General features: G+C 36.9%; 2 protein-coding genes across 10 annotated transcripts; one reads left to right on the forward strand and one right to left on the reverse strand.

Annotated features, from left to right (window-relative positions):
- Window positions 1–3,522: 3,522 nt before the first annotated feature.
- On the reverse strand, window positions 3,523–31,673 carry STARD6 (StAR related lipid transfer domain containing 6). Of its 6 annotated transcripts, XM_070275093.1 has the most exons (10): window positions 31,386–31,576; window positions 30,892–31,241; window positions 29,987–30,077; window positions 29,286–29,369; window positions 27,907–28,000; window positions 27,676–27,725; window positions 17,081–17,207; window positions 13,746–13,863; window positions 11,353–11,446; window positions 3,523–7,195 (listed from the first exon to the last, which is right to left on the reverse strand). In XM_070275093.1, the coding sequence occupies exons 5-10, from the start codon at window positions 27,994–27,996 to the stop codon at window positions 6,994–6,996; spliced, it is 681 nt and encodes a 226-aa protein (XP_070131194.1). In that variant the 5' UTR covers window positions 27,997–28,000; window positions 29,286–29,369; window positions 29,987–30,077; window positions 30,892–31,241; window positions 31,386–31,576; the 3' UTR covers window positions 3,523–6,993. The 6 variants fall into 6 exon arrangements, with proteins under 6 accessions (XP_070131194.1, XP_023502365.1, XP_023502369.1 ...); XM_023646597.2 differs by lacking the exon at window positions 30,892–31,241 and having other exon boundaries at window positions 29,987–30,272; window positions 31,386–31,673; XM_023646601.2 differs by lacking the exons at window positions 30,892–31,241; window positions 31,386–31,576 and adding an exon at window positions 30,637–30,783.
- C8H18orf54 (chromosome 8 C18orf54 homolog) lies at window positions 30,478–54,918 on the forward strand. 4 transcript variants are annotated; one of them, XR_011441539.1, is made up of 10 exons: window positions 30,932–31,070; window positions 31,737–31,832; window positions 33,537–33,865; window positions 34,910–35,692; window positions 36,015–36,165; window positions 37,745–37,919; window positions 39,068–39,170; window positions 45,005–45,136; window positions 46,459–46,529; window positions 52,018–52,140. XR_011441539.1 is itself a non-coding variant. In XM_070275669.1 (9 exons), the coding sequence occupies exons 3-9, from the start codon at window positions 33,583–33,585 to the stop codon at window positions 52,088–52,090; spliced, it is 1,596 nt and encodes a 531-aa protein (XP_070131770.1). In that variant the 5' UTR covers window positions 30,478–30,666; window positions 31,737–31,832; window positions 33,537–33,582; the 3' UTR covers window positions 52,091–54,918. The 4 variants fall into 4 exon arrangements, 3 of the variants coding, with proteins under 3 accessions (XP_070131770.1, XP_070131769.1, XP_005612962.2); XM_070275669.1 differs by lacking the exons at window positions 30,932–31,070; window positions 37,745–37,919 and adding an exon at window positions 30,478–30,666 and having other exon boundaries at window positions 52,018–54,918; XM_070275668.1 differs by lacking the exon at window positions 37,745–37,919 and having other exon boundaries at window positions 30,896–31,102; window positions 52,018–54,918.
- Window positions 54,919–67,882: the final 12,964 nt, after the last annotated feature.

Here is a 67,882-nt window from a genome sequence, read left to right on the forward strand (position 1 = left end):
TTTTCCCTCTACTCTGTCAAACTTTAAAGTGTTGACTTCTAGGGCCAGCCCTGTGGCTGAGTGGTTAATCGGCAGCCCAGGCTTTTGCCAGTTTGGATCCTAGGCGTGGACCTAGCACCTCTCATGGAGCCATGCTGAAGAGGTGCCCCACATAGCAGAACTAGAAGGACCTACAACTAGAATATACAACTATGTACTGGGGGGATTTGGGGAGAAGAAGAAAACCAACAAAAGAAGATTGGCAGCAGATGTTAGCTCAGGGCCAATCTTTAAAAAAAAAATGATAAGAAATTCCTATAAAAACATTTAAAAAACTGTTGACTTCTAAAATTTTTTGAACAAAATTGTAATAAATATTTTTGGATAAAACTTCAGATTTATCCTTATATCCCCGCTCATTCTATGATAATGATAATAGGAGCTGGCCTTGATTTGGCCAAATACTGATTGTAATACTCACCTACTTGGCCAAAATGTGTATTCAATTCAGTGCACTTCTATTTTTACATACATTAAAGTTATAAATTTATACTACTGTCATTGGGTAACATCTCAAGATGTGAACGACATTTAGAGGGAAGTTCATTTTCATTGATAGAGGATGTAATTTCGTGTTTCAAATAGTCTTGATAATTTCTCTTTTTTTCCTAGCTTCTTGTGAGATCTAACTATATTGTCATTGTGGTTTACTTTGTGATGTTGCAAAAATCTCACATTAGGAGTAAAATGTTAGCTTTACTGTATTCTTGTTTTTGCTTTCATTATTAGTATTTTCAATCCTTAGTTTCTTTGTAGAAATCTTGACCCATTTCACCATTTTCTGAGGATTTATTTTTCATTAAAACTATATCCATTTAACTGTACTATAAAACCCAATTTGTCAAAATATACTGAAAGTCAACGACCATTTTCTAACCTTCCACATTGTGGAACTTATTCTTACTCCTTGGAATGTCTTTTATTATATACATGTCTCAGGACCTTTTCATAAACGTCTGGGTGTGGCACTGGAGTCAAGGTACGTATTATATATTAGTAAAGCTTAATTGATTTTTGAATCAATAAAATGTATTGAAAAAATAAATAGAAATAGAAGTTGTAATATTTTATTTCTGCACGCCAGTGGAACTTCTCATTTGCTTTCTCTAGTATAGATGCGGGAATATCTTTAGATGCTTTTGCAGCCAAGCACAGCCATGTGTTCCACTTTTGGCTAATGAGATGGGAACATCTTTAATGGGTTCTAGGAATTTCCAAGAAAGCAATATAACAGGGATGAACTCAGCTAAAATGTCTTTCACCTTTTACCCTTCTTCTTGCTTGGAATACTGGGACAGTGCCACCAGAAAGACAAAAGCCACAAGCTAAATATGGCAGAACTGAATGATGTAAAGAGCCTTGGTCCCCAATTGTTATTATTAGCCCTGCACTGCAGACTCCCAGACGTCTTGTGTGAGATCAATAAACCTCCTAACATTTATGTCCTCTGTCTGTTTTGGTTTTTTGCAGCCAAAAGTTTTCTTAACTGATACAGTCATGTTGCACTCCCCTTTATGGAAACCACTGTTCTGGTTCATTAATATGATAAATATGTCCAACATCATGGTTAGATAAGATCTAAGATATGAAGGGGCATAGGGAATAAGCATTTCATTCAATTAAGTATAAACATTTTGTTTGGGTAAGTTCAGTAGTGTCTGAATATCTGAATGATTAGAAGAGTTATATGATTAGAAAGATTGAAAGATTTATAGAAAAGTCTAAGGTCAGAATTGTTAAATTAGTTTTATTTTTCATATTTGGATGACAGTGTTACCTTCAAACATTTCTCTTATATGGAATTTTTGTTATTATAGATGGTACCTTCCACAATTCCTAGCTATTTAGAAGTAATTGAAATGGTAAAATACCAAAATATATAGAAAGAATGACAGGGCAAGGAGAAGGAATCAAAGATACAGTGCTTGGTATTACTTCTTTGATATTATTATTTACATTTTACCTTAAATAGGATACAGCTTAATTAAATTTATTATTTTCCTGTTTGTAGAATGGGGAAAATAGTAAGATTTTTGCTTCCTTATTTCAAAATCATTTGTCTTTCTTGGAATATATATTAAAATGTGTAATTTGTGTGTTTATGGAGTTGGTGTGTGGCTAAAAGGCTCGCATTTCTTCTAAGAATACAGTATAAATTGGAAAACAGTAAAAGTGGCATACTCACAAAATCAGGCACCTTCTAAACCATAGGATAATTGTATGTTTAATTATGTCTTTTGAAAATTTTATTAGAGAAGGAAAAATACTCAGAATCCAGGGAGTTTTAGGAAGAGAGATCAATATCCAGGGGGTTGAGGACAGAAGGCATCGACTCCCTTTAGTTAAGCTGCTCGTCACAATCACAGTGTTTTCTGCTCCTTCCCAGCATCTCACCCACTGTGTCCTCCGCCTGGTGCCGGGTTTCTGTGCCTCTTCTCTCACACAAAGGAGGCTAGAAGACTAACTTCTGAAGCTAGAAAGTGATTATTAGAGTTGTTAAAAGTGACTGCTTTGAAAGATCTAATCATTCTTCGTGAAGATGGTACTTCTGTATCTTCCTACACTTGAATTTTGACATTATTTTCTGTGAAACATCAGAAGCTGTTCAAGTCACAATTCCAAAAAGGTGTGTGCCTCTTTAGATTTGTGATTTGGTATATTATATTTATAAATAAAAGCAGACTTTTTTTTTTCCTGGGGCTAAATGTCTCCTTAACAATCATTTCAATCCACAGAGCCAGATTAGAAAATCTTGACTAGAGAAACTGCATATAAAGAGGAATGTTACACAAGTATTTATAATGTAAACACATCAACTCAGAATTTTTAAAACAAATGCTACTGATTATGAGATCGCTTTATAATTTTATGACTCATTCAATTTCTTTTTTGCTAGGATAGGTTTTAAAAATTTTTTCTTGGGGGCCAGCCCTGTGGCTGAGTGGTTAAGTCCACATGCTCCACTGTGGCGGCCCAGGGTTTCACTGGTTCGCATCCTGGGCTCAGACATGGCACCGCTCATTAGGCCATGCTGAGGCAGCATCCCACATGCCACAACTAGAAGGACCCACAACTAAAAATGCACAACTATGTACTGGCGGGCTTTGGGGAGAAAAAGGAAAAATCTTTAAAAAAGTTTTTTTTTTTTTAATTTTTTATCTTTATTGCAGTAACATTGGAGTATTACATTATATAACTTTCAGATTTACATTGTAATATATTTCAAATTCTGTGTTGATTATATCATGTTCACCACCCAAAGACTAATTATAATCCATCACCACACATGTGCCTAATCACCCTAAAAATTTTTTCTATTTAAAATTTTTTCTATTAAATTTTTTTAATTTTGAGAGAATTGTAAATTTACATACAGTTGTAAAAAATAACACAGAGAGATGCATATTCCCTTCACCCAGTTTCCCCAATGGCAATATCTTGCCTAACTACAGTACAATATTACAACCAGGAAATCTACATTGATACAATCCACTGATTTTATTCAGGTATCACCAGTTTTGCATGCACTCATTTATGTGTGTATGTTTAATTCTATGCAGTTTCATCACGTGTAGATTCATATGAACACCACCACTGTCAAGACACAGAACAAGTTTATCACAAGGATCCCTCCCGCTGCCTTTTTAAAGCTGCAAGTACCTCCCTTCTTACTCCCACTTCCTTAATCCCAGCAAACTACTAATTCTGTTTTCCATGTCTATCATTTTGTCAGTTCAAGATAAATGGAATAAAACACTCTTTAACCTTTTGAGATTGCTTGCTTTTTACTCAGCAATATTTCCTTGAGACCATGCAAGTTGTGTGAATCCATAGTTTGCTCCTTTGTGTTGCTTAGTAGTAGTCCATGTATGGATTACCACAGTCTAACTATCCCCCCATTTAAGGGTATATGGGTCGTTGCCAGTTCTTGGCTATTTATAATAAAGCTGCTGTGAATAGTTGTGTACAAGTTTTTGTGTGAACATTTTCATTTCTCTGGGATAAAGAATGCAATGCTGGCTCACATAGTAACCACAAGTTTCATTTTGTAAGACACTGCCATACCCTTTTTTAGAGTGACTGTACCATTTTACATGTCCACCTTTGATGTATGAGTTTTCTCCGCATCCTCACCAACACTTGATGTAATCACTAATTTTTTTTACATTTTAGCCATTCTGATAAGTATGTACTGATATCTCAATGTGGTTACACATTATTTGCATTTACCCAATGGCCAGTGACATTGCACATCTTTTCATGAACTTAGTTACTTATCCTCTTCAGTGGAATGTCCTTGTCTTTTGCCCACTTTCTAATTGGATTTTTAATACTGTTGAGTTTTGAAAGCTCTTTACATGTTCTAGATACAAGTCCTTTGTCAGAAATGTCTTACAAATATTTCCTCCCAGTCTCTACCTTGTCTTTTCATCTTCTTCACAGGATCTTTCCCAAAGCATCCATTTTTTATTTTGATGATCAATTTATCATTTTTTTCCTTATATGGATCATACTTTTGGTGTGTCCAGTATAAGAACTCTTTGCTTAGCCATAGGTTCTGAAGATTTTTCTCCTAAAAGTTTTATAGTTTTATGTTTTACATTAAAGTCCATGTTCCGTGGTGAGTTAATTTTTGTATAAAGTACAAGGTGAGGTCAAGTTCTTTGAATGTCAGTTGCTCCAACACCATTAAGTGAAAGCCTGTCCTTCCTCCATTGAATTGCTTTTATACCTTTGTCAACCATCAACTATACTCACAAGAATAGTATATATTACAATTTCACCTCTATTTTTACCCATTCTGATATTCTTCTTTCCATTCCGGACGACTCTGGATCCTACTTTATCTTCTATATTAGCAAGTAGTCCCCTAGTTGAGGTGTAGTGCAAGGGCTGGGTGAGTTGTCAGCTTCCCACGGGGCCCTGCTGTCACCACCCTGGCAAAAGGAGAGCACTGACCAACACTCCTTGCAGTTCAGCTCCCCTGCCTGGCAAAAGTGGGCACTGATTTGCATAGTCTTGTTGCCTCCAAGTGCAAAGGTAATCTCAGCTCCCCAATGGACCCCATGACCCCAGGGAAGGGGGTAGGGAAGCAGAGTGTTAACTAGCCCATGTCCCACCACCTTGTTTCACTTTGTTGATCCCAGATGGGAGTGGAGGCCCAGATTGCCACCGAGCCCTGCTAACACCGAAAAGGGTGTATTTGTTTCTTATGGCTACTGTAACAAATTACCACAAATTTGGTGGCTTAGGAAAACAGAAATTTATTATTTTATAGTTCTGGAGGCTGGAAGTCTGAAATCAAAGTGTCAGCAGAGCCACACTCCCTCTGAAGGCTGTGGAGGAGAATCCTTCTTTGCCTCTTCCAGGTTCTGGGGGCTCCAGGTGTTCTTTGCCTTGTCCTACAAAACTCCAATCTCTGCCTCTATCTTCACATGGCCTCCTCGTCTCCACATGTCTCTCTGTCCATCTCTTGTAAGGACACTCGTGATTAGATCTAGGGCCCACTCAAATAATCCAGGATAATCTCATCCTGAGGTCCTTAATTTAATTATGTCTGCAAAGATCCTTTTTCCAAACAAGGTCACATTCATGGTTCCAGGGATTTGATAAAGACATATCTTCTAGAAGCCAAATTCAACACACTACAAAGGGGAAACCATTGATGCTGAGTGGGGATGGAGGCTCAGCATCCTGCTGGGCCTTGGCGACACTGGTGATCAGGGGAGCACAGTGAAGCTGAATGGTGACTAGCCCTTCTTTGCACTAGTTGGTTAAGTCTTGTTGCTGCCAGATGGAAATGGAAGCTCACTTTGCCACTGGACCCCACTGACACTATTCCAGCAGGGATATCAGAGCACCACTACTAGCTTCTGTTGGGTGGAAGATGGAAAATCAGCTCCCTGCTTGTCAGCCTGTACCACCTGGGAGGGTAATCAGAGTGCTGTCTGCTTTTGCCAGGTAGAAGGTGGAAGATTAGCTCCCTGCTCAGCCTTGCCAACACCACAGGGTGGGGGTGTCAGAGCACAACCACCTGCTTCTGTGGGATGAGGTGAGTGAGGCGGAAGATCATCTCTCTGCCTTGTCCCATTGAAACCATAGGGTGAGGTGGATGCAGTTTTTAGGCTGATGTAGGGTGGATATTGTCAAAAAGATTTTTGTTTTTTTAGGCCACCTTTTTGTTCATAGCCACTCCTATGGCTAGGAGGCACAGGCTTTTTCTTGAAGCTTTTTGTTGTTGTTCTTCCCGCCTGTTGGTGTCTCCAGGCTGGAGGCTTCTGCAGCCCCCTGTCAGGAATATATGGGAGGAAATAAGGAAGCCCAGAGAATTCGCTGCTATGTCATTCCTAAAGTCCCAAGGTCTCTAGGCAGTTTGCCTTCTTCTTTCCACCTATGCGTGAGTCTTCCTGTGTTGTTTGTTGTGTTATAGGCAGGGCCGTTTGGTTGTCAGAGGAAGGACTTGGGAGGAATGGGCTACTACATCTTGGCCAGAACCACAAATTGATTCATGACTCATTCAATTTTAAGTTCCAGATATCATTGGCCATACGTTCTAGTGGAATTCTTTTCTATTTTTGTGTTCAGGTTTCCTACAGCTATCAATGTAAGCAGTAAGTGAAGGAAAAACAATTTAAAGTATATTTTAAGCTTTAATTAATGCTGACCTCTGACTGTATATGCTTTCTTAATGATTCTTTTGTAGAGCATTTTCCAGGGAAAAAAGCGAAAGATAAAAGTGCATTAAGAATATTTGTTATTCAACATCATTCTTATATGAGATTAAAAACTATATTTCACGCTGTTCTCTTTTACAAGTTCTTATTTTCACAAAGTACCTTCAGTAATTTGTCCAAGAATACTGTCTAGAATAGTTCAACAGTGTTTATGCATATTGACTTAGAAGTAAACTGCATATTGCCACACGTGACATTATATGGCCTCATTGTAATGGCCTCATTTCTTCCTTAGGAATGATGAATGCCCATTACGATGACATCCACGTCCTGATGGAGCTTTGTGTGTCTTTATTCCCTCTTTTGCATTGAGGATGAAGTTTACTAAGTTGGAAGGCATGGTTGCTTCAATTATTGATGGGGACAATTTTCCTCTCATTTCTGTTTGGACAAACATCACTAGTCGGGAATGTGCTGGGTTCCTGTAAACAGAGGAAAAGTTAAAAAATATAAAGACATTTTAGATTTATTTATTGAATTTACAAGCTTATAGAGAGTAGGATTCTTGTCTTATTCACCATTGATTCCCTTCATAGTGCCTATGATAGGATAAATAGTTACAGAAGGAAGGAAAGAAAATGAAGGTAGAGTGATTTTCACACTCATAAATAAACATTTACATAAAAACATTAAGCAAGTAGTCAGACTATAGTTTATTATTTATTTATTTATTTGGTGAGGATGATTGGCTCTGAGCTAACATCTGTTGCCAATCCTCTTTATTTGCTTGGGGAAGATTGTCCCTGAGTTAATATCTGTGCCAATCTTCCTCTATTTTGTATGTGGGATGCTGCCACAGCATGGCTTGATGAGCAGTGTGTAGATCTGTGCCTGGGATCTGAACCCGAGAATCCCAGGCCGCTGAAGCGGAGCATGCGAACTTAACCACAGACCATATTTTAAAGTCTTCAGTTTTAGTCAGCTTTTTCTTTCTGTTATTTTATGGATTTTTTAAATTACAAAAATAATGTATGCTTCTGAAAATTTAAACTACAGAATTTTCATAATTATTCCCCTTCTTCTGTTTCCCAGAAATAATCACTGTTTATAGTTTTGACTGTATCTTTTCAGACTATTGTCTATCAAAGATAGCACAGATATGTACATATGTATGTACCCCACATATACACACATATACATTTTTTTAACAAAAATTAGACATATTTTTATGCAACTAGTTTTATTCCAGTAGGATATCACGCACCTCCTTCTGTGTCAAAACATACAGCTCAGCTTAATTGTTTTACATGACTGCATACAGTATTTCATACTCTATTTAACCAGTCCTTTATTGACTATCATTTGGGTTGTCTCTCACTTTTTGCTACTGTAAATAAAGCTGCAATAAAACATCTTCGTAATGTATCCATTTGCACTTATATAAACACTTACACAGAATTTCTAGGTCAAAGGTTTTGTGTATTTAACGTTTGGAAATGTTATTTCCAAATGACTCTCCAAGAAGGCTGTGGTATTATATTCTAAACCAGGGTTCTTCAAACTGGAGTATGTGAAGACTTTCCAAGGGGTATGAGAGGATCAATAACATTTAAGGGAATAAATTTTCAAATCTCTAACTTCCATATGTACGTTTTCCTTCAACTGATCTGAGACTATGTCTCTGATGGAGCTGTGGGTTTTTCCTTTCCCACTGGCCTGTTCATATCACACTTCTGTTGCTTTACAGAACAAAGGTATACCTGTCATCCCCTCCGGATAGTACCGAATAGTACTATGGTGCTTTACCCTGGCATATAAAAATCCCTGAGAAGCCAAAGGGAAAATCTGATCTCCTAAAAGTGAGTTGAGAAAGTGAATGACTAATGATTGGGTAATAAGTCCTGACCAAGTCATATTGTCAATTCTTTGCTTTCAATAAAATTTAAGGATCTAATTGAGTTGTCAGCTGACAGGTCATTAAAAATAGTTTTTGATTATAAATAACTGTGATTTGTGGTATTAACTCAGAAGAATGTCAAGGGATTGAAGGACAGTGTTAGAATTATACTCTTTCCATTTTAACCCACTTATTTATGTAAACAAAGTTTCTCAGTGCTTATGTTTATAAAGATGCAAAGTAGGAGTAGTCTTGATATTAATTGTTGTCTCATTTTATTAGTAATATCATTCCACCGTTAAATGAGTGTAATTGTTAGAAGCATGGGTTCTGGAACCAGTCTGCATTGGTTAAGAGCTGAGTTGTGCTATTATGCATGTGTAACCTTGAGAAAGTTACTTAATCTCTTTGGGCTTCCATTTTCTTTTCTGCAAAAAAAGGACAGCAATACTACCTACTTCATGGGGCTATTGTGAGGACCAAATGAGTCAATACATGTAAATTGTTTATGACAGTGCCTGGCACATAGTAAGTGCTATCTAAAGTTTGCTAATAATAAAAGATGTGTTTCCAATAACAGTTTGCTTTTATATTTAATAATTATATAACATATTTGATAATATACTTTTTATTTTGATCAATATATAATAATTTAATCCAGCACACACATATTTTTTGACATTTAGATACTTATGATCATAAGAAATAAAACGAATTTTAAAAATTAAATACTTATTTTTGCCGAGAAATATGACAGAGTGATTAATAAAATAATTCGAGGCATAAAATATATTTTATAGGATAAAATTATGTGAGGGAAAAAGAGTAAAAATATTGGTTCAAGGAGAAAAGGAATTACTAAAATTTCTGACTGCTAAAGGTTGTATGTATTTTGACACTGATAATGTAATGGTCGGTTTCAAGTTATTATGGTATTTGGCTTCTATTGGATACATTTACAATGGTGATATAACAATTTTTTAAAACTGTCAATATTTAAAGTATGCTGGAAATTGTACCCTCTTAATTTAATCCTATGAAAAAGTTTAATATCAACTTAAAAATAGGCAAGGCAGAATATAGTTTTACAGAATTCTTTTAGGGGCTATGAAGACCACTGCTCCAACAAACTGTGTGAGTGTCCATTTTCTTATACCCTCTCTACGCAGAGCTTAGACTGCTCTTCCAGTGCCTCCGATGGCTGGATTGAGAATACTCACAGCAGTTCATATGGTCTTAAGTCTCTGGCTGAGTTTACTAGGGCTTTACACACTTAAGAAAGCCTTTCCTATATTTACTGGAGAGCACTTTTACTACCGATATTACGTTTTATAAGTTTACTACATGACTCGTTTACAAATGTTGGCTGTCCAAAATGTAGGGCTGCACAGAAAGAGAAGGTGCAAGAGACTCACTTTTAGGCAGTACCAGTCTCCAGACTGTGAGGAGACTGTATCTTTCCCAGCAGGGTGATAGGCAGAGCTCCCCCGCTCGATGGGATATCTAGATCAGCGGAAAGAGAAAGCTGACAAGGTGCAAGAAGGGGACTTGGCCTGTGAAGCACACTGTAGGGTGTGTAGCTTCCCAACTAGCGTCCCTGCCAGCAGTTGACTGACCTAGCTGATGTGGAGCAAGGATCCTTCCCTTGTTTCGTTCCCTCCTGCTGTGGAGAATAAAGCTTGGCCATAGATTCAAAACTGACAAATAGGTAGAAAGACCACACATCACCATCATCATCATCAGCAGCAGCAGCAGCAGCAGCATCATCTGCACCAATAATCCTATCTATTAATGTAAATAATTGTGAATTTCTTTTAGTTCTCCAGTTCATTAGAGAAAACATTAAGGAATACAGGTCTCAAATGTAATTTTATTTTGACTTCCTTCATAGAAATATTTTTTCTCACATTGAGAGGTTTATGTCTGACCAATATAAAATTGTACATGTTTTTATATGCCAATATCTTTTACGTAATATAAAATCATTTAGCGAAAATGAAAACTTAAGGAACTTGTGAAATGATATACATTGAATTAATGTACATGCATTTACAGAGCATGTGTTACCATTTTATCCCTGGGGTGGCCACCGGTAGGCAGTGACTCATCTCCGACTTCCCCAGGTCTTCCCTTATCCCAATTTACCTACGGAATGTCTCATTCTGCGGGTATCTGTTCTCAGCAGATTGTCCATTGGGAAGAATTCATTCAAGATAAAGCATTCATTGTTGATAATGTAAATGTATTATAATTCTAGGGGAATTTATTTTTAATTCACAAAAATTCCTTAACAATTCACAGAAGTGACTCTAATGGAGAAATATAAAACATCAGGTTAAGTTTAACTGGGGGGGAAATGTTTGTTTGTGTCACTAGCTCCAGAAACCTCAAATCATACTTTACAGGAAATTATCCATTCTGATTATACTTAAGGTGAAAATACTTATAAACATTATTTTAAAAATTGCATTTACACAACCAGGGGCACTCACAACTAGAATATACAACTATGTACTGGGGGGGCTTTGGAGAGAAGAAGAAGAAAAAAAAAAGGCGATTGACAACAGATGTTAGCTCAGGTGCCAATCCTTAGGAAAAAAAATTGCATTTAGGGGCAATTTTTTTCCGAATAGAATTATGCTGGCACATATTTCTACTGATGTGTTAAGAATCCTTTAGTTTATAAATCACAAATTGAACTAGAAGGTTAAAATAAAATAAATAAACGCAAGTAACACTTACTCTTGCAGAGGTGAACATACGTAGCCACAAGCATGGTTATAACCACGGATGTAATTTGAAGATGGAGGATATGCTGGAAAATCCACACTCCCAGCTGAGTGATTTAAAAACAAATTACAATGAAATCTATTCCACAAAGATGAAAAGTTCTATTTCGAGTAGCATATTTTAAAAAAGTGTGACATAGTATTTAATTTAACTTAGTTATTATCAGCATTGACACTGTTTTATACATGTGTATGTATGTCTGCACAATGAATGTGTACACAGGCCAAAACTGAGAAAATACCAGTATGAGCACCGTTGTCCTCTCAAACTTTTTTGTGCTAGTATTTCTAGGCATGCTGTTACATTTTACATACAAGAAAAACTTTAAAAAGTATCATTTAATTACTTTTGAAGATTTGAAGCAAAAGAAGAAATCACAAAGAAAAATACTATTCTATTAGGATAGTGGGTTTATAGATTTTTTTGTTAATCATTTTTTAAATAAAATATTTGATGTGATTATTTGGCCTATCAATAAAGATAGTTTAAATACCTTTTTCTGCCAATTCCCTGTAGCTAACTTCAAAGTATAATTAAAAATGAGTAGAGTTTGTTTTAGGAAATATGTAGCATAACTGGATTGTATGTGAATGTATGAGAGGTGATTTGATTATGACTAAGTTTAAGAAAATTATATATATTCCTTCTAAAAATATTTTTAAAAATATATTTATTTATTCAGTGCAATTGAATTCTGTCTTGTCAGAGAAGATGCATTTTCCTATATGATTTTAACATTAGCAATCAATTCTGTGAAAAATACAATATTAAACACCAGCTTAGGACTAGCTTAGGAGACAAATGTGGTTGAATGAATTTTCCATTTTCATGACCTGTTTCATCATCTTAACAGAGCCTATTATGTGGGTGTAATGGTACTGCCAGAAGCGATATTAACATAATTTTTCTCTGTTTAAAATATGGAAAGTATGCTTGTCTTTAATAAATAATAATGTATACCTGAAATTATACAATGTTATAAACCATTATGATCTCAATAAAATAATTGAAAAAGAATTGTTATATTCCATAAACAAGTATGGGTCATATAGTGTGGCAGTTAGCACAGATTTTGGAAAATCAGAAAGACTTAGTTTTAGTTCTGGTTCAGCTGCTTATTAGCTATATAACTTAATTTCTGTGGACTTTAGTTTCCTCATTAGTGAAATAATGCATGCAAAATATTCAGCTCAAAGCAAGGTGCATAGTAAGTTAAATAATAACAAAAGAAACATTAAGAAGAAAACTATCAGTATTCATCAAAAATTCATTCAAAGAAAATTGCCTAAAGCAAATTCAGTAGTGATCACCCAATGACTGATTACTACTATTTGTTGATTTTAACTTCCATTCTTCTTTTTCACCTTCCCTCTGACCACTAAAAATGAGATAGAAGTGGTCTGCTTTCAAAATACAGAAAATAACAGATCAGACAGACAGCATTTTGTGTTGCAGCAGTGAATAAGTTTTTACGTGCACTCATTTGAAAAGTGAGACAACTAAATGACAACAATATGAGACAACTATATGAAAGTGATGACCGTCAGTCCTAGTGAGGTGCTACAACAGAGCTAACTGTGTGTTAGTGAGTGCTATTAGCAGAGCTGACTCAGTCTGGACTCTGAAACTTAGAATACTACAGACATATCAGAGTAACTGAAACCTCATAGTCCCTAGCCCTCAGTAGTTTACAGTAGGGAAAGCTACTTAGAGAGTAATGGTGAGATTAAATTGAATTATGGAAAAAAACAGGGCTCTAGGCCACTGTCCTACCAAAGTCCCTTTACCATGAGTTAAAGAAATTTGCGATATGAACTGGTATGTTTTAAGTGAATAATGCAAGTTAGGAAATGGTTATACGTTGGCATTCTACAGAGTGGCACATTTTTTGGGGGGATAAGGATATATCAAAACCTCTAGTTTCTAAAAGAAATATAAACACATTTATGTAAAGACCCAACTGGTGAAAATTTCTTCAGGAGTTTTATCAGTTAACAATTACGCAATTCAAATATAAAACTATATATCCAAAGATTACTTTTGTGTCTTTTGAAAATGTGTGCTGTCCAGGTTTAGCGTACAAGTATCTACTTATACTCAGTGCTGCAGTGTACATGCAGCACAAAGGCCAGGAGATGCCATCATCATTGACTATGATGTAAACGGTACCTCCAGAGTTGGGTAAAACAGCAGGCTTGTCTACATTATACATGTATTTACTGGCTCACTAAGTAAATAAAAAAATAATTAATTGAACACAGAGTTTCTTCCAAACTGTGAGTTAAATAAAAAAAAATTAATGACTCATAGTAACTCCAAAATGTAGGCAAAATGTTTCAACTTACAAGTGATAATATCCATATTCCCTTCGCAGTGCTTGAAGGACACTAAGTCAACAAAGTCTCGGGGGGAAATTGAGCCCATAGCAAAACTCTGTGTAATGGTATGACATATGAATGTGTCCTGAAACAAATCAAACCATAAAGATTGCAACAATTATTTAATATCTATTCTTTGTACTGTGCCCCAAAGAATTTCATTGCCTAAGGTTGGCCTGTATTTGGAAAAAACAGGGCTTTGAAGTATTAAAAACTTATCACCAAATAAGCTTGCATTTTCAGTGTTGGAGGAACATTAGATCTCTAATTATAAATGTAAGGCAACAAAAGCAAAAATAAACAAGTGGGCTACATCAAACTAAAAAGCTTCTGCATAGCAGAGGAAATGATCAACAAAATAAAAAGGCAACCTACAGAATGGGAGAAAATATTTGCAAATCACATATCTGATAAGGGGGTAACATAATTTTCTTTCTGAAAGAAAATTCAGAAAGGAATCTTGATATCATCTGCTCGTTGAATTTGTAGATGGAGAAATTGAAGCCTAACAGATTAAATCACTTGCACAACTTGAGATGAGTACAGAACTAGAACCCAGGTTTCCCAATCCCCAGCACAGTACTATTTCTCCTACTCCACATTGGCTAGGTAATATATTCTGAAAAATATACTGATTTAGCACCCTGTAGTGTAAGGCCTAAAATTAAAGACCAATATTGTGTGCTGCAGTGACATCTGCTGAAGTCTGGAGGCTCCTGAATGGCCTAACTACAAGTTTCTCTCCCTACTCTGTTTCCACAGATAAGGACTCTTAGCCAAACACTGCTTGCTCCTTATCAACAGCCTCAGACACATTTCCCACTTATCCCTCAGTAGTAGGTTTCAGTTCCCTGCTAGCCTGCAGAATTATTCCAACAACCCATCACTTTCTCCCGCAGGAATCAGGGGCCGCCTCAACCCTTGATGCTACAAAGCCTGCCTTGCTGTTCCTGAGTGCAACTCCCCTGTCACACTGCATAGTGAGGTGTGTCCTTGAGAGTTTATTGAGCTAAGCCACTCCATGCTATTCTTGCCTCAGCATCCATCTTGTTTGGCCAAACAGCCTATGGGAGCCTTAAACGGACACTAGTCCCCTCATGCAAGCACATACCCTAGATGGCAGCCCACAGAGGCCAAGGCAAATATACGTTGCTGATATGACTTCCCCAACAGCCCTGGTGATCAACAGTCTCCCCTGAGTCCCAGGGCCTTCCTCTGTGAGCCCTTTAGATAAGCACCCCCGGGGAGCTTACCAAAATCCTGCTCTTTCTGGTCTGAAATGATCAATATGGGCTTAACCCAGAAACCCCAAAGCACTCCACCTACACACTCTAATAAAGGCACCTGCACCAGGTCCTGCCTCTCTCTCTGCCTGCACCCTGCCTTGACCTCCCCGAATGGCCCCTTGAGGCATGCCGTGTACCTCCTCCGGGACCTGCGAATAATGAACTTCTCTATTTCAATCTCTCTTATGGTCATTTGTGAACCATGGCTCACCGTCTGGCACCCTGTGCTCCACTCGACAAACGCTAACAAAGTCCTAACAGTCATCATCCCCTGGGCTGTCGTTAATGATTAATAAACTGCTGTTGCTCTCATTTGTCTAGTGTAGGGTGTCCTGTGCTTGACCACCCCCAGAGCAGAACCCCTCCCTCACCAGTGGGGTGGATGAGTCAATTAAAACACACCCCTGGAGACGAATACTATAAATATTCAGAGGAAGGTAAAATAATTTTCACATAGTGTAATGCCACTCAGAGATACTGTGGTGTACCGGAAAGGGCACGGAATTTGGAAGCAGGAGATGAGGCATATGTCCTGGTTCGACCCTGTATGGGCTGTGGTGACCTTGGGCAAGTCACATAATTTCTGTGAATCTGTTTTCAAGTTTTTTGATGCCAAGTCTAATGTTCTTTCCATTACTACAGCTGACCTGGAGCAAGAGCAGAAATATCTGAAGTGCTAACAGAAATGTATAATCAATATCACATGATCATGAGTGAAACAGTCCATTGTTTGGATTTTCATTTGTGATGGACCATGTTTCCCAAACCAAATCTTCAAATCCCAAGAGGGTCACGGACATATATGTGATTTTTGGGGCTAGGAACTTCAGGGCCTCTCTACAAGATGAAAGTGATTTACCTTCCTGAGCCTTTCTACAACCTCCCCACTCCCATACTTTAAAATCAGTTTAATAAAAGGAGGTGAAGTTAACCTACAGAGTTCTAAATAAATGATAAGGTGATGGCAGATATGTGGGGCATTTGTTTGTTTTGATGAATGGAATGTGGCTTGGAGACTCAAAGAACCAAAGACTCAGTGATCTGGAATTTTACAAATGCAATTGTTTGTGAAAATCATAAAACTTTGCTTTACTCCAACATTCACATTTACCACTTCATAAAGTTATTAACCAAAAACATAGGACTCAATTTTTAAAACCAGCTTGCTGCAGTATAATTTACACACCATAAAGTCTATCAGTCTTGCTAAGTAAGACACTCACAGTGTGCTGCACCAAAGTTCAGAGTCCCTTACCCCACTTCTGTCTTCTTCCTTGTTTCTACATCTTTTTACCACGTATCGTTCTTCCTCTCTCATTTCATCATTTTTCTCTCCTCCTGATCTTTTATTCTACCCTCACCTCATCCTGATCTTTCCTTCTCTCCTCTTCTAAGCCCTACTTGCTTCTTGCATTCCGTCTTCCTTTCTCTCACCTCTATGACTTTACCTTTCTACTCCAGTTACCTATATTTTTCTTTTCTCTTTGCTTTTGTTCTCTCTCTTCATCTCTATTTAACTGGCAATAGTATATCTGAAAGTGTTTCTAAAACGACAACCATCTATATAATGTCATTTCACAATTTATCCTTACTCTTACATGGTGTTTGTTCTTACATCCCTATGGTAGGTGTCTGCATTGTTCCTGTTATCTAATAAATTATGACTAAGATAAATCTACTGAATTCCCATCAACAAGGTATGCTTAATCTTTTTTTCCACTTAATGGAAGAGATGAATCCAGGAGTTCAGGCCCCTCATAACCCAAGGCACACATCTGCAAGAGAGCTGACCAGATTCAGAATGTGGTATGCATTTAAAACAGAATAAAGCTAATTGAAATTAAACTCTTGACTAAGAAAGAGGACAGTTTTAAGCCTTTTATAAAGATTTCAACTCAATTAGAATCTGTAAAATACAAAGTGTCTACACAACATAGGTTTAATAAACTCCAATCACTGACATAAAGCTAAAAATATATTAATACAGTAAAAGTCCAATGTTAAATAACAAATTACCGAGTCAATCTTGTGTACCATATTATACGCTTTCAATGATTTATCCCATGTAACTCTGTTTTCAGTTTTGTAGAGGAAATCAGATAGTTTAGATGCTGATTCTGGAAATATTCCTTCAACACGGTATCTATAGTTAACAAAATAAAGAAAATTCAAAATTTAACAAGTTTAGTCTAAGCTGAAAATAAAATGCTATCATAGTATAGACTAATTTAGCAAATAACAGTAAAGAAAACTTGAAGGTGATATCAGCAATTCAAAACACTAATGGTCAATTGGAAGTAGCCAGTTTATTTAAATATGCATTGAAATAATATAAGTTATTTCAAAATTCATTTTTCCACAAATTTTTTAATATTGTTTCTATAGTTGTCTTTTTAAAGGGACTACTTTCATTTAAGGTTTTTCTAAAATCTTTCTTGTAAAAGTTTACCTACTGTATTTATCACAAGCCAACAGTAATTGATGAGAAGTCTGTGTGGTTAAGCAGTTATCTTGTGGCCCCAATTCTTAGTTTAAGGATGTAATGTAAGGCAGAGGTTAGCAAACTTTTCAGTAGAGGTCCAGATGGTAAACAACTTAGGCTTTCAGGGTCTGGTGGTCTATGTCGCAACTATTCAACTTTGTTAGTGTAGCAGTAAAGCAGCCATAGACAATATATTATGATTGGGAATGTCTGTGTTACAATTAAACTTTATTTATAGACACTGACTTTGGAATTTCATTTATTTTTCACACATCAGGATTTCGGCAAATAACTAACCTTTCTGTTCATCCATCAATGAAACTGAGTTTGATTATCCATCAATGAAATTAAGACAATGTGAGGAAACTGGAATAAATGCCACTATTTAGCAGAAGGTTGTTAAAGGAAAATGAAGTCTGAGCAATACTGGCTATACTCTCTCTCCCTGTTAATCATTCTTTTCAAACTAAGGGGACAGGTTTAAGTAAAATCAAATTTTTAAACCTCTAAAAGGTTAAAATTTCTAGAGGAAGTGAGATAAAAACCAAATGCTATTATTACAGAAAATAGTTGTCATATTTATGAATTCTTCTTCCTCTGAATCTTTGTTTTTATGGAATAAGGAATTTATTAGACTATTTCTTTGGATGCTACTTTCTCTTTAAAAGCTCAGTTGGTCCCTAATTTTCTCTATGAGACATCTTTAAATTTCCTTAGTATGTAAGGTTTCTTTCCTTCAGATCTATAAAGTTTTCTTTTTTTTTTTTTTGGAGGAAGATTAGCCCTGAGCTAACTACTGCCAATCCTCCTCTTTTTGCTGAGGAAGACTGGCCCTGAGCTAACATCCGTGTCCATCTTCCTCTGCTTTATATGTGGGATGCCTACCACAGCATGGCGTGCCAAGTGGCACCATGTTTGCACCCAGCATCCGAACCGGCGAACCCTGGGCCGCCAAAGCAGAATGTGCGAACTTAACAGCTGAGCCACTGGTCTGGCCCCTATATATTTATTTTAAAGCTGTGTAGTATGGAAGTTCTCTATATTTTCTATTAAAATCCTTTATTAATTATACACTTTGCAAATATTATTTCTCAGGCTACGGCCTACATTTTCATTTCTTGTGGTACGGAAGTATTTAATTTTAGTGTAGTCAAATTGACCAATATTTTCCATTATGGTTTGTGCTTTTTATGTCTTCTCTAAAATATCCTTCTCTACCCAAAGATCATTAAGATATTCTCCCACATTTTATTCTAAAATTTTATAGTTTGTATTTCACAGTTAGGAGTTTACTTGGAATGAGTATTTGTGTGTAGTATGAGGTCAGGATCTAATTTCACTCTTTTCATATATGAATATTCAGTTATATCTGCAAAATTTATGAAATAGTTCATCCTTTCTCCATTGTTTTGTAAAGCCTTATCTGTCACAGATCAAGTTTCCACATGTGTGTGGGCCTGATCATACCCATATGTTATTGCAAAGCCTACTCAACATTTGAAAGAAGTTCCCCAGAAAAGATAGGAACTTATTAAAAACTCTCTTGACTGGAGTTGGCTTGTAAATAATTCTAATAATAATTTACATCTGTATCTGTATAGTTCTTCACACTGAGACACTTAATAAATATTTGATTTTGCTGATGTTTCATAGTTGCTAGTACTAATACACATAAGCAAAAATATGAAAATATTAAGGGAGTAGCATCCAGAGTCAGCCTGCCTGTTTTCAAATTCCAGCTCCAGCTCTTACCAGTTACGTAACCTGACATAGGTTACTTAGTCTAAGTCTTGTGTCTCCTCATATGTAAAGTGGAGACAATAATATTTACCTCAAAGGGTTGTCAAGAGGACTAAAAACGTTAGCATATTTACAGGATAGCACATGGCATGTATTAACTGTTCAATACATGTCAGCAATTATTACTTCACATACATTGATTCTTTTATGACAGTCATCCCTCTCTGCCTGGTATTATAGGTATTTACGTGTTTTTCTCCCTTACAAAGATTAAAACTCCTTGAGGAAGAAGTCTACTGAATAAAAGAATGAAAAATAAATTTTAAGAAAGTTTTTTTCTTGCGAACGTCACCAAGATTATGAACTTTACAAGTATATGCCTTGTGTTTTGATCACCACTATACTACTAGCACCTAGAAGAGTGCTCAACACATAGAAAGCACGCAATGAATAATCGAATGTAATGAATGAACAACAGTATGTAAAAGAAATCTATATACCTTGTCGAAAAGCCATGGCTGGAAACCATGCCTTTATAAATTAGGACTCTTGTGGAAAGTCCTGTTTTGTCTTCATGTTTTCCCTATTCCTTTTTTTCACCCCATGTAGGGAAAAGTCTTATAATACTGTGACTTTCTTTAAGATTGTCTAGTTATTAAATATTGTACTTCACATTTAAGCCTGTAATCATCTGGAATTTAGATTGGCATGGGTATGAGTTGGGGACCTAATTTCAAGTGTTTATAGCTTCCTGTTTATCAGTCATTAGATAAGCACTCATTGAACACGTACCATGTGTCAGGTATGAGGCTACAGGGGTGCCACAGAATGAAATATTTCCTACCCTGGACTTGCTCTGTGAGAACAATAATTAGAGCTGTATTTACTGAACACCTAATCTGTGCCAGACTGTGCTAAGAGCTCTGTGTACAGAGTTTCACCCAATCCTCAGAACAACCCTGCAAAATATATGCTATTATTATTCTCATTTTACAGATGAGAATACTGACTCAGATACATTAAGAAACATGTTTGAGTTCATTGTAATACATGACTGAAAGTCTGACTGACTCCATAGCCCATACTCTTTTCACTATATTATACTAATTCATGGTTGGGGGCAGTGTTTATATACCTGTTTTGAGACTTGTATGAAAATCATTATGGGAGGAAAAAAGGGTCTCTAATATGCATATGTTTATCAACATCTGAGAATTTGTGATTTTTCATATCCACTGTTTAGGATAGCAGTTGGCAAACTATGGGCCATAGGTCAAACGGAGCCTACTTCCTGTTTTTGTAAATAGTTTTATTGAAGCTCAGCTACATCTATTCATTCACATATTCTCTATGTCTATTTATATATTGTGCTTTTATGCTATAATAGCAGAGCAAGGTGGTTGCAACAGAGACCATAGGAGCTGCAAAGTCTAAAATATTTACTCTCTGCCCTCCATTGAAAAAAGTCTGCTGACCCCTGGTTTAGGCTGTCTACTCAGTGGCTAATTGTTTACTTTCTAGTCATTTGTAAAGGTGAGAAAAGTATGAGTTACAAGTATTATATGACTGCAAGGCATAAAGTATTTATTTTGCTTTCTGGAAGATTGTAAAATATAATTAAGCTGTGCCTTGGGCAGAGGGTAGGCTGCTAGTTAAAATACATCTTACCTTAATTGACTAATTAGACATGCATTGGAGATACTGGCTTTTAAAAAATATGTAAATATCATGCTTCTTTGAAAACACAAAACATCTATGTCTTGAGTACTTGAGTCTATCACTCAATGAGCAATTCAGTATCTGTGTTCAAGGCTCTTCAGAGATATCAATTTTGTCATATTTGAATCTAAGAACTATATTTTTATATCTATTGATCATTAAGATGAAGAGTTCTTTAGATATTTTTACGAAGATCTATAGTAAAGCTTTGTGCTCATTATGAGTGAAGTGACCTCAGGGCAATTAAAAATATTTTAACTATTCTCTCTTGTCTCTTAAAGTTTCCGACAAGCTTTAGCCTGTGTCTGGAATACAGTAGTCCCCCCCCCTTATCCACGGGAGATACGTCCCAAGACCTCTAGTGGATGCCTGAAACTGCAGATAGTATTGAAACCGATATACGCCGTGATTTTTCCTATACATACGTACCTATGATAAAGTTTAATTTATAAATTAGGCACAGTAAGAGATTAACAATAACTAATAATAAAACAGAACAATTATAGCAGTATATTGTAATAAAAGTTACCATAGATCTTAGCAACCTCAGCATATGATTTTTTTTTCTTATTAAGCTGAGAACGTCCACATTTTCACTTAAAGCAAGCACTTTATGGCTTCTTTTTGGCAGACTCAAATTGCCAGCATCACAACTCTGACACTTTGGGGCCATTATTAAATAAACTAAGGGTTACTTGAACACAAGCACTTTGATACTGTGACAGTTAACCTGATCAAGGAGAGGCATACTAAGTGACTAACGGCAACAGCATATACAGCATGGATACACTGGACAAAGGGATGAGTCATGTCTTGGGTGGGATGGAGCCAGATGGCCCAAGATTTTATCATGCTACTCAGAGCAGTGTGCAATTTAAAACTTCGGAATTATTTCTGAAATTTCCCATTTAATATTTTTGGACCGTGCAAAGTGAAACTTCAGATAAGGGGGGACTACTGTAACTGATAGATCAGAATTCATGAGATTATGCTTTCTACAGACCATGCAGTTCATGAGCCTTCAGACTGTAGAGAAAAGCTTTCAGTAAATGTGGATTTGTATCAGTATGCTAATTTGAACATGTCTGTAAAAAACTCTATATTCTTTTACGGTTTTTGTGAATGAGTACTGCCAGAATAGTAACAAGGAGGATGAGGGAGGAGGAAAATAGTGTAAAACGTCTATTTTTGCATACTAGAAATATAAACTTGGGGAAGCACCCATAAGATGATATGACACTCAAAGCTGATAGTGATCTTGTTTTTGGCATTTCCTATGTCTTATTAGACTTAGAGGTGGGACATCCAGAGTGGCTGTGTGAGGAGCTAAGTAATCCCTCCTCCACCGTGAAACGACCATTTAACTGGTGAAAATTTTTTAAAAAACTATTTAGATTCTCTAGAAATTGACCTAGGGGCACACAGGAAATGGAAATCAAGAAAATCTACCCAATCTAGGTAGGAAAAGTCAGTCTGTAGCGTTTGAGCCATGACCTGATTCTACCCACCCCTGTCACCTCTATGGAAGCTGTACTCCAGCTGAGTGCAGACAAGAAGACAGGGTCTCCCTCTCCCCACCGGCTCCCAGGCTAGGGCTATGGTTTCATCCTAGGAGGGGCAGAACACTGACATCTCTCATCCTTGCAACCCTCAGCTCATATTGTAGAAGCCCTATTCCCAGCAGGCACTGCTAACAAGACCAGGGCCTCCTTACCCACCCAGATCTCACTGGTAGGGTGAGGGCTCTGCCCAAGGCACAATAGTCTGTGAATACTGGGGCCTAAATTGCACCATGCCTCCCCTCAGAATAAGAGGAGCAAACTGCGAAGGTCATGGTACCATCCCTCCCCTACGCCACCCCCACATCCTGCACCTGTTCATGGAGTGGAGGTGTCACTTGGCTCCAGTGTAAGAGTGCACAGGTTCTGCTCAGGGGCAAAGGCAAGACATAAGGACTGGCAGCATCTCACTTCTGCCTCAGGAGACTAATTGCATTTAAAACATAACATGGAGAAATTTTCAAAAACAATAGAGATTTTGTCAGTGAACAATTAGAAGGGAAGCAGTCAGAAGCAATTGGAGTAAACATACTAGGTGGCCCCTACTCAGGAGCAATCGGAGTGGATGTACTAAGTAGCCCCTACTCAGAGTAAGAGGGGTGGATGTGCTACGCAGCTCCTACCCAGGAGTAATCAGAGTTAATGTATGAGGCTGCCCCTACTCAGAGCAATCACAGTTGATGTTCGAGGCTGCCCCTACTTAGGAGCAATGAGTCCAAGTTGTGGCTCGGCTGACCTACAAACATTCCCCAAGACAGACAGGGATTAATTAGCAAAGGGCTGAAGTCTTACTGGCTCAAGAAACTTGAGAATAACCTCTGACCCATCACTAACTGAAAAAATAAGCTATTCTGACCATTTTAAAATAAAATCATATTCATCGCTGGTGGTCTGGAAGAATGTGTGTATGCCCAAGGCTGCACCCTAGGAGGAATGACTGATGACACAACTTCTAAGCTCCTGGTCCCTGGCTAAATGTAGGGCAAAACCATAAAACTCCTTGAACTGGGAAAACAGTCCCAAAGCCACACACAGATTGGACAGTAAAGGGTAAAAATCTTACTAGCTTTGGGGACTAAGCACAACTTGTGATCAATAAATGGCTTATGTTGAGCCAGGGGTGACCTATAGGAAGCTGGACTAAAAGACAAAAACAAGGAAAAACATGAGAGCGGGTATATCAGAGGCTGCAGACTGGGGGTGGGGGGGAACCGACTTCACAGAATTCGTCCAGCCAAATCACTAACCAAATAAACAAAGGCTCAAACAACAATCATCCCTGGGTGGGTGGGTGGAATCTGCATCCAGAATTGCTACAATACATTACCTAAAATGTTCAGTTTTCAAGAAAAAACTGCAAGGCATGCATGCAAAGAAACATGGAAAGTGTGATCTATACACAGGAAACACAGCAGGCAATAGAAACTACTTGTGGGATACATAAAGAGTAAGCTAAAAAATGAAATAAAATTATTTAGCCTAGCGCCTGACATATACTACAGCAGCAGTTAACATTTAGGGAATAAACCATGTCCTGGTAGGTCTGTATTTCATCTCTTGAGGGTAGAAAGGAAAGAAATTCCAGCCAAATGACTGACCCTCTTCTCATGCATACAGGCAAGTGCTCAAAGCTAACCACAAAAGGAACTTTTTGGGTGGTAAATTATGAAGAAAAGGTGTAAGTGTTGAGAAAACATTTTCAGGTTATTTTTTTATACTGCAGTCATAAGGGGAATGTAAAGATGTTTAAATAATTTCTCTTTGGCAGCCAATATAATATAACCAAAATCCATAAATTCATTCAATAAATATTTATTGAGTGTTTATGTGACAGACACCGTTCCGGTGCTAGGGATACTGCGATGAATAAGACTGACTTAGTTCCAGTCTGGTTCCTGTTCAGGTTCCTATTCTCATCAAGTTGATAAGCTAATTAGAGAGACATATAATAAATAAGAAAAAAAGGAAGAAGCTCAATTTCCTATAGCGACAGATGCTAGGAAGAAGTCATATAGCAGAGTAGTATAGTAAACCGTGGCTGGGTATATTTTAGGATTTTGGCCAAATGGCCAGGAAGGTCACTCTGAAGAGAAGCAATGAAACTGAGATCTTGAGGGCAAAAATGACATTAGCCTTGGAAAGATCTGGGGGAAGAGCATGCCAGGGAAGAGAAGAGCAACTACGGATGCCCTGGGATGGGTTTAAGTTCAGTGCCTTCATGCAACAGTAGTCCGTTGTCCGTTGTGGCTGTAGCACAAGGGGAGCGAGGGTGAAGTGGCAGGAGAGGTCAGAGAGGTAGGCGGGGGCCAGACAGTGCCTTGCAGAGCAAAATAAAAGGTTTGGGCTTTTATTTTAGATGCAATAAGAAGACTTTAGAAGGTTTTTAGGCAAGAGAGTGACACAATCTGAATTATATTTCAAAAATCTACTTTGGCCATTGTCTGAAGAAGGGGATGTCGTTGAGTAAGAGTACATACAAAGAGTCCATGAGGAGCTTACTGCGATAATTCAGATGAGATGATGGCGGCTTGCACCACGATGATAGCTGGGAGATAGTGGAAAATAAATCACTTCTCTCTAACATGTCTAGTCAATTAGAGCTTCTATTAGAATCCAAATCTGAGATCAATGATCCATTATCTGGGCCAATGTTTTACAAGCATGTTCTTGGTTAAAAACAATTGGAAAAGTCTGACTTAAAGTTGAACAGGTTTCTTTAAGACTTCTCTGAACCTTAGAATGAATCTCCAAAAAGAAAATATAGTCTGGAGTGTTTTGAAAAACTTATTTGACAATGCAACCCATTTTTGCCTCCCAGGGCATTTTGAGGGATTACATTTCTCCCAGAACCGAGTTTGGCAAACTGCAATAGACCATGCTATAGATCCCCAAAGCGTGCAGTGTTTACACTCTGTTGCCCATTCTAAATTCAAATGCATATGTTTCTTGCTTTGATTATTTACAATTCTTTAAATAAAACTGTGAAACTTTGTGTGACATACTGGAAAAATTTTAAGCTTCCTCAGCTTTTTCCCCTGATTTGACTGTAATCTCCCTTTCTCACTCCAGGCTGGGGGAGGCAAACTTTTGACTGAGGCAGACCAACCTGACCAACATGTTCAGATTGATTTCCTTTGTAAGAAACTAAATATCTGCCACAGCTGATTTAGAATAATACAGAGATTTTAAAAAATATAAACTGCTCCAGTCATACTCTCCTTCTTTACATAAACATGGCAAATTTAGAACAATCAGTGGGTTGCACTTGAGAAAACAAGCATGCAAAATTGAGTTTCATGTATGTTTTATCAATCTTAATTTTGAAGCTATGTTTGATATTTACTAGACTATGGTCCAACTATAAAAAAGAATTAAAAGAGAGTTTGCCAAAACTAGTGTGTGACAGGTAGCCTCTAGAATGGCCCCCAGTGATCTCCAACTTCCTGGTAGTCACACACTTGTGTAACCCACTTCCCGAGTCAGGGCTAGAGCTAGTGATTAACTTCTAATAAAGTGAACACTGCAAAAATGATGGGAGGTTACTTCCAAGATCAGGTTGCAGAAAGACTTTGGCTCAGTCTGTTTTGTTTGCTCTTTCTTTCTCTTGCTCTCTTCTAGACCCCTCACTCTGAGGTAAGCAAACTGCCATGTTGTGAACAGCCGTACGGAGAGGCCCAGATGTCAAACAACTGAGGAAGCTTCCAGCCTAGAGCCAGCAAGGAACTGAGGCCTCCAGTCCAACAAGCCCATGGGGGACTGAATCCTGGCACAACCATGTAAGTGAACTTGGAAGAAGAGCTGCCTTCAGATGAGACCTAAGCGCCAGCTGACACCTTGTGAGAATCCTTGAGGCAGAGGCACCAAGCTAAGCTATACCTGGATTCCTGATCACAGACACGACGTGATAATAAATGTCTGTTAAGTCACTAAGATATGGGCAAGATATTATGGTGCATCAATAAATAACTAATATACAGTGCATACAAATTTCACTTAAAATGTGATTGCAAAAAGTTCCAATTTTTTTCTCTGTTTAGCTTTGCATGTAAGAATAAAATATCTCTGATAAGAAATCTCAATAAAGCTTTAAAACAGCCTAATTGAGGCTATTCTTTAAATGGCTCTAGACATTGATAAATACCCAGAAAGTATTTGTAGAATGAATAAATATCTTCCAAGGTTTCTTTGATGCATAGGTTGCTGTCTACACTGGTCTGATCTGTAAGGCACCAAAAAACTACAATATCCAAAGTTTATTCCTCTCTTGTGCCTGGGCTTGATCTTACCTACTCCCTCGTCAGCCTGTTTTTGAAAGTGCCACTATTAAAACCGTTAATTATTTAGATAAAAAAGATTATCCTCTTGATAATTACTAAAATGAACAGGAGAAAGCAAACGAGCTTTGGAAAAATTGGATTGAAACACAAGATGAGTAAATTTTAGTCAGATGAAAAAGAGCAAGAAGCACAAAATGAACCAGCTGAAAGGAGGAGTGGACTCAAAAAAAGAAAGAAGAAATTGAATAAAATTTGGTTTTCTCAATAACATATGATGATCTGATGGCATTAATGTGATATCACGAGCAATGAATGCACAACTCCTAAAAATAAGACTAAAAATGTCAGCACAATTTCTCTTAGTGTACTTGTATTTGAAATAAGAGGATCCTCAGAAATATTCTTAAAAGCAGTTTACAGAAAAAAATTACATATATCAGCAAAAAAAGCAATTGGGGAAATAAACATCATCTTTCAGTGGTTAATTCAATGGAAAGGTAAAGTGTTTAAAGGACCACAAAATACTTCTGTTAGCAAGAAAATACCAATCTGCTTTTACAGTAGTTATTTCTTGAAATGAAAATTTGCTATCTTAGTGAATTATTCAGTGGAAGAGATTTTTTTCTGATTGTCTTCAGGTTTGAAAATGCTTAGATGGTACATAGTTGGTCCATTTTATTAATATCCCATTTCAGCCTAGTGGCTTTATAATTAATTTCTATTTCCTGATCACTATCAAATAATGTGGCATAGCTGTAGAAGCAGCACTGAATTTTAGATACATCAATGCCATTGAACTCAAAACAACAACTGTAAATAGGAAATGGTACTCACAGATTTCCCTGGAATTTTTTAGAAGGCTTCTTGGAAACAGTTATCTTTTTCTCAAAGGGGAATAAAAATTCACAAATAAATTAGCTGTCAGACATAGAAAAAGTGAAAAACAAAAACCCCCAAAACACAAAGGTAAAAATATATTTTTTGTTTGTAAGAGAAAACATGAAAAAAAAAGTCCTTACAAGTTTCTCATTAAAAAACAAACTCAAAACATATTTGTTTTCTTACTGAAATTTTAACCACTTTCCAGCCCGATTTATCTTGATTGTAACCTAAAATTTCTTGAACAGTTTGTTGGGTAAGTGCCTTATAGTCCATCTACCTGCAAAGATTTAAAAACAAATGACTGGTAAGAATGTAATCATACAAAAAATTTTTTAAATGTTGTATTACATTTTAATCCTATTTCTACAGTGCCTGTCACATAGCAACAGATGATAATTTCTTGTTGAAGGCATGCATGCATGGATCCCTTCCTCTTTATTCCTAGTCTTTCAAATGAGAAAATGTGGTATAGTACAATGAGCAGGTTTTGGAGTCAGAGACTGACTGTTTCTGCCACCGACTGATTGTGAACCACTGTTATGTGCCTCGCACATAATAGTCATTCAACAAATCATGGTTATTTCTAGCAGTGTGAGCACGCTTTCTTTCTCTTGTAAAGCATTATAATCTGTTGATCATGTGTTCTTGGGAATTAATCTTTTTAAAGTGAGTGGCAATGGCACTAAATGATCTGACCTCTGGCTTCCACTCCTACCCGTTTTCCCTCTCACTTAGCTCCAGTCATATTGACCTCCTCAAATACAACCAAGCTTCTTCCTACCTCAGGCTCTTGGTACTTGCTGTTCCCTTTGTTTTTAACATTCTTCATAACATGTTCACATGACTAACTCCTCTTCATTGGTGTCTGCTTAAATGTTCCCTCTTCAGAGAGGATCAAGTTCACACCAATTCAATTTAAACACATTGACTGCACTCTTTACTAGGGGTTAGGGAATGTGGTAGGTATGGCAACAACAGTTGAGGAAGATACTCTTTCCGCTCTGAAGGAGTTCAGGAAGCTGGAATCTCATTGGGTCTTTGTTCCATTAGCCAATTTTCAGTTAGGAGAAGTTGGCTGGGATAGTGGAAAGAAGGTGATAACACAGAGCTGGATTCAAATCTTGACTTTGCCACCCACCACCGGCTATATTATTTTGGGTAAATTGCTTAACCTTTGAACTTAATTTTCACAGATAGATTGGGGATAGTAATACTTATCTCATGGAGTCATTATAAAGGATAGAGTTAATATATGGAAAAGTGATTGAAACAGTGTGGGACCTCTTCCCTGTGATCAGAAAGGTTAGTTTCTTTTCTTAAAATGGACACATTTAAATCCTCCTTTTAAAAAACTCTCCAAAGAGCTGCTTCAATAAACCTTAAAGCTTGTCAGAACATGTCTTCCTTAGCTCTCACCTAAAGCTTTTTAGGTTGGATCATAAGTCTACTTTCTCCTGTTTAGTTCTCCAGCAAGGCACAACACCTAGTTCCCAGCTAAATTTGAAAAGCTTTAGTAAACCACTGTAACTCGTCTTTCCTAGTAGACAGTTTGGTTTCTTTACCTTTCGTAATAGAGCTAGTCCAGAATTTTAATAGCTATTGGGACTCTTGTCCAAATCCTCATGGAGATTTCCATATCTCTTAACCTGTGAAGGAACAAAGTAGAAGTAGAATTATTTTGATCCATTAATTAGGTCAGTATGTTTGATAATTTCCTTTTTTATTTTCTCAATGCTCCTTATTTACGCTTTATTTCTTCATTAGGAAACATCTGCTATATTTGCCCCAAGACGGAAGAAAAAGGTAGTAAGAGAAACAGTAATGATACTATTTATGAAAAAAAAACCTTTAAGAAATCATTTTTAAAAAGGACAGCTTAAAGAGATATTTAGGTGGAAAGTGGATAAAAAAGCCTGTCTTTTTAAGCTCATGCCATTAACAGTCCTTGGCTGGCCCTTAAGCAGGGCTCCTCCCAGCATATATAACACAGTTCTTTATTTTCTATCAGCAACATACTTGATACTGACTGATCTAGAAATTGCACAGATTGGAACATTCCACTACAGTATAAACTCCTGCAAGGACTTTTTCTTATTCATTTTCAAATCACTAGCACTGCCACAATAAACATATGTTTAATTGAACCACTCAACTGAATTTTATAGCTTCTGGACTTTTTCATTTTCTAAGAAAAAAGGTAGGGTTAAGTTTAATGGGCTAGAGAGAGTGAAAAGAAGAAAGAGCAAACCGAAGGTTAAATTACCTGGTGATATAACATCGGACGAGCTGTAACACACTCAAGTGAAGTAATGGTCAAGGTATCTTCGCCCATAGGGCCAGTGGAAAATATAAACCTATATTGAGATGGCATCTTTTTTTGATACACCACTTGGTTGAAACGGGTTTCTTCGCACCTGATATCCTGTCCCAGCCTTGTAGACAGGTTCACACATGTTGTTAGTGGGTCTTTACATCTGTTTGCATAATCTCCCTCTTTCTGGGCTGCCTGACTGGGTCCCCAATCCGAGCTGGGTCACTGCCATTCTTCCCTGGGAATCAAGGTCCCCAAGGAGTTTGTTAAATCCCATCCCTGGCCAAAGTCCCTCCTCCAAATCCGCATCTGCTGTGAGTGTGAGCGGCCGGCTGGAAGCCCAGCGGGGCCGGGCTAAGGGATGGGATGGGGGAGGCACTGAGGAGGGAGGGAAGGAAGTGGTCCTGGGAGCTGCCCCCAATCCCCGCCCCTGCCGAGACGGTGTCTTATCCCGGCAGGGGTGCTCTGAAAGCGGGGAGGCCGAGCTCCCTAGGAAGGACTGTTGGGCTGGCTCTCGGCGACTGAAGGGCAGCCGCCAGCACCCCCAGGTCCCCTCACAAAGCCCCAGGAGCTGGCGGAAGGAAGCTCAGCTTGTCACCTACGCAGACTGGCGGCGAACAGCGGTGACCGAGGTGGGCTGCGACGTGGAAGGAGTCCAGGACCTCCCCACCCAGAAAGATGAGGAGAGAGAATCTACATCCCTCTTCCGGGAGCGCGACCTAACGACAGCCGGCCCCCGGCCCCGGCTCGCCCCCGCCCGGCTCGCCCCCGCCCGGCTCGCCCCCGCCCGGCTCGCCCCCGCCCGGCTCGCCCCCGCCCGGCTCGCCCCCGCCCGGCTCGCCCCCGCGCATGCGCACCGCAAGCCAGCGCCATGTTGGGGCTGTTTGAAAGCGAGCGCGGGCGTTGGGTTCCGCTGTGACGGCGGAGGAAGCTGCCAGCTAGCGGAGCCTGGGGCGGGGTCGGCCGGCTCGGGGGTGCTTTGTCGTGTCTCCCGTCCGACCGCACGCCTGGATTTTCGGGGCAGAGTTGCGGAAGGGTGCGTTTTTATGTCTTATTGGGCCTTCGTCGGTGAGTCCGGCCCGAAAACAGCGTGTATTTTCGAGGGGCGTCGCATCCATCCTTTGACAGCCCGAGGGAAAGGCTAAAGGAAGGTGGCGGGGAGGGAGCGGGGAGGCACGTCCTGAGGGAAGGCGGGGGTTGAGAGTCCCTGTGGAAAAAGGACAGCTTTGGGGCGAGGGCTCCCGGACCGGGGAGGCCCGCGGAACGGGACGGAGAGGATCTGACGCGGGCCTCGGGGGACAGGCGGCATCGATCAAAGGGGGCGGGGAGGGAGGGGGCTAGGGACCGTCACCTCCGAGAAGCTGCCTTCGCTCACGGTGGCACTCCCTGTCGCAGCCTAGTACATGGTTTCTGAGTTGCGTGTGGCTGTGACTGCCGGGAAGCTGGCACCCCGTGGGGAGGGCGTTTCTGGATGAGGGCGGACGCTTTGACCCCGGCGCGCGGCGTGGGGAGGATGCCCCGCTGGAGGCGCCGGCGAGCGGCGCGTTCCTGGTTCGCGAAACCTTGTCTTTTTGCTGTGGAATCAATAGATGTTCAGGGTCATAAGATGTATCACAGAGCTGTTATTTCTAAGAGTTCTTAATTTCCTATGGGCTATTCCTATTGGTTATTTAAGACTGAACATTCTGTTTTTGAATCAAAGGTAGTAGGAATTTCTGGCCTTTCGGTTAACATTCTGTTCTTCGGAATGATGGATTTCCCTTTGAAGATACGAGCGGAAGCGTTTAGGGAGAAAAGGGTAAGTTATATGGAATTTGGATCCAAATAATCCTGTGGCAGAGGTGTGGAGAAGTGGGTGGACAAAAAGTTTGGGTATGTTGGTAATTGTTTGAAGCAAGATAATGGGTGCATAGGGGTTTCTTAAATCATTCTTCCTACTTTTGTATCCTTGGAAACTTTCCACAATAAAAATTCGATTATGGATTTTTCTTTTGCCTCCTGTGAATTAGACTAAATCTTATTATTCACTAACTGAAAATTGTAATCCAAGAACTTTCTCTTTTAGTTTTTTTTTTAAGTTCTGTAAAATCGGTAACCTGTACTGTGTTGGAATAAGGGAGAAAACATTTGGTGAAGCTTATTATCCAAGCAATATTTACTTGAGAAAATTTAAACAACATTAGTGAGAGGGTAAAGAAAGGGCAAAACTGCCTTGGTCTAGCCATTAGACTAGAGGTAGACCATTATCATGGCATCCAGGGAAGTCACAGAGGTGCAACAACCATTATCTTAGGTCCTGCTGCTACTTCCACTGACTGCTGCCAGCTCCCTGGCAAAGGCAGTTGCATGCTGTAAGGCTGAGGCAGGATGGCGTTTTACTCTCTTTTCTTTAAGTAGAAGACTTTCAATATTTTAAAGTCAACTTTGACAGTTATTAAGATTACATGGGAAGTTCTTATAACTTAAAATATTCCCAAAATTATAGCCAAAAATTAAACATTAACTTTACATCATAGCATGTGTTAAGTCCTAGACATTAATCTTTCATTCTTAGTACAGAAAATCCATTGATTTAATTTTAAAAAGAATGTTATATCATGTACTGAAGTAGTGCCTGTTCATGCTGTTGTTTTTTAGGTTTTCAAATATAAATCCTATTTTTGCTCTGTTAAGGTAGACAGGAATTCTGTCAATTTTTATAATGGAAAAACGGTAAGAAAGTACATTGTCAATTTCCAAATTATTTAAGTCTCCTTTAAGAGAGAGGTGGGCTGAGTCTGTTTAACATAAGAATTGAAAATAGTGAGGGTAGTACTAAAAAGGAAGGTCAGAAAATGATTATTAACAATGTTATGTTAGGCAAAGAGTGTTTTGCTAGCTCTTTATGGTAAGACTTTTCCTTTAGCGAGAAATACTGTAAATTATTTTGTTCTCTCGAATCATTTTTGTGGGAAGGGCTTGGCTAAAATTGCATATTGGCATTTACAATATTGAAAGTAGATGGTCTTCTCTGTTATTTTTTCTTATTTCTAATACCTCATTGGGTGCCTTTAAAAAACTTATCAAGCACCTACAATCTACAGTGCATGATGGAAGGCTTATGAATTGAAAAATATTCTGTATAGGGGAATGTTAGGTATTATGATGTCATAGAATATATCACAGTAAGAAAAGACTGTACATCAGTAGTTTTTAGGACTTTAAAAAGAAGTGAGTACGCTTCGCTTGATTCTTTCCGTACATACTTTTAGGTAGTTTTTGTTTACATAATTCCAGGCACATAGTTGGTGCTCAATATAATTTTTCCAAATCAACGAAGAAGGAATTCACAATAACTAGAACAGAAAATCTGTGATGTGTACTGCTTCAAAAGGAGGAGTTATAGATAATGGATTTTATTCTTTAAAGAAGATTATAAAAAGTTTGCATATTTAGTAATTTCTCTGTATATGGCTGTTATTCCTTTTAATTGGAACCTTAACCTTTTGTTTTTGTATTACAGTTGTTTTTAAGAGAAATGAATAGAAATAACCTGTTTTGAGGAAGCCATGGCAAAATCAAATACAAAACACAGACTTTGTTCTCGGGAATCTTCAGTATCTTCTCTGTTAGCAAGCTGCAGCCTGAATGGTAGTAATTCTTATAACTCTGAAGGCTCTTTTCAGTATAAGGATAAACTGTACAGTTCTGCATCTCAGGCTCTGCAGGCCTATATTGATGATTTTGATCTAGGCCGGATGTATCCTAGTGCAAGCACTGGAAAGATTAACATCGATAAATGTTCTGCTAATATCCCAGAATTCTCCAACTATATTTATAAACCAAACAACGGTATGCTTTTTTTCTTTTTTTCCAGTGATTTAAAGCATTTGAGAGATGTATTGTAGCCTTGGAAAACTAGATGCTTCTTTTTGTTCTTTTGCGGGTAAAAACAACTTTTATTATGTTGAGGTCTGGATATTTTTCTTAAACGGTTCTGTAATTCTTTTGTTCTCTGAAGTTTTCAGCTACAATCCTTTTTTGAGCTTGTAGGGGAGGCTTATGACTGTAACTAATAATAGCAGGCGGCTCATCCTGAACCCTTAAGCCATTTTGTTATAACCTAGTGGAGAGAGTGTTGAGTTGGTGGTTCTGGCTTTCATTCACTAGCTTAATGACTTTAAACAAATTTCAGCCTTTCTGAGTTTATACATAATCAATCCAACTTGATGGGATAGGGCTATATATAGTCTTTCTGATCTGTATTCTATGGGACAATAATATTCACAAGATGTTCATAGTTTTTTCGTGATAAGTCTTCCATAAAGACAAGATTGGAAAATGCATCTGTTGATAACCCAGTTAACACTTTACTAAGCACTTATGGAATGGCCCTAGTATGGAAAAAGTTTGCATTCAACTCTTAGAAGGATGTGGGCAATATATTCCAGAAGAGGAGAATTAAAACAGCTGTTTTCTGTGTGTTAATGCTATTTCAGGGTTAGTAGGCAAGAAAGCAAATTATTTTTCCACCTAGTTCAATAGCATATTTTTATTCTAATTTTGCAAGCAGTATTGAGTGATCAGTATTAAGGTGAGTGCATCAGGTGTCTAGATGAAAAAAACCCTGAAGAAACAGTAAATTAAAGAACATGGGAAAATTCAGGAGGTTGGAGAGAGAAGTATAGAAATTTGTTAAAACAAATTGAAAATATGTGAGGAAAAGAACACATCTTATTTCATCAACCTAGACCTTTTATACTTTTAATCAAAGCTTTAGTGAAGATAAAGTGGCAAAAATGATTCTTAAATTCTTAACATTCATTTACTATTAAATATTATAAAGTATTTTTATGTGTTATAGGAAGATAAACAGAACTATGCTTTGTTTTTCAGCTTTTGAAAATCTTGATCACAAGAAAAGCTCCTTGTTCTTATCCTATAGAAGACAGACTATTAATGACATAGATTCTGTTAGCCTAACAACTGATGATCTATTAAAACTTCCAGCAGATGGATCATTTTCTTTCACCTGTGTTGGACCACGTCACCGAATTAGCAAGAAAAACAAGAAATGCATTCGGAGACTGAATTTGCAGGACACTGAAAAGAATCAAAATTTTCAAGAACCCTTCACTCCCGTGGGGAAGGATAACTTAGCTACTCCTATTGTATACACAAATATAAATGGAAAGCAATGTGGTAGACTAAAAAACCCAAAATTTGTGAATAAGACTAATAAATGCATTTCTGAACCATCTTTTTCCAAGAAATCATCTTTCAAGGACAATTCAGAACATAATCTTGAAAAGAATTACCCAAGATGGCTCACTAGCCAGAAATCTGACCTTAATGTCTCAGGGATAACGAGTATACCTGATTTCAAATACCCAGTCTGGCTCCACAATCAAGACTTGCTGCCTGATACAAATGGTCAAAGGATTTATAAAATATTTAAAGAAGATCAGTGTTCCCCTAGACATAGTTACCAGGCACAAAGAACTTCTCGGCTTGTGAATAAATTAGATTGTTTTGAATATTCTTTTGAACCCTCAAACATTTCAAATTCTTTGTGTGATGATAAAGGATTAGTTAATGAATATAAATCTGATTTTGAACATACCCAATGTCAATGTGAGAATCCACTTCTCCCAGGACAATCCAAAAAGCCATTCAGTGGTAATTGTTTTGTTTTGTTTTTAAGAACCAAAGAAAGTGCTGTAAATTTGGCCTTACATCTAGGAGCTTTTATATTGTATGCTTGATGTAATGATCAGGTGATGTATCTTTTTTGAACTGTTAGGGTCTTCATTTGTGTAGCATTTTGTGACTCTATGTCTTTTCTCTCTTTTTTCTTTGGAATGTCACATTTTAACATAATTTGCTGTTAGAGGTATGTGTGTATTCCAAATTTTCTGAATTCTTGTTGCCTTTGTGAGATTTTGCTGTGTTTTGCAGTTATTTTTTTTCCTTAAAAAATTAATGTAATCTTTTAAATTAGGTGACAAAATTGAATTGCTAATCCTGAAGGCCAAGAGAAATATAGAGCATTGTGCAGAAGAATTACCAAAGTCTGTGGAAAAGGATGACAGTCCTAATTCATTAGATAAACTTGAAGCAGAGAGATCATGGGAAAATACTCCTGTTACTTTGTAAGTTACAATGGAAAAACTGTTTAGTTTTCCAAATAAAAAATGTCATGTGAGTGTCTGATTTATTTTTTAAATATTAATGATAATTAACAATGGTAATAAGGTAATTCTACAGAACATAGCTTTCAGTGTTGCTTGCTTTAAATTGCATTTTTCCTTTGTTACCACAAGATGGTGTAATGTGTCATAAGATTGGAGGTAGATTATATAACTTTTGTCTGTTACGTGTTCCTTTTCTTGCACTTTAAAATATTACTATATGTTTAATATGAGAAATTAGAATCAAAAGTAACTATTTGGCGGATGGAAGAGTGGTGCTATGAAATTCTTGTTACTTTTTTACTTTAAGCTTTCCCCTCTTCTATATTTTCTCCATTTACTAGAATGAGTTATCCTTTTTATTTACATTTTACTTTCTCTTTTAGTCATTATTTTCCTTAAATGATGAACATGTTCTTGTATAGTCTATTGTGTAAATGTTTGCAGTTTCTCAGATTGTTTTGTATGCTTAACCTTTCTGTGACATAGTTTCTCAGAATAATTTAAAACGTGTTTACCTAGATACCTGTGAATGTGAATGTGGAGTAAGAATTAGGAGCTTAGGTAGGAAAGCTTTTATTCTTAGTAGTATTATTAGATCTCGAGTCGTCAGAAATGTACTGTTGGTAACCCTAGGCTCTGATAATTTATTATTTTCAGTTGTCTAAACTTTCATTCTGTTATAGACGGAGTCGGTTAATTCCTGGGTCCTTTTTTGATTATTTCCCAGTTGAACATTTTTTTTCTTTTAATGCGGACGCTGCCTATAATTATGGTTTGGAATTCTGGCTCAGTCACTTCCTTGCTGAGGCCTTTTAACAAGTTACTTAACTTCTCTACACTTTGGAGAGGGAGAAATAATATTTACTTTGGGGTTGTTGTGAGGATTCAATTGATTACAATAAGTCTAAGGTACTTAGGACACTTTCTGATTTTTTTTTTTTTTAAAAGATTTTATTTTTTCCTTTTTCTCCCCAAAGCCCCCCAGTACATAGTTGTATATTCTTCGTTGTGGATCCTTCTAGTTGTGGCATGTGGGACGCTGCCTCAGCGTGGTCTGATGAGCAGTGCCATGTCCGCGCCCAGGATTCGAACTAACGAAACACTGGGCCGCCTGCAGCGGAGCGCGCGAACTTAACCACTTGGCCACAGGGCCAGCCCCGACAGTTTCTGATTTTTGATGAGCTCTTCTAGAAATTGTAGTAGTGGCGATGATTATCCAGAATATTTTGTTTCTCTGTTTAGCTTTATTTCTCAATTGTACGTTCAATAATATCTTTTTTTTAAATGGATTAATAATTAGCTCACTTAATTCTTAAACTTATCTTTATTTTCTAATTTTTTATCTACTTATCAGTTGGACTGTGTATTTGTAAAGATGTAGTTGGAATACTTTGCTTTCAATTGAAACCAAAATGGGTGAGCAAATAATATCAGAGATGTTTAAACTAGGAGTAGAATTTTGAAGCATTTGATATATTTTATAATTAAATAAGAACTTCTGACTTGTATAATTAGTATTATCAATGGTTTGGTCCAGTCCCTTGCATACAGTGTTGATTTTTGGAAGATTGAATTCAGATTGTGATGGATATGTTTGTACATAAGTTTAATGATGGATTGTGAGAAGAAGCAATAGACCTGACCTCAGTGTGACGTAGACAAATTATTATCAATCCGTCATCAAAACCAAGATTGACTAGGAAGTACTCAAGGTAGTATACTGAAAGAACACAACCACAACCAGATAATTGCTTTTTTTTGTTTGTTTAGCTTTTCATAATGGAAAATTTCAAACAAATACAAAAGTAGAAGAATAGTATAATGAATCCCTATATACTCAGTCTATGCACCTGTCTTCAATAATCAGCTAAATGCTTTTTGATGATAGTGGGTGAGTGCACAAACTCCTTTGGTAAAGGATGGGAGAAAAGACTACTTAGGAGTGAGAAAAAGCTCATAGTAAATTACAAATCAAATGAGTCAATAATGAAGTGCTGCTAATTATTAAGAAAAAATTAGCCTTGTGAAATTTAAATGTTATAAAAAGATTCTTAGCCTAGTATTTGAGTTAAAACACATTTGCTATGTAAATGAGAGAGAGAGAATGAATTTATTTTCTGTGACTAAAATAATTTAGTTTTGGGAAAATTCTTACTTTTGCTAGGGGTGCCCTTCTACTATCCTTTGAACATCAAGAAAGAAACTAATATTTATTGAGCATCTATTAAATGTACCAGGTGTGTAGAGTTAACTATGCACTATTTCTGTGAGATAAGTGGGATCACAAATGTAGAAGCTGAAGTTCAGGTAAATAAGTTTGCTAAGGTTCCACCTGAGTGGGATTTTAATTTCAAAACTGATCCTTTCCCTACTATACTCTGTCTTCTATGTGAATGCCAGTTCTGGAGGAGAAGTCTGTCCTCTTACTTTGATGTGGAAGAGCATGGAACTGCCATCCGGGTAGAAACTCATAAATTTGTGGGGATTTAGTGTATTATCTTTGGCTAACTAACAGTGTTTAATTGGAAAACAGTACTGCTTATTTCAAACAAATGAGCTTTTGGAGCATAGCGTATAGTTGAAGGCTTATTTTTTTAGTTGAAGACTATGTCTTTAGTTTCTTTATAGTTTTTCCTTCAAGCTTTAAAGGAAAAGCAAGGAGATTGGGAGGGGTTGGATTCTGCTATCAGTTTAGAGAGAAGATTAGGAAATTACTAAGCAACGTCAATATGGATCATACCTGTAATGGTTATTTCTTGCCGACCATTTGGGTTTAAATAATAACCATTTAATTGTATACTGTGTAATTTTTATAAATTAGGAAATTAATTGATGTTTTGTATCCTTAAATCCTATTTAGCAAACCCCCTGTTCCTGTTAACTCTGATGATAGTCCTCAACAAACTTCAAGGGCAAAGTGTGCTAAAGGGTACCTTGAAGACTTTTTAAATAATGATAATCAGGTGAGTGAAGTTAATCTTTTTCAACTTATTAGAAAATTTATGACTAATACATAGATATTAATTTTTGTTATTTAGATAATAGAAAAAATGACCCAAGTCCTCTCTTCCCCAACACACATCTATAAGACCATCACTCGTAGAATTATTGATAATTTTATTGTAGTATTCTATAGTAGAGGGACCTGGGATTGAACTCTACAGAGAGCCTAAATTGTCATTACAATGTTTTTTCCTGGAAAACATGTAAAACAGACCATTATAAAGTAAATTATATTTTCCCATAGGGTGGTTGATTATTGAGAGTTGTGTTTCTAAGATACAATTATAAATCTCTATAATTTAAAATAGGAAAACTATTATTCAGTTTTATAAAATTTGCATATGTGCATCTTGCAAGTAATCCCAAAATAAAGTATAAACATGTATATATGCACATAAGAAATGATAATTTGATTTAAAAATATAAGCCATGGCTTTTAAATATTGAAATAATACTTTTTAGATCTTAAAATTTGGAAGATTTGAGAATTTGATCACTCAAAACAAACATTAGTTAAAAATGTAATAAAATCTGTCTTTTCCTTCAGTGAAATTTACTAGAGAAGGTAGAGGCTGTCAGAATATGTCCAGCCTTAGAGCTGTATGTAAGATACTATAGCAGATGCTGGGTACGTGAAGGTTAATTATCAAATATTTATTTGACAAATATTTGAGTACCAAGCACTTTTCTAGGAGTTGTGTTGCTAGAAGTGAATAAGTGAGAGGAAATCCTTGCCCTTGAATTTTTTATTCTAGTTGGAGAGACAAACTAAACAGAAATATAATATATATAATATATAATATAAGGGAGTAATATAAGTGTTAGGAAGAAAAATTAATTGAGATAGAGAAATGAGGGTGCAATTTGAGATAGGAGTAGTCAGGAATGGCCACTGTAATGAGTTAATAGTTGTGCAGAAACCTAAAATGAGTGAATAAGCCAGGTACCTATGAGGAAATAACTTTATAACACGCGCAGAAACCTCAAGGTGGAAATGTGTTTGGCATGTTCGAGGAATATCAGAATCTAGTCAGTGTAGCTCAATCAGAATGGTAAAGGGAAAGAATGGTAAGAGGAAGGATGGAGAGGTAACCAGGAGCCAGGCCATGGCAGGTCTTGTAAGCTATGGAATGAAGCCTTTACATTTTATTTAAGTGTGAAGGGAAGTCACTGGAGGGTTTTGAGTGAAGGAGTAAAATGATCAGATCGACATTTTAAAATATAAAATGGAAGCCGTATGGAGCATGGACTTAAGAGGAGCTGGAGAAGGAGCAGGGAACTCAGTCAGGACGCTTTTGCAGTCTTAGGCTAGGGATTGCAGAGGCTTGGATTGGGGGGGTACATTGGAGGTGATCAAAAAGGATTAGATTTGGGATGTATTTTGAAGGTAGACCTGGTAGGATGGAGATAGGATTCAGAGAGTGAATCCAAGATGTTTGGGCCAAGCAACTCAAGGACTGGGTGGTGCCATGTACTTAGTTAAGTAGAACTGCTAGAGGAAAAAAATTGCAGAAGGTTTTTTTAAATTAGAGATGGATGAGTGTTAAATACTAACCAACTGGTCCCTTTTCCCCTGCCCATACACGTACAACCTCGCTACCAGGTTTTTTTAAAAAATAATTTTAGATGTATAGAAAGTTACAAAAATAATACAGATGGTTCCTGTCACCCTTCTCCCAGCTTCCCTAATGTTAACATTTCACATTATAGTATAATGATCACAAACAGGGAATTAATATAGGCACACTATTGTTAGCTAAACTACAGACCTTTCCTAATTTCACCAGTTTTTCTACCAGTGTCCAGTTCCAGGATCCAATTCAGGATCCAACATTGCATTTAGTTGTCTTGTCTCCTTAATCTACTTTGGTCTGTGACAATTCCTCAACCTTTCTTTGTCTGTCATGACATTAACACTTTTGAACCGTATTGGTCACTGGTTATTTTGTAAATAGTTCCTCAATTTGGGTTTGTCTGAAGTTTTCGCATGATTAGAATGAGGTTATAGATGTTTGATAAGAATGCAACAGGTATGATGCTCTGCCCTTCTCAGTGCATCGTGTTAGAGGGTTCATGATAATATTGATATCATTGATATATTGATAGGAGTCTTAGTTTGGGCTGCCATAATAAATATGTCAGAGACTGGGTGGCTTAAATAACAAACGTTTATTTCTCACAGTTCTGGAGGCTGAGAAGTCCAAAGTCAAGGTGTCTGGTGAGGACCTGCTTCCTAGTTTGCAGATCTCCTTTTATCTTCACATGGCAGAGAGCAGAGAGGAAGCAATCTCTCTTCTTACAAAGGCAGAGGGTCCACCCTCACAAATTACCTCACAAAAGCCCCTTCTCCAATACCATCACATTAGGATTCAGCTTCAACATATGAATTTTAGGAGGACACAAACATTCAGTACATAGCAATACGTTAATATAGTAATATGTAAAATTATAATACGTTAATACTTATGATGTTAACCTTGAATACTTGATGTGTACTGGCTTTCTCTTTAGTAAAATTACTGTTTCCCTTTGTAATTAATAAATATCTTAGGGGAGATAGTTTGAGCATAGTCTCAAACTTTTATACACTAATTTTAGTATCCATTGGTGAATCTTATCTCTTCTTCTACATTATTAATTGAAATTCTTGTGTAATGAAGAGCTTTTCTTTCTCCCCCATTTATTTGTTTATTAATTCTTCATATCAATAGGGACTCAGATATTTATTTTATTCTAAGTTTATAATACAATGTTATTGTTTGTTCTTTTGCTCAGATTGTTCCAGTTTAGGCCATAAGGAGTTCTTAAGGTTGCCTCCTGTGTCCCTTTGATGTGTCCCCATCCTTTTCTGAGCACTGCTCTAAGGAGCTATGGTTCTTTTTATTGAGAAATGGTGTTTAGAAACTAAGACTAGGCACCAGGTGTGCTTGTTGCTACTGAGTTGCTATTCATTCTAGACTTTCGCAGCAGGCAGACTTAGGAAACATGTATGATTACTAACCCGCACATGCACATCAATATCTATCTGTATATATATATATTTCACATACATGTATAAAATTTTGAGTTTGCGCTGATGCCTCTGATTCTGGTCCAATACTACAGAGTTCATTTTAGCCTTTCCTGTTCCTTATTTGTAACTTTTTTCTCCACCTGTGAGAATCCTGACCTTTATTATCTATAATAGCTTTACTTATTTGTTCAATCTTAGCATATAGGTAGTTTCAGAATTGCTAACCCATACCTGTATAAGAAACAAATTTACTCACTAGATTACATTATTTGTGTACAGTTCTTTTTGTCTTTAGGCGTACAATATCCCCAAACAGTCAAAATGCTGTTTTCCAAAGTTACCTTGGTTAATTATTTTTTTCTCAACCCTTTTCAGTGTGGTCATGATGTTCATTTGTGATACTGTTAGGTGGTTCATTTTTTACTGTACATATTGAGTTCTTCCCACATTTTATTTGGTTGGTTTGTTTGTTTTTTGAATATGTGAAACATTATTATACTTCTGAGAGTCAGAGCTGTATAAAAAGATATACTCATAGACATTCATTACCAGGTTTTAATGACAAGTCTCATAAGATATTCTATCACACATACCATCGTTTATTTATTCATTAGCGAATGGCACCAAACGATTCATATAACCTATGTTGTAGTTTTCTTTTTTTGGTACTCTGACCACTGCTTTGCATGAAAAGTTCACTCAAGGCAGACATAGCAAATTCCAGAGGCAGGCTTTTGTCACTCTTGTGGTTGGCATCAGGAAACCAGAAATTCTTCTAAACCGGTGACTGGGTGCAGATCATTTAGAGGTAATGCCTTGGGTGCCGTCTCCAAGAGTGCAGGGGTATAAGCCTAACTGGATGCTTCCACCCCTTTCTTTTTAATTTTTTAAAAATTTTGGTAAAATAGACAAAACGTAAAATTTACTATTCTAACCATTTTTAAGTGTACAGTTCCATGCAATAAGTACTTTTACATTGTTGTGCAAGCATCACCACTATCCATTTCTGGAACTTTTTCATCTTCCTGAACTGAAACTCTGTGCCCATTAAACTAAACACTAAGTCTCCTCCCCTACCCCCCTCCCCCAGCCTGTGGCCAACACCATTCTACTTTCTATCTCTGTGAATCTGACTATTCTAGGAACCTTAGATATCTTGGTCTTCTCAAGCTGCTGTAACAAAGTACCATATGCTTGGTGGTGTAAATGACAGAAATTTATTTCTCACAGCTTTGGAGGCCAGGAAGTCTAAGATCAAAGTGCTGGCTGATTCTGTTTCTGGTGAACGCTCTCCTCCTGGCTTGTAGACAGCCGCTTTCTCACTGCATCCTCACATGGCCTTTCCTTGAGCTCTCAGTGTCTCTTAGGAGGACACTGATCCTATGTTATCAGGGGCCCACCTTTACAACCTTATTTAACCTTAATTCCTTATAGCCCTATCTGCAAATATAGCCACATTCAAGGTTAGGGCTTCAATATGAATTTTGAGGGGACACAATTCAATTCATAGTTTCGTATAAGAGGAATTATACAATATTTGTCCTTTGATTACTGGCTTATCTCATTTAGCATAATGTCTTTAAAGTTCATCCATGTTGTATCATGTGTCAAATTTCTTTCCTGTCTTAGACTAAATATTCCATTGTTTGTATGTACCACGTCTTATTTCTCCATTCATCTGTTGATGGACACTTGAGTTACTTCCACCTTTTGACTATTGTGGACAGTGCTACTGTGAACATGGGTGTACAAATATCTGTTTGAGTCTCTGCTTTCACTTCTTTTAGGTATATAACCAGAAGGGGAACTGCAGGGTCCTGTGGTAATTCTACGCTTAATTTTTTGGGGAATTGCCATACTGATTTCCACAGCAGCTGCACCCTTTTACCTTCCCGTGCTCTGTTTCTTATACCCTCTTCATAACTATGGAGAGTGACTTTAAAATCTTTTTAGCTGTTATGCTTAACACCAGTTAGAGCTCACTTCTATTATTCTTATGTTAGAAGTCAACAACTTCCTCTAGACCTGAAATTTAATAGTATATGTACTGTCTGTGCTGAAATATGTTAAATTACAGGCACCTTAAGAGGCCTCTTTGCCACTTGGTGGACAGTTATCAGGACACAAACACATTTGAAAGATGTAAAAATAATAGATTGTTAAGACTTTTAAAAAGGAGTTTAAAAATATCCCTTACAGATTCTCTTAAAAGAATCCTGACCACCTTATGTGGCTAAGTGCTGTTGCCTTCTTTGGATGCAGGTAAGATCAGTGATAATCAAGGTATGAGTGTTTTTTAGGTAGTGAGGAATGTGTGGTCCATGAAGAGGTGAAAAACTAGTATTCTTTGTGTGAAAACATATTTAAAAGTGTGCAGAGAATAATATATTTAAAATTCTAGTCTTTGCTCAGCTGGTAACCAGCTTCATTTACACACCTGAAAAGAGCATGTTGTCTTAGCTGTTCTCTGAGGACCTTTCAGTTCTAAAAATCTATGATTTTAAATGTACTGAATGAATGCATTGCAAATGTAAACAGGTACTATTCATTTTAAAAGAGCAAGGACTAGAAAGGATGCCAAACTGTTAATAACGATTGTCTCTAACTTCTTCTGGGGACTGGGTATGTGGGAAGGTGATGAATTACAATTTTGATTTTTTAAAATACTTTATTGACTTGTTTGGATTTTTGCATTAATTTTATGTTGAGGAAAATAATACAAAATATAACTTTTTTCCTCCTGAATTTGGATGGTTAATCATTCATCTGTTTTAACTTTAGAGCTGTACCCTTTCTGGAGGGAAGTATCATGGTCCTGTTGAAGCCCTGAAACAAATGTTATTTAATCTTCAGGCAGTACAAGAAAGTTTTAATCAGAATAAAACCACAGAGCCAAGAGAAGAAATTAAGCAAGTAAGCACGAACTTGATTTATGAATTGAGACCTGTGAATGTGAATTGAGATCTGTGAAAAGATTTCTTCCTACTTCTTTTTTAGATTGACCTCTGGTTTTATCTTAATAAGCATGCCATATAGTGCATGTTATAGAGTTGTATTATTATTCTTTTTTTGACAAACATACTCAAGTTTAGTACTATTAGATTTCTGCAGTTGTGTACCCCCTGAATGGACTGTTTGTTCTGTTCAATTAATGGTTATGAATACAGCATCTTATTTAGATATGATATTACAACTATAGTATGAAAGAATCGTAAGAGTTGCTTTTTAATGCCCTACAAGATTATTCTGTATGGTCTAACTTCTTACATTTATATTTGGAGAATCCTTGAAACTTTTTCAGTGTTAGACTTCTCCATGTCCCTTTATCATCTTAAATTTAATTTTGTTACCTGTGTTTATTGACTCTTCTGAATATATAAAGTTTTATTTTAAAACCATTGTGTTTTCGTGCATTTCCTGAGAATGTGGAAATCTGTTTCTGCTTTGGCCTTCTTCTGTAGGGGTTGAATTTTCTTCACAGTATTGTAGCATTTATGAACATAGAGTTTATATTCTCCCAAGTCTATTTTGTGAATTCTAATTCTGCTACTTATTAGCAAGTACGGTATTTGTACAAACTACTTACCCTCTTTAGTTTCAGTTTCTTCTTCTGTAAAATGAGGTTGTTGAAAGACAAATTGAGACAAACTATATAAAGTACTTATTATAGTGTTTGGTACCTGGTAAAAACTTAACACCTGGTAAATACATAATAAATGTTTTTATTGTCATTGTTTTGTTATTGTTATTCAGTAGAGCTTTATGAAATTCAATATTCATTATAGATGAGTGAATCAGCTCTTGGGAACTATCACAGCCTGTTCATTTGAGTTGTATTTCTTAATTTTTCTCTTTATATGCTAATGATTGTAACATTAACATATACAGTGTAATCCATCCTCCTTTTCCCTGCCCTTTTAAACATCATTGAGACATAACCTTGTTCAGTAAAGTCATAATTTCAGACCAAGATTTGATTTTTTATTGGACATACGTTTAAAAGCATACTTTAGGCCAATTGAAAGATGAATCTAAGTAGTAGTTAGAGTATTTTCAGAATGAAGAGAAAATAAAAATATTTAATGGTTTACTGAAAATTATTTGCGAAAATTATTTCCTTGGAAATGTGGACAATATTTTTTAATATTCTTATCAATCATGTATTAAGTAGCATTTAAATTTATAATTATATAACATTTTCAATATTTTATCATATTTGGTGTTTTTAATAATAGATTTCAGAAGAGGATCTCTCTCAATTACAATTGAAGGAAAGTATGGTTCCTATCAGTAGGTCACTTCAAAAGTAAGTATTCTATACTAATTTCTGAATATGTTGTGGATGCAAATCCATTTCAGCCATCCCTTTGATTGAAATCAGAACGTTACAGGATGAAATTATGTAGTTCTAAGAATAGATATGCTAGGTATATTTAAGCTTGGAGCATATTGTTTAATCCTGAAGTTTTCTCTTAAACCTGTGCTATTTCCTATTTAAAATGTTCATAGGACCTAGTGAGATAACCTTAGACACCTAAAATATAATGGATGTGAATGGCCTAGAGAGATTATCTTTTCATTTCTGAGTGTAGCAACAATTTAAGATAGTACTGGTGTCAATATCCTGGAAGAACAACTTGTCCGTGAAATGTGTTTTCATAAATTTCCTCTAGGATAAATATAATAATCATGAATGTATTATTATTTGACATATCTCCACAGAAATCTAAAGGGGATATAATGTCCTCGATATAAAGATAGATCTAAATGCTCTAAGGGTGTTAATCCACCTATTTTCTTAGTTTCTTATCTTATTTCTTAACTAAAAGACTGGAGAAGAATACTAGTCTTTCCTGTAGTCATGATATTGGCAGAAGAGAAAGGTATTTACTTATGGGTTTGGTTGTATGAATATGACATGCCCTCAGAAGATGGAATACTGAGTTTAGGAAGTCCTAAGATTAAAATCTTTTACTCTTATAGCACTACTTCACTTGGCTGTAAATGGGGCCAAACAAATACCGTCTACCTTTCGTCCTTTCAGAGTTTGCTTAGGATTCTGTTATCTAAGGAAGCAGTGGAAAAGTGAAACACTAGACATGTAAACTTATGACTCTAATTTTCATTATATGTGTGTGTATGTATATATATATATCTTTTTTGTTTTCATAGTTTAAAAATATACTTATGATTTTTCCCCGCTCTACCTAATTTATAATCTTTTGGGTAGATGGGCAGAAGTAGTGCCTCTTTCTTTGTAGCTTGCCGTAGTACTCAGGTATAGTGTTTGATACCTAGTAGGATTCACTGAATAATGATAAAAACTAAAATTTACCACGTGTCGGTGTTCTAAGTGCTTTTGAATGTAATTCATGTGATCTTCACAACGCTGTGAGGTAAGTACTGTTTTTAGCTTCAAAATACAGATCAGGTGATAAAGCTCAATAATAAAGTACCTTGCCCAAGGTTGAGTAGCTAGTAAGAAGTAGCACTGGGATTCAAACCAGGCAGTCTGATTCTACAGCCTGTGTTCCTAACACTACTCTCCTTAATGAGAGCGGTGCCTTATCCATTTAGACTAGTTGCAGCGCCTCAATTGATTACCTAGCATAAAAAACCTCATTCTGCTTTAAAATTTAAATTAGATGATTCAAGCTTTCCATGACCCTTAAAAGCACTCATACTGAACTTGTGTCACAGACTTAAATGTGTTTTCTGAGTTAAAGTACATACCCTAGAGGATATTTTTCTTGGTGAAAAGGAACGCTGGGCCATATATAATTAAATGACCACAAAAATTGACACTGATCATAGGTGCTTTTACCATTTGCTAGAATTTTTTTTAATAGTAACTTTTTTCTACCTTAGACAATCAGTAATCTTGCCTACATATAGAATGCCATTTTCAGAGAGTAAGATTCATGTTTTTTAGATGGCTTTTAGCTATTGCTTCTGTTGGACTAGCTGAAGCAACCTTAATTTAGCTTTTACTTTACATTTCAAAAGTATTATCAATAAGGCATTTGTACGGTTATTAAGTGTAGACTTATAAAAGCATGTTAATATATACATTATTTTCAGTCTGCAGATTGACTGTTTTAAGGACAATTTAAATTTAATTCAGTCTCAGAATTCCTCTTTCCAGACTGTAAAATGTTCTGGTTAGATTTATGGTCATCTTTTCATATCTTAAAATAGGTAGACTCAACTTCTTCAAATGTTACAGATTGTACCTTAGGTGCTTAAGTGACCTTTCCTAGGGTGAAAGTCCGATTATGTCTCTCCCCATTCCTTAAATAATTTTTTGTTCTTAATAGTTTGGATTGCTAACCAGTTTTAAAATACCTTTCATTAGCCTTAGGAGATTCCAGACTTTTAGTGTGGGTTCTGTTTACTCCCTTGGACACTCGATTTTCTTATATTCTCCCATTAAAAATAGCTCCTCTCTAGGAGCTGAAGTATGCATGACTGATAGCAGCTAAAAGTGTTACATTTTCCAGAGTGAATTTGCCTTTAGTAGGAATCAAAATTGTAATTGTTTTGTCTCTCTGTAATACTTAGCTTTGTCTTATACATCTACACATTGGACACTCAATAAAAACTTAACTGAAACCTCCATAAGGTAAATTTGTCATCTTTAAGCAAATGAAAAAATTGAGCAAGGATCTTTTCTAGAATCTTTTATTCTGTCATGTAAACTACCAGCTACTCCACATAGGCTGGCTGTGATGAATGAGCAATTGTATATTGCTCATATACTGTAAAGGTGAATGATAGACAATAGCAAAATCATCAGTCATCCAAAAATAATTTGTACTGGCTTTGGAATATGTTGTTTTATATATAATTTGGAAATGAATGTGTAAGATTTGTAGTTCTTAATACTAGAGGTCATACTCTGAAAACCAAACTTAATTATAGCTAGAAAGTTGTCCGCTTTCTCAGTTCTCTTTTCCTGCTGAGTTTTCTAGTCTTCATTCTATACTAGAGATAGATGGAATTACCTCTCAGACTTGCAAAATATGAGCCTAAAGCAAAGGTTTTTCTTTATTCTTATGTACTCATGCTTTACTTAGATCTAGGGAGTGGTAGGCAGTTGGTTTTGAAAAGCCTTTCTTTCAGTTCTTGCTGGATACTAGGCTGAATATAGGCCGGTATACGTAGTATTTAAGACAACAGCCAGTATAGTAGTACTAATAGGAAACCAAAGGCAAGATATCAATGAGTAAATTTTAATATAGCTGAATTGCCTTCATATAATCAGTCTGTTACTGAATTTCTGTGGGTTGCTATGTATTTAATGCTTATCAATAGATACCTTGTCACAATAAAAAAATGAGTTTTTAGGTTTTATTTTGGTTTTTAAGATGAATGACTACTCAGTGCTGTAACGTAACCTTAAATTGATGTTTTCCCCGTTAGCCTACTTTTTCACTTTTTTTAGAGAAGAAATTAAAGAATAATTTCCTTCTACCGTTTTATCTTCCACTTCTCCCTATACACATACCTTTGAAACACTAACCATTGATAGCCTCCTCTCTAAGTAGATTGACTGTTTTATTCTCAGCAGGGCAGATAAAGGTTAAATGAAAGGCACTGCCAGGTGATTGTGTAGCTGAGGTAGGGAGACTGAAGATTTCACATTCCTACTTAGCTTTTCCATTCCTTCACATCATACCACACCCCTCTATTCCCCTCCCCTCTCCTCCTCTTCTCTTCTTTCTCCCTGACGTTGTTTTTAAAGGCTTAAAAAAACTACATAGGATTAGAAAGGAAATCAATTCTATTGAATTATAGTTATGAAAATATTAAAATGAATTTCTAATTAGTAGTATGTGCTTCTTTATTAATGCATTTAAAATATAGGTAAGTTAAAATTCATTTTGTAAAAACATATGTTAGTATGAAGGCCTTTTGCACAGCTTGAATAAAAGCCTTGAACCATGGTGTGGTCTTTTACTCACCTTTCACGTGTCGCTCAGCAAACAGAGAAAGGCAATATTGGAAAGTATCAATGTCTGGGTCACCAGAGACTTCAGTATTTGGTGGATAAACAGATAGGCTTAAAGTTGTCTAATACTGGTCAGTAATGTCACATGAACTTTGATACTGTAGACAAAAAGACTTAAATTACATATTTTCTAGCAGTGGGATTAATAACATAATTTTGTAACTATTATTTATTGTAATTTTGAAATAATGAGTATAAAAGGTATTTTGAAATACCTGCAATGGCTATAATGAGATATGAGAATATCTGATTTCTGTGGCATATGAGGTTACAGAGTTTGGTTTGCTGCTTAGCTTCAGAATGGAAGGAAATGCTAACTTACAGATAGCATTTAGTGAAAATAAAGATGAAGCTTTTTTTCCGCATCCAATTTCATAGCCTCTAAGTCCAAGGTCTCTGTGGCTCTCAGAGTTATAAACAGTAAGGTAAGACTCTAGCCAGTTGCCTTTTTCTTTCTCTCAAATCACAGGTAGTTAAATAATAAGCCCGGAAAGAAAAAGGAAGACAAGTCCCAAGTATATTTACAAGTTATCTTCTTTCTCATAAATGTGTGTCTCGAGGAAGAAAATAATTCTTTTTAGGTAGAGAGATATTACTATAGTAGAAATGGTAGACTATATTTAATTTTACCTCTGATTGCTTAGTAACTTTGTGTGAGTTATTGTCATTTAGTTAATGAGGATGAAAAATCTCAAAAATTAACTGAAGTTGCCAAAAGGGTGGCAGAATCCAGGTTCTTCTCTTATTACATTTGAGTAAAAGTGTCCAAGAATTAGAGTATAGGGAAATAGGTAAAATGCAGTAATTAACACTACTAGTTTCCTCTATCTCCTTATCCTGGGTGAAGTGGCAGATGTGTTTAATATACATTTTCTGAACCTGTTCGAGACTGTAGAATAGGGTGTTGTAGTCACCTCCTTTCAGCTCACCCTACAAATGACGAACACTAGTGATTACTGCACGTTGTAACTTTTGTATTATTTCTGTTCTTCTTGGTCTCATTTATCAGAGATCTAAAATATGGTTGATTAACTGACATTTTCTGAGTAGTCCTCAAGGATCTGAAGGATAGGGGAGAGGAAAAACTGGAAGAATATTTTTAGAGGAAGACTGGAAAGTTAAGGACCTCTCTTTTTCTGGTTTGTTTGAAGGATGACTGAGTTTTCTCCACTGCGACCTGACCTATAATCTTGGCTTTATTTTAAAGGAAAACCAGATCTTGGTATAATACCACATTATTCAACATAATTGTCATTTGTTTCCCCCATGCTCAATAAAAATGAGGTTTTCCTTAGAACTATAACCAATCCTTCAGTGCTATTTTAAAAATTTTAGCTATCTTGAATGTGCATGTTAAAAATGAATTATGTACTTTATTTCTTAAATGATGCACACAGTATACCAAAAGAAAAGATATCATTGCACAGAACTGTTGTGAAAATTACATGAAAAAACGTTTAGTTAAATGTGATACAAATGATATTTATTATTATTTGTTATTAGGCTACTTGGCAAACTTTAAAAAAATAAAACTTGAATATCAAACATATAATTTTTAAAGTAAATGTTTACAGAATTTTAGATGAATTATTTTAACCCTCAATTATTCAGATCTCAAGGGTTTAAAAAAATTCTCAAAGTTTGATACGTACATTATTCTATAAATTCATTTCTCATACTAATTTTCGATTAATAAGCAATGTAATCACCATTTCTTGCTGTCTCCATTTCCTATTCAGTCCTTAATATTGGTTTATAATGTGTTTTATACTTTTTAATGAAGGGCTTTGCACCATTTGTCTCGACTGAGGGACCTGGTTGATGATACCAGTGGGAAACAGTCACCGAAAATGTGAAGAGGAAAATAAAACAGTCTAACCAATAAATAGTCACCACAGAACAAAAATGTATTTTTTTCTATTGCTTAAACTGACAAAGTAATTATAAGCCATACATTGTACTGTGATTGGTTCAAGTATTATGTATTTTAAAAAACTAAACTGGAAAATGTCCATGGGTTTTGTGAACTAATCTCATTTTGTGCCAAAATACCAGAATGTGACACACTATGCCCTATAGTCTGACCTTGGTTTTCAGGTCAGCAAATGTCTAATATTCAAAGATGGATAATTTCTTCTCTTGAAGCTAACATGGACTTACCTTCTTCAGCATCCTCATCATTTTATCATCTGGTTCTGGGTCATTAAGAAACTCTTGCTGGTTTCTATTCAAAATCTCTTAAATAGACTTTTGATACAGATAGCATCCACTTTTAATGAGCTTAAAGGAATACCAAAATCATTATGGTGTATCTTATCCATATGGAAGTCTGTTACTTTTAAGTTTTCATAAATCAAATATTTAAGCTGTGTTGTATTTGCAAATAACAGTAATTTTCTAGTGGGGTGATGCTAAAAGGAATGTTTTCATGTTGTAAAAATGCAAGAGAACCTAATTTAATGCTTTGATTCTGTGTAAGAAAATCTTGATAATATTTGACAGTTTACAAAACATTTTTGAGGAGGATTCTTGAGAATTTAATTTTTTGATATTAGATTATTTCCCAGATTTTAGTTTTGGGGTTACCTCAAATTAGTGAAAACTGAGATCAGTGGCCAATTGCTTTATGAAATTTGATAAAAAAATTTAAAGAAAATGAATATGGAAAATCAGAAAGCAGCTCTCTGTATTTTAAAGCTATTTTGTAAGAACTGAACTTTCTTAAAAGCAATCTGTTGTCTTTAAAGTTTTTCTCTAGTTGAAACTGAACAGAGCTCTATAGTTTGCAATTTCTACCAAGTGAACTAATAAGCAGGCAGCATCTTTACCCACAAAACTAAGAATTAAGGCATAGCATTATAAATAATGAAACATATTTCAAGAAGCCTGATGGAATTAAAGAATATCTATGTACAGATTAAATGGAATTAAGGAATATCTATGTACCGATACTACAGATATACAGATACTACAGATTAACACTTTACCCAAACAGTAGCATCTTTCCTAAGTAGCTTTACTATCAAATAGGAATTTCGAAGTACATTGGGTCAAAGAATTTTTTTCCCCCAAGTTTAAAGCACTATATAAGACCTTTGTTATAGAACTGACATGTCAAAGACTGTAGACTGATCCCCATCTTATTTCTGGGCCAGTGAGTCAGTCACTGTACTGTTCTTTTTGCCCAGTTTGAGAGAGACTTGCCAATAAATTTGTTTTGTTTACTCTGGAGGTATTTCTGCCACTGACATGCTATGTTCTGTTATCTTCTTCACAGCAAATAGCTTGCATACAATCAAACAAGGCATTATGTGGTGTTTAAAGTCTGGCTGGCTGTTAAAAATGCAGATTTTAAGTGGGTAAACATCAGGTGGATCTGGATTGATCGTGTTCCAGGCTTAGTGAAATCCACTATTGGGCAAATTCTAAAGAAGGCAGAGAAGATAGAGACATCAGATAAATAAACTTCTAATTACATATTATATGTTGGTCAGACGTAATATTTCTAGATGCTCTAGAAAGCATCTCCAAAGAGATTGTGCTGTAATGGCTGAATAGCACTGATTTGGTTAGTGCTTCCATTTGCAAAAACATCTCTTCAGTACTAAATAAGATAAAAGCCTTTTCTGAAATTTTATGTTATAAATAATGTTTTAAGAAACTTATTATACTTACCAAAGGAATATTTTTCCTTTTATGTTAAATATGGAAGTTTAGTATTTTATCCCAAAAGGAAATTAACTTTATCAAAATGATTAATTCCAACATTTTTAAAAAAGAAATATGTTGGCGAGTCAACTAAGAAAAAAACTAAATGATAAATGTTTAAGAAGTTCTCTAAAGAATTGATTGAATCAGTTACATGTTAAGTATTTCACTGTTTTTTATCTTGAGGTTTCCAGGGGGAAAGAGAGAGACAATGGTATTGAGACTGCTGAGTTGGGAATTTAAAAGCAGATAATGACAACAATTAGATTTAAAAAATTACATTGTGAATATAAAATTTTGTCAACTCTTTTCTCTCTTTTTAGTATATTGAAAAATGTTAAGTAGAAAAAATGAGAACATTTTAATAAAACATTTCAAATTTTTAATGGAATATGAAAAAAATTTAACAAGCCTAATCCCCAAAATTATTTGAGATCAAGGGATAAAGGTGTAATGAATATATGAAAACTCAAAGCTCAGCTGTATTTTCCTTATTATCAGTAAGAACTCTACTTTCAGTTTTTCCTGTGAAATTTATTTCAGTTTCCTGAAGATTTCTGACCAAATTGAGGAACTCTGTCTTCTTGGGGTTTTTTGGGTTGTATGTCCCTTTTGTTATATTATTTCTTGTTGAAATTTATAAATATGGATTTTTTTTGTATTGTTTTGTATTTAATGTTTAGGGTAATGTCTTGTTAAATTATGTGTAACTATACCAAAATGTTGCCTGAAGATAAATCACGACAAGATTCCTTTTTCCCCCCGCTACGTTTTGAATACGTGGAATCGCTTACAGATTTGCAAATCGCTTACAGATTTGCATTTTGTTTCATTTTTCCTGTCCCATCTTTCACTATGTCTCAAAACCTATTTGGTGAAAATGCCTGGAGAAGTGAACTTGCCAAAAGGCAAGTAGCGTGAAAAGAGACGAAAGAAGCAAAAGGCCAATAAAATTTATAATTTCTGAACAACTGAAGTTTCTTCAAATGTGAAAGACTGTCTTTGTATTTCATGTATTAATTGAATGTTTCCTAACACGGCTCTGTGTTGTCTTTGGTTGTACTGCCTGTCATATAGTGATAGGGCAAACCTACGCCCAAACCTAAATATATTGTATAGCAGGTTATAGTGTTAGATATTTTTCCTGAGATATTTGAAATTATTCCCTTCCCACTTGTCTTGCTTCCTTTCTTATTTATACTCGTCTGTAACTAAGATCATTTTCCTTTTTTGAACAAAAATTTTAGGCTTAAGTAATCTTAGCTCTTTACCCTCCCAGTTTAGTCTACGTTGTCCTTAGCCTAGACTAGACCAGTCTTTGTAACAACTTTTCTCACAATGTAACAAGTGTAACAACTTCTCTCCATCCTTCCTTACCTTAGCTGAGCCTAGTCCATTTTCCTCCCCATACCTGTTGCAACCTTAAACATTTCTCCCCTCACTTTCAGCTCTTGCGCTGAGACAGGCTGAGTGGTCTTTGCAGAACACTGTTGTACACCAGTACTGTAACATTACTGGTTTATTTCAGCAAATTTGCTGTAGCTAAATTACTTTACTCAGATTTCCCCACACTTTCTATGTATATTCTCACTTTGTGCTTAGTATTTACCATGCTTGGAACACTCAAGTTTTCTTTCATTCTGATTATCTAAAGTTTATCTAAAGTTTATCTTTTAAAGCTCTGACTGAATCTTGTATTTCCTTTTCCGGACATTCTAACCTTCCAAAGCCAGGTAGGTTGGCTTTCCATTCTCCTTCCCCCATGGCTCATTTAGCTATTATATTTCTTGTTTTATGCTTTGCATAGTGCCTCTTATACCACATTGTATCCCTAGGGGAGAAGATGTCTCAGAACATGTTAGATGATTGATTTTGCTTTATCTGCTTGATCATAGTGCCTCTTACATTATGTTGAATAACCAGGAACATATAAACTTAAAGTGTTGATTGATGATTCTAAGCCTGGTTCCCTGTGTAAGGTTGTAAGCTCAAAGAGGAGAGACCACATCCTTTATTTATGTGATGTTCTGTAAATGCTTTTTAAAATGGGGTAAATTAAACCTATTTTGGAAGAGTTATTTCTTTTTTGATGTTGCTGCTGCTGTTGATCAAATAGGATCAACATTGTGTAAGTATTTTGGATGACTTAGCTATAAGCTTTCTAACTTCTTTTTTTCTTAAAGATTGGCACCTGAGCTAACAAGTGTTGCCAATCTTTTTTTGTTTCTTACCCCCAAAGCCCCCCAGTACATAGTTGTATATTCTAGTTGTGAGTGCCTCTGGTTGTGCTATGTTGGACGCCACCTCAGCATGGCCTGATGAGCGGTGCCATGTCCGCGCCTGGGATCTGAACCCGTGAAACCCTGGGCCGCTGCAGCAGAGCACGCAAACTTAACCACTTGGCCACGGGGCTGGTCCAGCTTTCTAAGTTATTCGTGAGCCCTCAACACTTTAAGAGTTTTACTTTTATATATTTTGCATTTCGTCAGGTATGTGAACTGGTTTACAGATCTAGGACTAAGTCTAGGAAAACTTTCAGTGACCGTTTTTCATTGTGTTGCTCCTTTGAACCTGGTTTAATGGGAACCTATCAGTCTGGATCCAGTCTCAAAACAGAAACCACACGGTGATTTTTAAACAAGGGAAATTTAATATAAAAAAAATTTAAGCTATGACAAAAAAGATAAGATGTAAGAGAACTCTGTATGGTACCCGAGAGCTGAGAGAGAGTACCCAAGGAAGGACAGACTTGGAAGAGGGGGCCTAAGGTTTGGGTTCCAACCTGGTGAAGAAGGGATAGCTGCAGCCCACCGGATGGCAGAGAAGTTTACTGGTTTGCCCAGGCCAGAGTTGGTCTTTAGTCATTACGCAAGCAGGAAGCTGCCCTCCAAGGTTCAGGGAAGCTCCAGCTGGTGACCGGGTGTGTGGGCATACAGAGGGAGTGAGGGGCCACAGTGCTGGCAGGACGCCTGGAACATGAAGTGTTTGTGTTAGAAGCGTCAAAGGAAGGTGGTCCCCAGCCTGGACCAGGTCTTTGAGGTCACCGAGGAAAACTACATTCTGGGATTGTGACTGGGGCACAGCACCACCGGATGTCTTCATACCCACCTTGATAACTGGTGGTGCAGCTGCCAGAAAGCAGTGGCAGAGGCCCGTCAGGGTGAATTTGGAGCTGAGAGACTGTAAATGGATAACTGGCACAGAAACTGATCAGGTTCTAAAAGGTTTTGGTGGGAGGAAACATAAGAGAAATATAAACTACTTCGATGGTCTTCCTCTGTCCTCCATGTTTTGCAATGTGTTACATAGCCTGTCCAAACCAAGAAGTGGGCATAAAGGTAAGATAGCAAAAATGTCGGGTTATTTAGAAAACAGGCACAATGAGAAACCTTGAGACAATATTTCCAAAATCTGATGAATTTGATAATTTTGTAAAAGAAAATAGTTCAGAACTAGAAATCTGGGACTATTATAAGTATTCTGGAATTACATGAATGGTACTCACAATTTCAGAGATAGGAGTAGGGTGCATTCCTTCCATGCTTTTCATCAAGGTGGCCACAGAGCTTTTATATGAATGTTTCTGGAAATGGAGAGTTCCCTGCAATTGGAAAGCTTTGTTTTCTAGTATATTCTTGCTTCAATTAAGTCACGATTTGCTTTTCTTTGTTTTCCACATATTGCTCTTAATTTTACCTTTCAAGAGTCTCACACACAAGTTTCAGTCTTCCTAATATTGAAACCAACAAAAATAATGTTGCTTCCATCCTTCAGGCTGAGTGTTTCTGGTTCTTAAATTATTTGTTTGGACAATTTTATGTTCATTATTGTCTCCCTTCTTTGAATGCTCTCTACCTTTCAATGTTTTGTTGTTGTTTAAATGTCTGTCTTTATTTTACAAATGATCCAGGGCCTTACTTAACAGAAAACCTAGAGTATACACTTTATTTTTAATTGAGATATAATTAACATATTAGCTTCAGGTGTACAACATACTGGTTCGATATTTGTGTATATTGTGAAGTGCTCACCACCAAAAGTCTAGTTAACATCCATCCACTTTATGTTTTCTTATTGCCACCTGTAGCTAGTTTTTTTCAGCTTTATTGGGGTATAATTGACAAAATTCTAAGTTATTTGAAGTGTACATTATGTTACACATATACGTTGTGAAAAGACTCCCCCATCTAGTTAATTAATACGTCCATAACCTCAGATTTATCTTTTTTTTGGTGAATGTTTTAAATTTTTTAAAATGTGGCACCAAATGTCCAAGATGCATAGAGTAGAATGGGACTCCACAGTTGATTCTTTAATAATTTATTACTCCAATAGCATTTATTTGGCTCTTGGCACTGAAAAGGGAATGTAGGCGTGGGGGAGGTGACAATAAGTCATGACTCTGTCATGAGGAAGTCAATGGTGGAAGTATATAAATGGATACAGTTACACTGCAACCAGGTGAGTACTGTGTCAGAGAAGTGACGATGGAACAGCTGCTGTAAAGGCACAGAAGATGGAGCGGCTAAGCGGCCTGGGAAAAGCCAGGAATGATTTCACTCAGGGCGGAACACTTGAGTCGATCTAGAAAAATTAACACGTTTGCCATAAAAGAAAGTGGATGGAAGGGTATTTATTTGAGTCAGAGGGTAATATGTACAACAACTTGAGTGGTAAAACGGTCTGATACAGAATTTATTGACTCCGAGGGTATCTTGTGTGTTATAGTGGAAGAAACCTGTGCTTTGCTGTCAGGCAGATTTGTTTTATGATGCCACCATTTATTAGCTCTTTATTGTGAACAAGCGACTTGTCCTTGCCTGAGTCTTTTTTGTTTTCCCTTCCATTTGTAATAACTACTTTGCAGTTTTGTGATGTCAGTTATGCCAGGCACATGTGAGCTCAGTAAATACTAACTGCTAATATGGTAATATGTCTAATTGGGGGAGGGGGGCAGAAGGAATAAGACATAGGTTGTTTCTTGTGCTTCCCCATTCTATTCTCCATACTATAGCAAGAATTATCCTTTAAAAACATGTCCGATGATGTTGCACCTCTTCCAAAAATTTCCAGTGACATCCTATCTCAGAGTAAGTGAGTAGTTAACTACCACAGCCTAAAAAGCCCTATGTGGTCTGCCAACACCTGTCCCTTCGGTCCCCAAGACCAGAGCGTTTCCTTCCTCTCCGTTTGCTCTCTGATCCAGACACATTGGTCTTGCCATTCTCAGATTACTACAGAGGTGCTTACGCCGCCAGGCCTGTGCACTGTTTCCTCCATCTGGACAACCTTTCCTCAAATACCCCATGATTCAGTCTATCACTTCAGATGTCTGCCCAAATGTCACTTTATCAGAGAGACCTGCCCTGACCCCCACCACTCCCCATGCCGTTATTTTTTGCCGCTTTCCTCCTACTTTATTTCTCACTATTGAGGGCAAGGGCTTTGTTTTATCCCCAACAACTAGAATAGTGCCTAGCAGTAATTTAAAGTGCTACACAAATATTTGTTCTCTGAATGAGCGAGGCTGAGAAAGTGGCTTGGGGGCCCAGCTGAGGCACTTGGTATGCTCAGCTAAGAATGTTGTTTTATCCTGTGGTCAAAAGGAAGGGGACCAACGCTTTTGATGCAGCCTAAAGTGAATGTTAATTTCTTTGTTAGTCCTTACGTTGATTTGTGGTTGTAGTCAAATACAACTTTTCCCAAATACTAAAACCAACCATGTTCCTTCTTTCCAGTACTTAGATGTCATGTGTTAATAAATGCATTGTGTTAATTTTTTTAGGTAGGAAAGAAACACGCGCGTTTAGTTTTCTGAGATTTCCTAGGCAGGTTTAAAATTTAAATGTCACATTTTTCGCTCATTAGCTGGGGTGCTTTGGGCAAGTTGAAGCTTTAAGTTTCAGTTTATAAAGCAGAACTAATGGTATCTGCTTCACCGGATTGCAAGGATTGAATTATGTAATGCCTGTAGAGTGCTTGCTTAGTACAGTGCCTCACGTGTAGTAAGTGTCCAGCATTAGTTATTAGTGGTAAATACAGTTATTCAGTACTTGTTTTCAGAATTTCAGCTGATTATAATTGTTGCCATTTAACCCCCTGCCTGTGGGTATTTTGTAGAAGTAGATACAGGGCAGTGTTAGTAAGGACTGTTTAAAAAATTTTTCCCACTAGAGGGCGTAGTCTACTTTGGCAGTAAGATTAAGAAACTGCTTGAGTGGCCCACTACTGCTTAATCTGGTTTTGAGCTGGTCCCCTGACATTCATTCTCCAGTTAAAACTCTTGTAGCCTGTGCTGGAATATGTTAAGAAATGCTCTTTTTTGTATTCCCCTCACTTCCCACACCAAGTATAACTGTGTTTTGAGAAGGAAGAAGCATCTCTCTCTATCCTATAAACCAGATATACTATTTAGACTTGAGGCTTGATGATTTGGACCCCAATTCTCTTCTCTTTAGCATGCTTCAGCCCCAGGGTTCCTGTTAGACCACTAGTGGACTTGCGTTGTGCCCGTTCTCTCCGTTGTTACCCTCCCCATTCTCATAATGGAAGGGTGTTTGAGCCTTGGCACATGCTTTTGCCATTGTACAGGGGTGGGGAGCCTTGAAAGACTAATAAGTGGCCTTGGGTCTTTAGCAAGACATAGGCTTGATATTGTGAGCTGGCAGTGAAGGTTCAAGGAAGAACCCTTGTTACTTCTCATCCCTGAGGCCTCTTCCCCATACATAGGATTAAAGCAAGTTTCGCAAGTAGACTAGACCAGTGGCTGTAGCCTCCCCAATATCTCTTATTTCAAGTCTGGGAGAAAAGAGAAGGTGTAAGGTGGGGAAAGAGACAAGACAGAAAGGGGCAACAAAAGGCGAGATACAAACTTTGATAACATCCCTATTTTGAACTAACAGATCCTCCTTGGGTTAATCTTTTCATGGATTAGTAGACACTTGAGATTCCTACCTGTTGACCATAACTACAAAGTAACTTTGCAGGGGATGTTATGACATCCACATCCTAGGTGCAAGTGACTTATCGTTTTCTCCCTTGTTTCAGTCTGTATATGTCTATGTGAGGGGCCCAGTTGCTATGTCAGGCCTCCACTTAGCCATGGCCACAAAGGGGAGCCCCCAGACATGAAAGGGTAAAGTATAGACATAAGAGACGAGGAATAGAGTGGAGGATCTGCCAGGATGACTGAAATGCTAGAGATTCCCTGATGCCTAGTGGGGACCCTCTTTGAGTCATCTTTGTAGGGTCCTGAATTATAAAACTGGGAGTTGGAGTCGCTGTAGTCCAGTTGTAGGTTCTAGAAATGTCTGAATTTCATAGCAGATTTTTCATAGCATTCACCACCGACCCATAGTCTCAGATTCACAGGAAAAGGTCCAAACTCTTTATATTAACTCTGTAGCAGGGCCTCTCTGGCTATTGGAACGCCTCACTTGTCAAGAATGACCCAAACCAGGGCTTTGTCTCAATAATTTGAACAGTATCTTGTCCAAGCTTCACACATTCTGACCTTGAATAAAAAGGGGGCAGGGTAGGAATGGGCTTTACCGTTGGCGGAGTTGAAATAAGAGGTGAAATTAAAAGACAACTACGGGGTTTCCTGAAAGCTACTGACTGCATTAAAAGCAAACAACCACTGGTTCTGCAGGAACTAAATTGTAAACAATCTAGCAGAAATAATCACCTTTTTAATAAAGCAGGATCCACCCTTCCTGGAAGAGAAGTCCATAAATGGTGATTAACCGATTCTTATCACACAGCTTGCTAGAAGATCCTAGGTCCTGAATCTGGGAGGGGGGAGAAGTTATATCTGCCCTAGAGCAGGTGTGGTTGAACTATGGCCCACAGGTTGAATCTAGCCTGCTGCTACTTTTTGTACAGTCCACAGGCTATGTTTTTTTGCATTTTTAAAAGGGTTGAATAAAATTTAAAAGATGAATATTATTTTATGACACATAGTAAAAGAATACAGTCTGCATCAAACATTACCACACTAAACACTCATGACAATATTTCCAACTCACAGGAAAGCAACAAATCAGAAATTTTGTTTTTTCACTCATCACAGAAGAGTTTCTTTACAAAAATAAAAAATGAAAATAAGGCTGAAGTCACAGTAAATTTTGAGTGGCTTATTTGTTAGTCAAGTAAGGAAAACAATTTACCAATAGTGGGTTAATTAAATTGTGATTGATTGCAGCAACTGAAGGAATGTGTCCATTTAAAGACTATTAGCATTTTGGGGAGATCAGTTGACCAAAGAGTTGACGACATTGGAAGCAATGTCAATAGTCAGTTAAAAATCAGGGCAAATGGTTTCAGTGGTTTTTCTTGGCTCTTGATGAGTCCAGAAGATGTTATTGACACTACTAAGTTGTTTCTTATTCCAGAAGTCAATGCTAAATTTGAAGTGACGAAAGAATTAGCCTCTAGTGGATAGTCTGTATGTTACAGCTAAAGGGGGAATATTTCAAAGTTGAAAAAAATTAATCAGTAGACTTGAAGTGGAATCTGCTAAGATGTATTACAACTTACAGTGATAAAAATATGTGTGAAGCAGAAAAAAAAGCTCAGTTGTACAAATTTGCGAATCTTGGTATTATTCATTAGCATGTGCTTCAGAAAATATTGAGAGTCTACCGTGAACCTGTAGTGTCAATGGTGAACTTCATTTCCTCTAGTAGACTTTAACCTTCATCAATTCTGTGAATTTCTCTCAGAAATAGAAGCTGAATCTTTCCTCTTGCCCTACCACACACCAGTTTGATGCCTCAGCAGTGGTAAAGTTTTATTATGATTTTTTTGATCTTAGGATCAAAATTGAAATTTTTCTTAGGAGCACCAGTATAAATCATAATGGAACACTGAATACCTTTGGAAATTAGCTTTTGAGGCAGACCTCATAATGTTTCTTAATAAATTCAACCTAAAATTGCAAGGCGAAACATCAGTTATATGCAAATCTTATACTGTGGTAAAGTCATTTTGGTGACAACTAATGTTTTAATTATAAGTAACATCAAACACTTCCCGTGCTTTCAAATGTTAAAAGCACACAATCCACACAAATTTGCAGTGGATGTATTTTCCAAGCTCAAACTAGTTTCAGCAGCATTTTTTGGGCCTCCATGCGAGTACAAAGGAGACTTCCATATTTAAAAATCCATTTAATTGTGCAATTGAAGAGCTTTCCCCTTACCTTCGATTGGAAGTGATTAGTGTTATGACATCCTAAGAAAGGCAAACATCAGGAGAATAATCTAATAGAAGTCTATAAATGCTTTCCCAATGATGAATATGCTCAACTAAAATTATATGCTTGTGGACTGGTATCAGCACGTGTCAGTAACTCTCTGTGTGAAAAGACTTTTTCAAAGATGGACATGTAAAATCTCATAAGGGTGAGCATTAGCAGATGAACACTTGTAATTGGTTTTGATGATAAGGAGCCCTAACTTTGAATCCCAGTTAAACAAAATGTTATCTCTCTCTGAAGAATTCAATTTTTCTCACTAGTAGACTTGTATTACGAAAAATTGTACTTATATTTTGAATTTTATCAAAAAATTTGTGGAAATTGATTTTCTCCTTGGTATGTAAGTACCTATGCAATATCTTTGATCTTGCTTCTTGGACCCCAAAGACTACAGTATTTGGCCCTACTATCTGGCCCTTTACAGGAAGATTTTGTTGACCCCTGCTCTAGAGGAGTGTTCTTGGAATATAGAACTGAGGAGTAACCCTCTAAGTACGTGGCAGAAATATATATTGAATACTTATAACCCTCTGGGTACTCAACTGAAGCCTGAGCCCTGAAGTTTTCTACATATTTTAAATTCTTACTGATAGCTCCTTTGTCCCAGAGACTTCTGAACATGGACAGGAATACTACCAACAACGAATGATTAATTTGTAAACATATAAAATTTTAAAACCTAATTTTTACAAGTATTTAAATAAATGCAAATTGACTTAATTCCTTGAGGTAATTTAAACTGCAATTTCAAACTAGTCTATGTGATTCTTTTGGCCACTTCAGATAGCAGATCAAATATACATAAATACAATGATTTAAAAAATATTTCTAGGGTTCTGATTAAACCTAAAACATCAACACCATGACTTTAATTTCTTATTTCTGTATTAGATCCTAATTTTTCCAAGGGTTATTGTTTTACTTCTTTTGGTAGCTTCCTAGAGTTTTAATAATATTTTGATTATTACCCAAGATCTTATTAATTTCATGTGATGTTGCAGCAACTGAGTATCTACAGTTAATTAATGGTAGAGATGTTGGACCTGCTTATGGGAGCGTTAGAGTCCCTTTTTTTTTTTTACAGTTATATCATGAATTTTACGTGTTACATCATGAGACTTAAGTACTTGTCTTTCATACAGATTTTAACTTTTGAAACTTGGTATTTTACCCAGAAATAATTTAAGCTTTAAATTTCCCATGACTGGCAGTGCCTGAGCTGTTCTGTTACTTATATTTTATTGCCCTGCTGTGTTGGCATTTTTAAATCTTATACATTCATTAAAGAATTTTGTAATAATTAGTAGGACCATCTATAAATTTTTTTTGCTAGTACATGAGGATGGGCTCTGTAATTATCCCTTCTCTTTAGAAATTTAGCGAATCCATCCTTTGGAACATACAGTTGAAGCTTCTTTTACTTGGCGATGATGTGTACCCACAGGTGCTGAGTAACTGCTGAGCCCCTCTTCCTTCCGGTTATCATATGTCACCCCTGGTGCTCCTCAGTCCTTCCTGGTTTGGGTACAGTTTCTGCTTTCCCCAGGATGGCTCAGCTCACTCACTGTTCCCTCCCTTATGTTTACTGTGGTGCCCACATAGAAATAAGTCTGTATAACTTATAAACATATATCATTACTAGAAGAAAAGTTCTGTATATATTAATACTCTTCTACTTATTAAAGTGTAGAATATATTCTATTTATCCTTTTATATCACAACTACCTTTATGAACACTTTATATTACCTTTTATCCTTTGAGTATCATTATGAACTTAGAACCTTTCACATGTTCAATATATTTCAGTTAGCTCCAATAAAACTATTATTTGAAGCTCAAATTATCAAAATCTGGCTTGTGGGGTCCCTTGAAAGCCTCCTTTGTGTGGAGGTTCTTGAAAGCATCATTGCTTTCTGGAAACACCAGGATGTTCCAGACCCCCCTGATTTTTTCCTGCCATGAGACAAGTCATGACCTCCTTCCAAGGAACGAGGAATTCCAGCTCCTCATAGCAGAGACTGAGATTAGAGACCAAATTCTGGACACCAGAGCAGCACAGGAGAGTGGACGGAGGGCGAACATGCAGCTGCTGCAGCTGTTGTTGGACTGTTTTTACAAGTGACAAAGCTGGGAATGTCTACACCAATTCACACGGATATTTCTTATTTAGCTCATTGTATTGCTGTACCGAACCTGTTCTGTGTATGATTTCACTGAGCACTTAGATTTTCTCCTATGTTAACAGCATTCTGGAAGGGTAAGATAAGGGGAGACTGATGAAGGCTGGAGGCAATGGTCACTAGTTGGTAATGATTTGCGGGAAGAGATGTGATTGTCTTGAATGTAAAGATCATGTAAGAGTCAGTCATCTATTCATTTAAGCCTACTTAGTGCTAGGCCTTATGCTAAGCTTTAACGGTGATGTCTCTGCTCTGTGTAATCTATAATCTGGCAATGGAGGCATTCATGTAACAAATAATTTTACAATTAACTAAAATGAAAACTGAAATGAGGGTATTCTGAGAATGTGTTACAGGAGCACTTAACCTAGTCTAGGGGTGTTAGAGAGTTTAGATAGAGGAGAGCAAGGAAATGGCACTTGGCGGGTGGGTGGTGAAGAACAGCGAACCATGTTTAGAAGGAATTTGCTGTATTAGGAGGCATTAAAGGGCCCACAAAGACGGAAGGTGGTATTGTAGCTACTGAAGGCTTGTTGTTTTTAAGGAAATAGTTTACTTTTTCTTCCAAAGCTTTCTGAATTTTTTAAAAAAAGAAAGGATCAGAGTTTACAGAGTGTTATGTCAGACTAAGAACGCAAAAGAGGTGAAAATGTACCAGTGTGGTGACTGGCTGTCATAATGTCAGTATTTGTTAGCAAATAAGTGCTGACATTGTTTAAAACAAGTTCCCCCAAATGTGTATCATTGCCTCAGAGTTGCTGCATTCATTCCTCACCCGTGGCTTCACATCACATACTTGGGTTGTTAGATGGCAAGGCATTGGAATGGTAAAGAGGTTTTTTGGGTATGTTTATTTTTTCCCAAGGTCACTTGCTATGAAAATAAAAATTTTCAGTTTATTTCTTGAGGGTAGGAATCCTGGTGCGTTTTCTGGTCTTCTCCTCAGCCCCTCAGCACACTGCTTGTATAGAATGAGCCCTTGATGCATATCAATTGATCAGTTAGTTTGCTCTGATGGTTAAGGGTGTCCGTGGACAGATCTTTGTATGTAGTCATTTACTTGGTAGCTTCATTATTAACACTGTGAGTTTTTGCTTTTGTCTATTGAAAAATTGCAGTCTGTGGCATGCAGGTTCAGGAGATGGCGTCAAAGGAAGAGACTGTTCCAGGTGTGTGGAGCCAAATGAAGTATAAAGAAAGTATGGCAGGTCTGAAAAGTAATGTGACTGAGGGGGTTGATTATCTGTCAGAAGGATTACCTAAAAACTCTCTTAAGTTACAGCTAGAAGTTTTTTCAAAGAATAGATCTTAATACAACTCTGGAGTAGATGGAAAGCAGGTGGGATAGGTGAAGATTTGAAGGAAGAGTGATGTGGAACCATTGCCAGGAGTATGAGAACTCTAGATGTATATTTTTTCTCTGTGAGGGGGGAAGACCAGACGACTGTTAATCCCTTCAGTTTTTTTTTTTTTTTTTTTTTTTTTTGCTGAGGAAGATTCACCCTGCAGTAACATCTGTTACCAATCTCCCTCTTTTTTTTTTCCTTGAGGAAGATTAGCCCTGAGCTAACACCAATGCCAGTCTTCCTCTACTTTGTATGTGGGATGCCACCACAGCATGGCTGGTGAGTGGTGAGGTCTGCACCTGGGATCTAAACCCACGGACCTGGGCCACCAAAGCAGAGCAGGCAGAACTTTAACCACTTAGCCACAGGGCCGGCCCTCTAATCCCTTCGATTTTATGGTGAGTTTAGTTTTCTAAAACACTTTCTCCTATATGTCTTTGAATTTTTACCACAACCTTCTGAGATGGATTGTTGGAAAGGGCTTTACCCATTTACCCAAAGAGTAAAGAATTTGTATTTATTGCCTATGGGCATATAGCTTGTCACCAGTAAAGCTCAGACCAGCATAAAACTCCCTTTTCCGGGCAATTTTACTGAACTCCAGACAAGGCCTGTCCTGATCACCTGATTAAAATTGCGCCCTCTCACACCACACACTCCTGCCTCCCCCTGCTTATATTTTTCCCATAACACTTATCACTTTCTAATATAGTATGTAACTTACCACTTTTTGTTTGTTTGTTCTGACTCTTCTACTAGAATGTAAGCTGCACATGGGCAGAGAATTTTTAGCTATTTCATTTACTGATATGTCCCAAGCACCTAGAACAATGCCTGGCACATAATGGGCATTCAGTCAATATCTGTTGAATGAATGCACGTGAGCTGTAACAGAAGTTTTCTGGAGTTGGAATCAGCTGATTTTGTTCATCACTCAGCAGCCTTCCTGGAGTTATCCTCCTCTTCTATATGCTTTTAGATTGGCATTATAAATTACATAGGAAGCACTTATTTTGGAAAACAGCTGGAATGCTGAACATCTTGAATTGTTATGTCAATGGAATCTTGAAAAAATGAGAACCTATCAGTTTAATGATATTTCTCAAAATATCTATAATGAGTAGAGCTAGACAGTCCTAAGGGTCAAAATAATT

The sequence above is a fragment of the Equus caballus genome, chromosome 8 (assembly GCF_041296265.1).
Source record: "Equus caballus isolate H_3958 breed thoroughbred chromosome 8, TB-T2T, whole genome shotgun sequence".
Lineage (NCBI taxonomy): Eukaryota > Metazoa > Chordata > Mammalia > Perissodactyla > Equidae > Equus > Equus caballus.

Bases quoted from the DNA above. Each gene is read 5' to 3' on its own strand.
- STARD6 (XM_023646597.2), bottom strand. From the start codon at position 27,996: ATGGACTATAAGGCACTTACCCAACAAACTGTTCAAGAAATTTTAGGT. The intron at 17,208-27,675 runs GTGAGTACCATT...TGTTAACTATAG, and splicing joins AAAAAATTCCAGGGAAATCT to ATACCGTGTTGAAGGAATAT. The intron at 7,196-11,352 runs GTAAGTGTTACT...CTCTGTTTACAG, and splicing joins GTATGTTCACCTCTGCAAGA to GAACCCAGCACATTCCCGAC.
- C8H18orf54 (XM_070275669.1), top strand. From the start codon at position 33,583: ATGGCAAAATCAAATACAAAACACAGACTTTGTTCTCGGGAATCTTCA. The intron at 35,693-36,014 runs GTAATTGTTTTG...CTTTTAAATTAG, and splicing joins ATCCAAAAAGCCATTCAGTG to GTGACAAAATTGAATTGCTA. The intron at 46,530-52,017 runs GTAAGTATTCTA...TTTTTAATGAAG, and splicing joins ATCAGTAGGTCACTTCAAAA to GGCTTTGCACCATTTGTCTC.